General features: G+C 44.2%; 3 protein-coding genes across 7 annotated transcripts; 2 read left to right on the forward strand and 1 right to left on the reverse strand.

The window, feature by feature from the left end:
• Positions 1-9100: 9100 nt before the first annotated feature.
• Positions 9101-12545, reverse strand: pfdn4 (prefoldin subunit 4). The gene is made up of 4 exons (XM_086159309.1): positions 12458-12545; positions 11856-11963; positions 11089-11229; positions 9101-9569 (listed from the first exon to the last, which is right to left on the reverse strand). Exons 1-4 carry the CDS (start codon positions 12482-12484, stop codon positions 9438-9440), a joined length of 408 nt encoding a protein of 135 aa, XP_086015435.1. The 5' UTR covers positions 12485-12545; the 3' UTR covers positions 9101-9437.
• Positions 12546-20425: 7880 nt separating this feature from the next.
• On the forward strand, positions 20426-39944 carry bcas1 (brain enriched myelin associated protein 1). 4 transcript variants are annotated; one of them, XM_086159222.1, is made up of 11 exons: positions 20426-20538; positions 20636-20721; positions 21664-21748; positions 23071-23837; positions 30408-30575; positions 31820-31879; positions 32789-32824; positions 33030-33230; positions 36294-36425; positions 37117-37338; positions 39088-39944. In XM_086159222.1, exons 2-11 carry the CDS (start codon positions 20683-20685, stop codon positions 39166-39168), a joined length of 1791 nt encoding a protein of 596 aa, XP_086015348.1. In that variant the 5' UTR covers positions 20426-20538; positions 20636-20682; the 3' UTR covers positions 39169-39944. The 4 variants fall into 4 exon arrangements, with proteins under 4 accessions (XP_086015348.1, XP_086015344.1, XP_086015346.1 ...); XM_086159218.1 differs by having other exon boundaries at positions 20436-20538; positions 36297-36425; XM_086159220.1 differs by lacking the exon at positions 32789-32824 and having other exon boundaries at positions 20436-20538.
• Positions 39945-45644: 5700 nt separating this feature from the next.
• On the forward strand, positions 45645-56426 carry znf217 (zinc finger protein 217). 2 transcript variants are annotated; one of them, XM_086159208.1, is made up of 5 exons: positions 45645-45688; positions 51112-52453; positions 52865-52972; positions 53593-54936; positions 55034-56426. In XM_086159208.1, exons 2-5 carry the CDS (start codon positions 51169-51171, stop codon positions 55144-55146), a joined length of 2850 nt encoding a protein of 949 aa, XP_086015334.1. In that variant the 5' UTR covers positions 45645-45688; positions 51112-51168; the 3' UTR covers positions 55147-56426. The 2 variants fall into 2 exon arrangements, with proteins under 2 accessions (XP_086015334.1, XP_086015335.1); XM_086159209.1 differs by lacking the exon at positions 45645-45688 and adding an exon at positions 49166-49240.
• Positions 56427-71199: the final 14773 nt, after the last annotated feature.

Here is a 71199-nt window from a genome sequence, read left to right on the forward strand (position 1 = left end):
CCTCGGCCCCCCCAGTGGGCCAGCAGAGTCGCTGGGGACAGAGCGCCCTCCGCTGGCCGCTCCCCACTGCATCCCCCAAACTGAACCTTTGGTTTAGATTACATTTATTTGCAGTTTTATTTTCTTATCTATTTAATTTATACTTTTCAGCATCATATCATGGGATTTACATGTGCGTTATGGCCCTTGTGACTTTGTGTTTTATACAGAAAATGCCACTGTTTTACTGAGGAGCCGTAATAAAAACAGCTGTTTTTTTTTTCATTTCTTTTTTTAAAGAAAAAATCTTTTTTGGCTCAGGAGATCCTTCTGTTTCAACTTCTGTGCAATTGTATGAGATTTTTCCAGGATTAACTTCAGCTTCTAATCAACTGAATTATTATTTCACCATTTTCTTTTGAAACACACAAACACACACACACAGTCACTCCTCATCAGAAAGAAGAAACTGGTCTGCGTCTCTCTTTGCTTTTGGTAAAACAAGAACTCCTCAAATCTGCAGGTGTTTTCCAGTCATTTCCTTCAGAGCTGCAGGTGAAGCCTCAGTTTTCCAGCGAGCCTCTCACTGTTTTTGGCTTTTCTTCTTCTTCAGCTCATTTATTTATGGCCATTTCTCCATTATTCTAACGTGCTTTACTGCTAACCTTACCGTAATGTTTTGAATATTGCACAAAGTGATTCCTTGTTGATTTTACCGTAAGGTTTTTTTAATATGGCAGGAGAGAATTCCCTGCTAATTTTACAGTAATATATTGAAAGATAATTTCTTGTCAACTGTACCGTAATGTTTAAAATATTTAAAGATTTAATCTCTTTTTTTTTTTTTTTTTTTTTTTTAGTATTTTCGTAGCATTTTTCTTTACTTCTTTAACATGATTGTTTTTCCCGTTTTTTTTGTTCATTTATTCATTATCTATACCGATTATCCTGCACTCAGGGTCTCCAATGAGCCTCCTACAGAGTCATACACTGTCAGAGGAACCCACTGAACAGAGAACCTGGACGAAACCCACACAGGAACGTGGAGAACTTTGAAACTCCACACAGAGTGGGGGAATCAACCAGAGACATCGTTGCTGTGAGGCAGAAGCGCCGGCCACTGAGCTACCATACTGTCTGGCTTTTTTTTTTTTTTTCCTTTTTCCATTTGATAATTCATGACTCATATCAACCCACGTTTCTTTGAATACACCGCCTCCTCTAGGGTGTGTTTTCTCATTTTGTTTAGATTTATACTATGGCACTGACACACACACACAAACAGATACCACACATACACAGATATGAGTGTGAGTGGGGCCCTTTTGTTTCCCTTGGTTTTATTTCTCTCTTTAGCGGACTGTCAGAAAAGCACTGTGTAAATAAAGTTCCAGTTGGAGGTGACAGATGTTCCACGGGGAGCGGCTGCAGGAGGCGAGAACCATCGAGGGGAGAGGAGCTTTGTTTTTGTCACAGGAAGTGTGGTTTTGGGGGAGAAGGGATGGAGGCTCAAGCCTGCATTTCAATTAGCAGATAAATATACCAGTTTAATTTGAGCATTTTTCAAGGATGTGATGAAAGTGTTACCCTGGCGCCGAGATTGTAATCAAAAACATGGAGCTTTCATTGAAAATGATGAAATGGCGGGAAAAGACACATTTAAGAAATAAACTCTAATGACTATTCTGTCAAAAGACTTTGGATCAAGTATTTGAAAGGACATATTTCTTTGGCCATGAAAACAGAGGTGACACATAAAAACTGTCTGCTTCTAATCTTCACTGAACAACAAACCTCATGGCGATATATTCTTTTTTTTCATTTACTTATTTATTTCTATTTTCCTGCAACCACTCGTGTCCCACGATGGATAAATCAGAAGGGAAAAGAAGGTTTTTATAGTTGCAATCAATGTTTGATCAGTATACTGATTAGAAAACTGCATTATTAGTGTCAGGTAAAAAAATGTATAGTTTTAAAATGTGTGTCTGTGATTTCTTTTTCAAATTACCGTATTTTTCGGACTATAAATCACACTTTTTTTTCATGGTTTGGCTGGTCCTGCAACTTATCCTCAGGTGTGACTTATATATGAAAATATATAATTTCACAAGTTCGTTATTTTCACACTGACAGACGTGTAAGAGCGCAATTGTGTGCCAGTATCTGCTACTCCTATTATTTCTGTGCCACTGAAAATGTTACATTTAAACAGCAACTTACAAAGACAACAGGCAAAGACTCAACACAAACGTCCCCAAAAAGAAAATCATATTCTACTGCTTACAACCGGCAAGTAGTGAAACATGCAGCCAAAAACAGTAATCGAGAAGCAGATAGCAAGTTTGGAGTAAGCGACAAACTTTTGAGGATAGGGTTAGGGTTAGGGAGACTCCAACTACAATGAAGAAAACCAAAAAAAGCTTATCACAGGCTAAAAGCTTGATGGTCACGGCCAGAAGAACAAGTTCATAAATGGATGCTTGAACGACTCTCCGGGAGAGGCTTGTCAACACTGCAGTTACGTCTCCACGCCCAGGTAGTTGCCAAGGTGATGAATATAAATGAATTTGCAAGAGGTCTTTCTCAGTGTTACCACTTCATGCAACGCAACCGCCTCTCTAGAAGAAGGCGCAGAAGAGGAAGCGGCACGCCGTCCGCCTCCGGAGTTGTCGGAGTTGCTCAGAAGTGACACTGAAGATAAAGAATTTAATACATTTAGTGCTTTGGAGCGAGATCAAAAGTTTGGTGAACTTGTGATGCTATGTTGTTTATGCTAGTTATCTGAATAACTGGCTTGTTGTTCTCTATTCAATTGCGACTTGTGTTTTTTTTCCGTCATCATTATGTATTTTTTGGCTGCTGCGACTTATACTTCAGGGCAACTTACAGTCCAGAACATACAATAATACTGGATGCATTCTGGATTTTTTTTTTTAATCAAATAAAAAAAATTAAAAAAAAAACATAGACGCTTTTGCATGATAAAATGAGTCTTTTGCTGCTGGAAATTCAAGACAAAAAGGACTATTTTCTTCTCCATGGAGCTGAAAATCACACAGGTAATTTAACTCCAGATAATCTCCCCCACAGATCGGCGTGCTGAATCCGACTGTGCGCTCATATTAGGAGCCTTACACTGAACCACACAGACACACAAGCAATGATATCAGACTGCCGAGTGTTGACGGCTCTCTGACCTTCTCTCATTGTAATGATTTTCAGGAAAAGCAGTGTGTGTCTGTGTATTTATGAGAGTGAGAGCGAGAGACATAAAGGGCAAAAAACAGAGAGACAAAGAGAAGGAGACACAGAGACAGGCAGACAGGACTGGAGAGGGAGAGACATTGAGACAGAGAGGAAACAAGGCCTTCTGGGAAATAAGTTCAGTCACCTCCACGTGAGGTTTCTCTGCCAGGCGGGTCGTAACAAGCCGCATAAAGACCCGGCCGCCTCTTAATCAAGGCTTCTGGGTGAAGGAGGGAAGGAGGGGTGGAAGGGGGGAAAAAAAAAAAAAAACAGCTGGTTAATGGAGGTCTGGATCCTCCGGAGGAGCCGCCTGGATTTTCGAGCCCCAGCGTTTCTCCCTCCCTTTCAGATGAAGTTATTAGACGCTGCGGGCCGAGCGGCGGGCGCCGCCTAATGAGCTCTGTGCATTGATGCTGTTTGTGGGCAGTGTGTAGGCGTGCCTGTGAGTGTTTGTGTGTGTGTTCGAGCGCATAGTATTATCCAGAAACACGAAGAACAAAAGATGTCATGATTATAAATCACACGACCACCTTTGGCCTTCAATCGTCCCTATATTCTGTCGCTTTCATTGAAAAGTCACTCGACTGTTGGCACTCACAGAGACCATTACCACTCACTGAAGGGAAAAAAAAACAAAAACATGATTGAGTCATTCAGTGTTTTTCTTGTCTTTACTGGATTTTCCTTCCCAAGTTGTGCATTCATTATTTAAATCAAGCCCTTTCACCTCCCGATGCCTTTTATCAAGTTTCATTTATTTTGAAAAGTTCTACATAAACAGAAGTATTTTATCATCATCATCATCAAGAGCCACTGAATGGCCTGATTTTCTTGAGTTTAAATGAAAGAGCCAAAGTGAGGTCAGATCACTAGCTTGAAGCATCAAAAGAAAGAGAAAAAATATATATTTATTGGCTGTTTTCTGTTTGTTTTATAATGGCGGTACATGAATGGAGGGTGCCAGCCCGCCCGTCTAACATGCAGAGGAACAAGAGCAGACGTACATGAAGATTTAAGTAACCAGCATATGATGCGGTCGGTGAGTATGATGTGCATCCAGATGGGGTTTAAGAATGTGCTGTCGATAATTTGCGATTAGGATGCAAGTCAAGTAAGGTCCCTAGCATCTTCACCACAGACCCCCGTTCTAAACAGAGCCTTCCAAGTAGGCTCCCCTTTCCAGACAAAAGATCGGAGAAACGTGGTGAATGGGAGGACAAGAGGGCCCGGAAACGGACACCTGCACGTGGTTTTGGTTACATCGGGCTGGAGGGACGATTTTCAAGCTGTTAGACTGTATTTTTTTTTTATTGAATCTTTTACAATATTGGTTTCACGCATTCGAATTTGCATTATTCACCATCTGTGATGCAGTCGACATTGGGGGAGAGAGGCGGGGTTTAACCTGGACAGGTGATCGATCAATCACATATTGGGACATCCCCCAATTCACCGTCTCATTTACACCTACAAACAATTTAGAGTCTTCGATGAAACTAATGTTTTTTGGACTTTGAAGGGGAAGGAGGAGAGCTCGGAGAGAACTCAGGCAGAACAAGGTGAACCCACCCAAAGAACTCAGGCAGGAGAACATGGAGAAGAAGAAGAAATACCTCTATTTTCACATTCAGTCATACATACAGCACAACATCTGCAAAATTTGACCACTGCATTTTACCAATCATGGATGAACCATGAACAGAAGGCAGCTAAGGAGCAGTTAGGGGTTCGGTGACTTGCTCAAAAACACTTCGACTAGCGAGGAGGAACACAGAAAACAACCAAGGAATGTTTAGTTCCCAGGATGACCGCTCTAACCCCCCGTGAGAACCCACATAGAGAAAGCACAGGTAGAAATCGCACCGGAAACCATTTAGCTAAGAGCAACAGCGCAACCCACTGCACACACATGCCACTTAATGAAATGTACTTCAACATCTTGTTTTTTAAGTAAATATACAAATTAACAGTAAAAAATATACAGCTGTACAAACATTCAGTCTGATAAACAATGTTTTGGCGGTTTCGTAGTTTGAAAAAAGCCTTCCTGCACTGAAATTGTAAGAAATAGAATAAATAAAAGATAATAAAAGAAAACCTAATAATGTCATAAACAATGTTGATGCCAGAACATTCTTTCCTTCCTTTCGATCACTAGATTAAGATTAAAATCTCCTAGGCTATGATCAGGATTCAGACACTGAAAAGTCTGAGGTGTGGCAGGGGGGAGGACGTTGAGGGAACGTCAAGGGAACATTCAGCTGACTGAGCTCGGAAGCTGTGATTTGCTTTGTTTTGATGGGGAATAGCAGTCTGATGGAAACAACCGCCACAAGCAGATTGACTTTATCACTGCTGCTCTGAACTGGGGCTTGTTCAGACACACACACGCACGCACACACGCACACACACACACACACACACACACACTTTCAGTTGGTCGGTGGCCACACGAAACATCAACTCCATCTATCTCAAACAATTCGTACTGCAGTATCATTGCTCATCAGCCACATTGCACTGCAGTCTGATGGCACTAAAGATCACACTGCAGTCTGATCGTACTACAGATGGTACTACTGTGTCCTCATACTACTCATGGTGCTACGGTCTCATCATACTACATGATCATAAGTAAACAGCCACATTGCACCATCGTCTGATTGTTCTACAGTCTCATCAGCACGCGCATGAAGAAATAAAGAACTAAAAACATGGTGTTAATTGGATGTCTTTGCAGCCTGGATTAATGTGCATGGATTAGTATGAGCATGTGTGCGTGTTCATTTTAGCGGTAGGCTTGTTATGGCAGAAAAACAATTTGTATGAGAATTCTAATGAAAATAAACTGGTGATAATCCAGATTTTCCCTTCAGTCTGGATAAAACAAATGTCTAGGCTTTGGGTGTTAAAAGTGCTTAAGCGTTTTCTCATTCATAAACCACAAAAAAAAAAAAAAAATCTTTAATATGTCGAAACCCAAAAACAATGCACAAGCTCAGTTCCAGTGAACAGGAAAACAATTCTATTGAACTTGATGTCAGTACACCAGGGAGGTCAAACTCATTTTGACCATCGGCATATTGGTTAGCCTCAAAGGGCCACATGTAACGGTAACAGTATAAATGCAACTAAATGTAACTCCTCCTTCATGTTTAATAACTCTGAATTTATTATTCGCTCAAATCCAAAATGTAACATATGCATTCCCATGTTTTGTGAAACAGCCTTCCATCTGCATCAACTTTTCTCTTCCTGGGCATTTAGGGATCATTTGTATTTCTCAATTCCACTTGTTGAAAATCCCACTGACGTAGACACACTGCAATAATAATAACCATCATCATCATCATTATAATAATTTATCCTTTATTAATCCCCGTGGGAAGCTTCGTTCTCTGCAATTAACCTATCATGGATGAACCATGAGCACTAGGCTACCGTCCATCAGCGCCAGGGGAGCAGTTAGGGGTTCAGTGTCTTACTCAACAACACTTCCACACACTAGGAGGAGCCGGCAATCGAACCGGGAATATTTGGTTTGCTCTACTTCCTGTGCCCTGCGCTGGGATAATAGCAGGATGCCGTCACTTCGCGGGCAACATGATCGACATAATAGTAGGACATGTAATTTATGGTCAATGCACCTATTTGACTTATTTATTTTAAGACAATCAGACCTTTTAAGACGCTCTCACGGGCTTTAAGTCTGACACATGTACAGTACACTATATTTTCTAGAACCCAGAACCAGATCGAAGTTGCCATGGAGATGTGCACACTCTGAGGACAACGGCCTGATTAGTAAAACTGGTTAATCCTGAAATTACAAATTTGCTTTTGCTCTAAAAAACAGTGGTAAGAAAAATGTCACTCACCAAACCCACAAGCCCGTCCGCACACCACAGGTACGTGCGTGCGTGTATCATGGCAGTTATTGGTAAACACATGTATAACCTTGAAAGTAACCACACAACCACAGTTACCCCCACTATCACTTCAGGGAATCTCAATTCTGGATAGAAGATGCAGCAATTCCTTTATTAGGAAATGTCTTACAAAAAATTTATTCCCTGGAAGTCAAAACAAAAATAATATTTTAAATAAATTTGACAAGGAATCGATTGCCACGCTGCGAACTATGAATCTGACTCTACCCATACCCCCCAAGGCAAAAGAGACCCACTTCAAAATTATGAATGACATCTACCCATCTAAGGAATTATTGAGGGTACACTTTAATATTGTCGATAATATTTGCGCCTTTCGTGAAGACAACATTGAAACCACTGACGATATATTTTTCTCATGCGAAAAAGGACAGGGCTTTTGGGCTAAAACTCAAAAATGGATTAGACCAGTGTCCTTCTCATTTGGTTTACTTCTAAGCAACAAAAGAGATGAACTATGTGTCAATGTTATTTCAGGCTTGGCCAAGTACTTCATTCACAAAAACAGAATGCAAAAGTGTTCCCCCAATTTCACGTTCTTTATAAACGATTTTGAATGATATAAAAAAATCCTTAAAACTTATTGAAAAATCCAAAAAACAAAAAATATGCAGTTTGATGTCTGAGATTTCTTGTGAACCACCAAGTTAAATACATGTTATATTCCCCTTGCAAGTTTTTTTTTTTTTAATTTATTGATTTACTTTTTTAATTTTATTTTTCTATCTATTTATTTAATTATTTTCTTTTACTTTCTCTTTTGTCTAGCACTAAACATTTGTCTTAGACCTTTAACACTATTAACTTCTGATTACATACAGAACGAATGTCCGTATGTCCTTTGCTCCCTCATCCCCGGTTGTTTCATTGACATTCGATTCTACCTTGCCATGTTTATTTGTACATATGTATATTTGTTTATACTGTTTATGTTCAATAAAAAATAAATTTAAAAAACCCTGGAAAGTCAACGAAGAAGAGTGAACTCAGTCCTACCTTGGAACGCCTGATGATGAAGATGATGATGATGATGATGATGAGTGTGACCTTCCTTTTATCAGGAGAACCCACTGTTTCTTTGGGGCCGCCATTTTTTTCCATCCACAACCGGAAGTGCTCTCTGCGGGGAGAAGAACTGTTCCTCATTGGTTGGGCGAAAGTGATATGTCTGCGATATTATCCATAGTTTTTGTACTATTGCACCGTGGATCTTGGAGAAATACTATTTCAAACCTCTGCATATGGCAGTATTGACAATACAGTTGACTTTTTTGAAACTGCTAGCTAGCTGTTGTTGCACACGCGAGTTTGCGTTTCTGTTTCCGGTCCTTGTGACCCGCCGTCCAAGTGCATAAGCAAGCCGACGAACCTAAGACGTCCAGGAAGTAGTCGGGACCAGATGAAACTTTGTTCAGACTCTGCGGGCCGACGCCGGCCCTTGCAGACCATTTCACGGCTCTCCAACTCCACTAGCTCCCGCCAGTTCAAGTTAAAGAGCTGACATGAATGACAGGAAGGCGGAGCACCGTCTCCTCGGTCTCAGCCAATCAGAGCGCGTAGCCAGTGTCACGTTGTACACAAGCCACGGAGACATATTCATGGACAAGTTGGAAATTCTGCAGATCTTTGTGACGCATAACTCAAGTGTTGAAGTTCAGGTAAAGTTTGGAAAATATGATATTCAGAAAACAAGTTAGTAAGTTTCCTGCTGCTGCATTTGCTGTTGTGCGTGTTATCAAACGAACACTCACATTTCACTAAAGACAAATATGTTTACGCACACGGTCACATTTTATATATTCATGACATTCAGTTCAGCTGTGGTCTCAGCAGGATTGTAAACAAACCCCGGAGGATTTTTTTATTGTTAAAACATTTCAACACTTTGAGACAGTAGGTGTTGATGAAAAAGAAAAAAAACATTTTTTTTTCAATCATTTCACCTTTATTTTGAAGTGATGGCACAAATAACTAGAATGTGGACAGAGGCAATGACTGTACCAAGTTCCATACCACCTTAGGATGCATCTTCTTGACAGAGTAAAAACAACACTATTAAATATGACCGACCAGATCAGTGTGAAAAGATGTGTATTTGTTGAATCTCCAGGTCTTTATTTGCAGGGGGGGGGGTGGCGTCCTGTGTGTGTCCAAACAAGCCCGTTCTGAGTAAAGAGACGCGAAACGTTCTATCTGAGCTGAGTTCTGATGGACACCCCAGACGTTTGGCGGTGCTCTGTGTCGGGGAGCCGCCGACGCTCAGCTCTCGTCGGCCTCCAGGTTGATGTTGCTGCCAAACTTGGCGTAAAGCTGCACCTTCAGGTCGCCCAGCACCTGCTGAATCGCAGACACACGGTCCTCCAGACCTTTCACCTCCTGCTGCAGCGCCTCCTGTGACACACCAATTGAAAACAACATGCATCAAGGGTTGGCTAACGGTGTCTGATCAAAATATTTTCACCAAATTGAGAGCTAGAAAAAGGACAGAACAAAAATATCCAGTGTCCAGTTAGGGATGGGATGATCAAATTTGACTGAATAGAGGTTTGAAAAATATCCGCACACCAAAAGTGCTCCAAATAAAGATATTTTATTCAACATAGTGTACAAAAATCGTAACCTCGTTTCGAGCAAACATAAGCTCTTCCTCAGATGCCTCTCTGGTAAGAGATATGTAGAATAAATTATTTTTGGAGCAACTTTTATGTGCAGATTTTTTTCAAACCTCTATTCACCACATTGAGAAACATCCTAGTTACCCATTGTTTCCAGAATCTGTGACAACTGGTCTCCACTCATATAGAGCTTTACAGCGGATTTCACATTCATGCATGGACGCACACACTGATAGCAGTGGAGCTGCCATGCAAAGTGCTAGTCTGACCCTTGGGAACAACTGCAGGTTTAGTGTCTTATCTTAAGGACATTTTAGCATGAAGACAAGAGGAGTTGGGTATCAAAATGCCAACTTTCCAAATGGAGATATGCCTGCCCAACCAACCGAGCCATAACTACCCCATGAATACCTTGAGTTAATTACACCGTGAGTAACACGTGAACATCAGCAATAAATTACCTGGAAATTTAGCGACAAACTTAACTCAGCTAATTACTTGGGGGATTGGCTAAATTGTCAGGGGGATTATGGAGAAATATTATTCATAAATTACCAAGCGGTAATAAATGATGGAAAGAAAACAAATCTTTTGAAAAAGCAATTATGGAGAACTTCATTCATACAGTGACAGAAAATCTGAGGAAAATTTTTGAGTAAAGACTGAAATTATCGATGGAAGGTTGGATGAGCGAAACTGTTTGGAACATATTTGAACGCCAGCGTTCGCCTTCTTAGCTCTGGTCTCGGCTGGGAGCAGAGGGGTTAAAGATGTTTCCGTCGACTGGATTTGCTGAATCGTTCAAATTGACTGAGGCGACAAAAACACTTTCTGAAGGCAGCAGCGGAAATTAATGTGCCCTAAATTATCATCAGCGGAAATAAAGGGCTGACGGGCGAATGACTCTACTGCTTGTAATTCAGAGAGCGTCCTACCGCCACGCATCCATCTGTAAGTGTGTGAGTGTGTGTGTGTGTGTGTGTGCATGCATGCATGCAAACAAAACAAAGGCACACGATGAAGCAGCTGAGTAGAGCACCTTAAACGTTTCATTTTCTTCTTGAACGAGAATTTTGAAGAATTTTCCAATTAGCAAGATAAAGCAAAAAAAACGCATATTTTATCTCTGTTCCTTTAATTCACTCATAAAGAATGGACATCCTGAGGTTAATTTTAAGTTATACTTTAGCATCTCCTCCCTGGGCAGTTATTACCCCAACCTCCCCCCCACATGGGTCATGAAGATTTATCGGTTGTCTTGATGTGACGGGCCTGAGCACAAGGAGACGTCCCACCTGAGCGGCCTCCAGCATCTCCTGCGTTTCCTCCTGCGTGTGGCTGATGAAGACCTCGCCAATCTGATAGGGGATCAGCAGGGCGTCGTCTTCGAACATCATGAGGTCGTCGCTGGCGTCCTGTAGGTTCTGCAGGGATTTCTGGAAGGAGATGGTGACCGTTTACATATGATAAACCCCGACATCCAGACGTAAACCAGTGACTGGTGATGTCTGAGTCATCCATTTTCGACAATTCTTTTCCAATTTTGTGATTTCACATCAGAAATAGCACCGGGATGGACAGAAAAGTCAAGAAGAAAATAGCTGGAAATTATCTATATAATATCTTTTTTTTTTATCCAACACAAAACAACAGACAAATGCAACTGTCAGTCATTTTTTTTTGCTTTTTCTTAAAAAAACATCTTTCCAACTATTGAGTCATTTCTGACTGAGGTTTAGAGATTTTCTGAAAATATTGGAAAAATCCCAGAGGGAGCAAATTAGAGAATGAAATAGAATGAGGGGAATTTCAAATCATGGACTTTGTTTGGTAAAAGACAGCGAAGTGAGTCATTCTTTGTTTAACTATAATATATTAAACTTCAAGGAACATTGTCATTGCCCATCTTAAATATGACTTCACTGCCAGTGTTAAAGGTTATCAGAGAGCTGGAAATTTATAAATAGTAAAAGTCACATTAACCAATGTGCCAGATCAAAACCTCGTCTCATCATTTTTGTAATTATAGAATATCAAACAGAACCGTAAACTACAGTCTTACTTTCTTAGCTTCTATTTCATTTTTTAGCTCTGTCATTCGATTCGTGTTCCTAGCGAATTTGTTGATCTTCTGCTGGTCTTCAAATGTGACATTCACGTCTTCGACCGCCTGTAGAAAAACGAAGAAGATCATACATCATCATAAAATAACAATAACAAGAGATTAATTCTCATAATCGAGTTGTAGCTAACGGAGGGTTTGCATGTCACTTACTAATGGTAGCAATGAATGGCCGGAGTAGCAGCTGTTAGCTAGCACACTAACGTTAGTTAGCAGGCTACAATTCGCTACATTCCGCAGTTTGGCTTCAGCGGACGTGTATTAATGGCATGTTCACCGTCATTCCCATCCTCATCACAAGACCGGTGGACGTCAAAAAGGAAAAAGCGGAATGCTGGACACCTATTGTGTTGTAGCTGGTTAACTGTGCTGCTAACTGTTAGCGGATGCTAGTGTGACAAGGGTGTGACAGCTTGACTGACACCGCATAATGTGGCCGTGTATCGCCGATTGTGATGCACAGTTGTCTCATACATTTACCGCCCCAAACAATTATTTAACAAATGATAAACCATTCCCAAAATATTGTAATAAGACCTTACCACGGTTCCCTTCTTGGAGGCTGCCATTGCTGCTTCTTCGACTGTTCACGACCAGGAGAATTTCGCTGAGTCGCTCGATCGTACCGCCATCTAGCGGCAGGGAGAACCATTACAGGACCGATTGACTTTTCCACAATTGTTTTTCCATTCAGTTTGAAGTTTAAGGCTCACTATGGGTGATGGGTTCACCAATATTCTGCAGAGATAGAATAAAGAAATATACATTTTCATTTTGGACTTGACATCCAGAACACAAGGAATAATATAACATATTTAAATAATAAATAAATCAACTTAAAACTTTGAAGTGGTCCGTGATGCGCCTTCCTGACACATGGGTGCACTTTGCACATGCATGGACATGATGTTAGCTTTCATGAACAACCTTTAATATCTTATAGGTAAGCATCATAATTTTTGCTCTGTATGCACTGTTTTGTTTGCTACGGGCTGCAGGAAGAAAAACACGTTTCACTGTTCATTTAAATGTGTTTAACTATAAATGTAACTAATGAACCTTATTTTAGCATAACTAAAAAATGTTTGAAAACGAACATACGCATATGCATGCTCTGTAATTTTCAACTTTAGATTATTTCTTGCTCATTGTTACATAACTCTCCTCTAAACATTTATCAAAACTTGGAAAAGTTAATCTTCCAATGTGAAATTTTCATTAATTATGAATCTTACTCTAAGCCCAATTTCTTGTTAATTTCTTGCATATATCCAATTTTATTACAGTAAGTTTCTCTTTCCATTTTTTTTTTTTTTTTGCAAATACATTTAATTTTATCAATTTTTTTACGATTAATTAAGCTTTGATGATTGATTTTTATTTTCTATTTACATTTCAGGTTACATCTTTGCAAGGTTTTCAAGGTCCACCATTGTGGCACTTGTCCCGTTACACATTTATCTGGATTCCCTACATGCAGTGCTGGCTACAACAGTTAGGAGGCTCAATGAGCCCCTCGAACCAATGTTAACTCCTCCGCTGTGCAAGTAGCAGAGTAGTCTTTATAGGCGAAGACTCATCAACACTAAAGACATTAGTCATAGTAACATTATTATGAACACTGTTTTAGAAAGCATTCCTTCTCAGCCACGAGATGTCAAATTAGTTTTCTTATAAACCGGAACTGCCGCTCTGCAAATATTACTCCAGCAAGCAAGACTGCACCCAAGTTCAAATATTTACCGAATGCATGTGTCTATTCGTCCCAGGAACATTTACAAGATGTCAGATCCTCTTGATCTTGATTGATTGATGCAAGTGGAATAAATCTTCATGTGTGATTTCCCGCAGGAAAAAAAACGAAACAGCCGGGCTGACCCTTGAATGAAAAGCCGTGGGCCGCTGCGCGTTGGTTCGTCATGAAGAGGCGCCTTGAGGCCCCTCAGCTGTGCGCAAGCATCCAGCGAGGGGAATCCAACTCCCACCTCAATGTGCAGCAGCTATAGGATACAATCGGGGCATTGTTTCCACGGATTCCTTTGGAACAAGCCAGATAGCTGAACATCTTGCAGGCACATTTAACACATTTAGTTTTGAAGGTGCACATGAACATCATATCATATCATATCATATCATATCATATCATATCATATCATATCATATCATATCATATCAGTCAGGGTTCACACCTGATCCCAATTGTAATCGGCGCCAGCTGCAGCAGATGCTGCTAATCAAGATCCCTCTAAAGGGCAGCGGCCCGCTCTGCCTGGCGCTGGGGGATTGTGGCTTGCAGATCCCTTGCCACGGCCGGGCCCCCCACCCCCCACCCCCTGCCACGGCCGGGCCCCCCACCCCCACCCCCTGCCACGGCCGGGCCCCCCACCCCCTGCCACGGCCGGGCCCCCCATCCCTTGCCACGACCGGGCCCCAGGTGTAACCTCTGTCCCCTCCCGCAACCCGTCCAGTCTGCAACCCTGCCTGGGGCCCGTCCAGTCTGCAACCCATCCCGTCCTGGTGAGACCCAGCCTCTGCAGTCCCGCCTGCAACCCGTCCCACCTGTAACCCATCCTGGTGAGACCTAGCCTCTGCGACCCGTCCCGCCTGCGACCCGTCCTGGTGAGACCCAGCCTCTGCAACCCGTCCCGCCTGCAACCCGTCCTGGTGAGACCCAGCCACTGCGACCCGTCCTGGTGAGACCCAGCCTCTGCGACCCATCCCGCCTGCGACCCGTCCCGCCTGCGACCCGTCCTGGTGAGACCCAGCCTCTGCGACCCGTCCCGCCTGCGACCCGTCCTGGTGAGACCCAGCCTCTGCGACCCGTCCCGCCTGCGACCCGTCCTGGTGAGACCCAGCCTCTGCAACCCGTCCCGCCTGCAACCCGTCCTGGTGAGACCCAGCCACTGCGACCCGTCCTGGTGAGACCCAGCCCCTGCGACCCGTCCCGCCTGCGACCCGTCCTGGTGAGACCCAGCCTATGCGACCTGTCCTGGTGAGACCCAGCCTCTGCGACCCGTCCCACCTGCGACCCGTCGCGCCTGCAACCCGTCCTGGTGAGACCCTGCCTCTGCGACCCGTCCCGCCTGCGACCCGTCCTGGTGAGACCCAGCCTCTGCGACGCGTCCCGCCTGCAACCCGTCCTGGTGAGACCCAGCCTCTGCGACCCGTCCCGCCTGCGACCCGTCCCGCCTGCGACCCATCCTGGTGAGACCCAGCCTATGCAACCCGTCCTGCCTGCAACCCGTCCTGGTGAGACCCAGCCTCTGCGACGCGTCCCGCCTGCGACCCGTCCTGGTGAGACCCAGCCTCTGCGACCCGTCCCGCCTGCGACCCATCCCGCCTGCAACCCGTCCTGGTGAGACCCAGCCCATGCAACCCGTCCCGCCTGCAACCCGTCCTGGTGAGACCCAGCCCCTGCCACCCGTCCCACCTGCGACCCATCCCGCCTGCAACCCGTCCTGGTGAGACCCAGCCTCTGCGACCCGTCCCGTCCTGGTGAGACCCAGCCTATGCAACCCGTCCCGCCTGCAACCCGTCCTGGTGAGACCCAGCCCCTGCCACCCGTCCCACCTGCGACCCATCCCGCCTGCAACCCGTCCTGGTGAGACCCAGCCTATGCGACCCCGTCCCGCCTGCGACCCGTCCTGGTGAGACCCAGCCTATGCGACCCGTCCCGCCTGCAACCCGTCCTGGTGAGACCCAGCCCCTGCGACCCGTCCCACCTGCGACCCATCCTGCCTGCAACCCGTCCTGGTGAGACCCAGCCCCTGCGACCCGTCCCGCCTGCAACCCGTCCTGGTGAGACCCAGCCCCTGCGACCCGTCCCGCCTGCAACCCGTCCTGGTGAGACCCAGCCTATGCGACCCGTCCCATCTGCGACCCGTCCCGTCTGCGACCCGTCCTGGTGAGACCCAGCCTCTGCAACCCTTTCCGCCTGCAACCCGTCCCGGTGAGACCCAGCCTCTGCAGTCCCGTCTGCATCCCGTCTCGCCTGTGTCCCGTCCGCAGTCCCATCTTCAACCCGTCCTGCCATTTCAACGCAATAAAAGCGCTTTCCATCCAGATTTCTGCCCTGAGGTGTGGTTCCCTGTTCGAGTCCGCCTCGTGACAATATCATGTCGCATCATTCTTCTTTTTTCGGCTTTTCCTTTCAGGGGTCGCCCAGCAAATCAACCTTCTCCCTTTAAGCCTATTCTCTGTAGCCTTCTCTCTCACACCAACTACCTTCATATCTTCCCTCACTATGTCCATAATGGTCTTCCTCCTGCCTGGCAGCTCCAATTCCAGCATCTGTCTACTAATATTCTCTATCCCTCCTTTGTGCATGACCGAACAATCTCAGTCTGGCTTCTCTGACCATCTCTCAAAACATCTAACATGTGCTGCTCGTCTGAGACTCATTCCTGGTCCAATCCATCCTAACCCAAAGAACCTCAGCATCTTCATCTCTGCCCCCTCTAGCTCTGTCTTTTCGTCATTGTAACTGTTTCTAGGCCATACAGCATTGCAAGTCTCACCCCGTTGCTCTGGACTGTTGACCTCCAACTTCTTGATCTCTACTCCTTGCAGCCTGACCATCCCAACTCGGTTCCTCTCATTCACACACATATTCTGTCTTGCTGCGACTAACTTTCACTCCTGTCCTTTCCAGCGCATAGCCCCACCTCAACCTGTTCCCAGCTCTCACTACGGATCACAATGTCATCTGCAAACATCATGGTCCATGGAGATTCCTGTCTAACCACATCTGTCAGCCTGTCCATCACACTGTAAACAAAAAGGGGCTCAGAGCTGATCCCTGATGGAGCTCCACCTTCAACTTCTGTCACCCCTACAGCATACCTCACCACTGTCTCTCAGCTAGCATACATGCCCTGCACCAGTCTAACATATTTCTCTGCTGCTCCAGAGTTCCTCTTTTTTTACATTTTTCTAGGCCTGCAAAAACATAATGCAGCTCCCCCCTGGCCTTCTCTGTACTTCTCTAGCATTCTCAACGGAAATACTGCATCTGCAGTACTCTTTCTAGGCATAAAGCCATAATGCTGTTCACAAATGCTGACTTCTTCTCCCAGTCTAGTTCCCAGTACTGTTTCCCATAACTTCATTGTATGGCTCATCAACTTTATCCCCCTATAGTTGCTACAATTCAGCACCCCCCCCCCCCCCCATTCTTAAATATGCACCATCCCATTTCGTCTCCATTCCTCAGACATCTTCTCACCATCTAAGATCCTGTTGAATAATCTAGACACAAACTCTACCACTGCCTCTCCTGGACACCTCCACAGGTATATCATATATATATATATATATATCAACTAACTGCCTTTCCACTCTCATCCTCGCCAATGCCTTCCTCACTCCACTTTTAATAATCTCTGCTACTTTGGTCTACAACAGTCACCTCTTCTACCCTTGCCTCTCATTTTCCTCATTTATCAACTCTTCAAAGTACTCTTTCCATCTTCCCATCACACTTCAAGCATCTGTCAATACATTTCCTTCTCGATCCTCAATCAACCAGACCTGCTGTACATCCTTTTCATCTTTATCTCTCTGTTTCTTCAACCTTTATGGATCATTCTGTCCAACCGAAAACACAAGTCATCGTACACCCTTTGTTTGGCCTTTGCTACCTCTATCTTTACCTTATGCTGTATCTCCCTGTACTCCCATCTGTTCGCCTTCAGTCCCCTCATTGTCCCACTTCTTTGCTAACCGCTTTCTCTGTATACACTCCTGCACTTCCTCATTCCACCAACAAATCTCCTTATCTACTTTCCCTCCAGATGACACACCAAGTACTCTTCTACCTGTCTCCCAGATAACATTAGCTGTGGTTGTCCAATCATCTGGAAGCTCTCCCTGACCACCCAGAGCCTTTCTCAACTCCTCCCTGAAAACCATACAACACTCCCTTTTCAGCTTCCAACACTTTGTCCTCTGCTCTGCCTTTGTCCTCTTAATCTTCCTTGTCACCAGAATCATCCTACAAACCACCATCCTATGCTGTCTGGCTACACTCTGACCCACAACTACTTTGCAGTCACTGATCTTTCAGGTTACCTAGGCTATACAAGATGTAGCCTACCTGCATGCTCCTATCGCCGCTCTTGTAAGTTGCCCTATGTTCCTGTCTTTTCTGGAAAGAAATGTTCACTACAGCCATTTCCATCCTTTTTGCAAAAGTTTTACCACCATCTGTCCCTCTGTGTTCCTATTCCAAATCTGCCCATCACTTCTGTACCCTCGCTATTGCTTGCACAAATATGCCCATTGAATTCTGCACCAATAACCACACTCACATCTTTGGGTATATTCTGTATCACTTCAAACTCATTCCAGAACTTCTCCAACTCACATCCCACCTGCGGGGCATAGCCGCTAACAACATTGATCAGCACACCTTCAATTTCCCGTTTCAGAGTCATAAATCTATCTTACATTCTTCTCACCACAAGAACATTCCTAACAAACTCCTCCAAAATAAGTCCTACTCCATTTCTCTTCCTGTCAGTACCATAATAGTACAACTTAAAGCCTGCTCCTAAGCTTCTAGCCCAACTACCTTTCCACCTGGTCTCCTGTACACACAGTATATCCACCTTCCTTCTCTGCATCATGTCAACCAACTCTACCTTTTCCTGTCATGGTCTCGATATTCAAAGTTCCCATTCTCAGTCCCAAACTCTTGCCTTTACTCTTCTCTGTTTCCAAACATACCTTCCTCCTCTCGTTCTTAAGCCCACAGCAGACCAATTTCTACCGATACCCTGTGGGTCATCGGTACCAATGGCGGTCGTTGGTAACCCAGGCCTCGACTGATCCAGTATGAACCTAAATCAATAAAATAAATTATATAACATATTTTATTCTATTAATTTTGTCATTTCTTCCCATTTTGGGATTTCATTTTTTTTCATGTAGTTCCAAGAATTCTCTTGGATATTATGGGATTTCAAGGCATAGATTAACACATCACAGGATTCTCCATATTACGTCAATTTAACTTTTAATTACATGGCTCTCAGCAAAACAGGTATAATAAAACGTGATGTAATGTGACTTAATTAATTGTGTCACTGTAGTTTGTTTTTGTACTTTTGTTTGTTGATCTTAATATTCATCAAGGGGCTCTGACTGACAAACTAACAAACATCAGCGATGGTTCCCATCAGCCCCCAAATGATTTGTTTAAATTTGATCGAAGGGCACAAAGAAGCATTGACTGTGCTGCGAGGTTTGGTCGGGGGGTGCTGGTGGGGGGGTTGCATAGGGTAGGATCAGCTGATGGACTCCTGCTCGCACCATCACGCACGTTCAGAGGAGACGCGCCGATGATTTCATTACAGAGCTCTCTGTCTCTTCTGATTAGGGCTGATAATGGAGCAGATAATTGCTCTTTGTAAACCCCGGCCCACACCTCCCCCCCCCCAAACACAACAAAACCTGTTCAAGCCAAATAATATCGCCAGTAGAGCGGTGGATTCCAGAAAGGTCGTGACTTGTTTCAGTGATCGACGGCCTCGGGGGTCGGACCGCAGGAATGATGGATGCAATATTTAATTCAAAATATGTAAAAAAAGGACCATGAGCTGGTTGGATTTTTTTATATTGGAATCGCTCTTTGCCCGCCCCCACCGCTAAATTTGTTTTCAATTTTTTTTTTTTTTTTTGAGATGCTGTCACGGTTTTGTGCGCCAACATTATTTGTGTGCGCTCTCCATTGATAAAGAATTGAAGATGACAAAATAAGAGGACAAATAATTTCCAAAGATATATTTGCTGCATATTTATCTCTATATTTGATATTCATTTTTTATCAATCACTACCTAGCTGGCTTCACTGTGGACGGTAAAATAAAATTTTCATTGCACAGAGAAAAATGAATCTTCCAATATTGAATCTTGAATTCCGAACCTATTGATTCATTTCTTTGTATTTAGTTTGTCTTTTTTTTTTTTTTTTTTTTATAAAATGTCCTGTGTAAATCATCTGGAATCTTGGATTTATGTATTTATTTATTCACCTATTATGTAAATTGTTCCTAAAATTCCCTGTATAAATCCTCTACCCTTCTCCTGAATTCCATCAACTGATATATTTATTATTGTACGTGGGTGCATTTTTTCGTCTGTATTATGCCTATACATTAAAATACGCCCATAGAAAATGTATATTTTCTCAGAAAAAAAAATGATCTTATGACATCATCTCAACATGGTCTTGAATTGTGAAGTGTGTTTTGGCAGCGAGGGTGTGTGCCACACCAATATCCTCCACGCATCCTGTTACTTCACACCTCTGTTGTCATCTGATCGATGCCGGCACTCCTCGTCACGACGCCCCTGATTAGGAGTGGGGGTCCGCCGCTCTCATCTGTGGCGGTGGGGAGATTAGCTTTGAGCTAATCATGATCTCCTGCTAAAAAAGAGCGGCAAACAGTGCGCGGCGGGGCGGACGGCGGCCCTTGAGGAAATCCGATTGATTGCTCAGAAACAGTCCCACCCATTTTGCAAAGCGCAGATATAATCACCTGTTGGCGGAGGAGGCCAAGCACTGCGGGACGCACGGGGGATTCTCACAAAAGCTTTCGTCGACCTGCAGACGGGAAGCACGGTAAGATATTTGCACCGAGAGCCGGGACGTCGGCGAATCGACGTGAGGATTTGACCCTGTTTTTTTTTTTTTTTTTTTTTTTTCTCTGCACGGTAAGTTCCGGAGGAGTCGGGAGCCGAGGAGGCCCGAGGACAGCTCTCCGCCATGGGAAATGGTAATTCCAAACAGAAAGAACTCAACAAGGTAAGGAAAAAAAAAAACCAACCCATAAAACTCAAGAAAAAAAAAAAGACTGATCGCATCACTTTAAAAAAAATCCAAGCTGAAATATCTATAGACAATGATTTATAGAATTGATAGTCATTTATAGGAAATTAATTGCATCTTTAATTATTTGAAATGGGTCAAAGTCTGTTTGTTTTTTGGACTTTGTAAATGTGTTGTCAGTGTAAACAAATGGGCGACCTTTGATCCCCAGCTTTCCCAGGCTTAAATTTTCATTAATATTTGATATGAATCAAATATATGCTTTTGTTTTTATTGTGGTCTTTTATTTATTAAATCTGTTCGGATTTTCTTTTTCAATGTTGACTCAATATACACTTAATATTCATAATTTGCACATATATAAACAATATGTACATACAAATTATCATATTTGTTAAATTTCCTGTTTAAATTAACAACCCTCTCCACATGTTCCATAATCAACTCATTTATTTACTATTGTCATGATAATGCGTATGTATAATTTTGTTTCTGTTTTACCAATATGAGAAAAACGAATGATAAACTTAGAATAATATTACTTAAACAATGATATTTGATATTGAAAGTTAACATTACTATCATTGGTGTCAAAAATTGCCTAAATCACCTTAAATTGTAATTTTGTACTGTAAATTCTTCCCATGACACCACCCTTCACACTCAAACACAAACATGCACATGCATGTACACAAACACACACACACACACACACACACACACACACACACACAGAACTGTGTATGCAGACCTTTGCCCCTCCCCCGACAGAAAAACGTGATATATTTCATTGCCTCACAAAATTCCAGACATCGAGTTGCATCAGCGAGCTGTAAATAGATCAATTAATAGATAAATTAATCAATTGAATTAAAACTTTATCATTTCCTCTGCATTTCCCATTATTTTCATTTCTAGAGTGAAAAAAAAACAGAGAAGCATGAAAACAGAGCAGTGAATGGCGTCTCCGTCAACATCCCCTCCACCAGTCAGGAGACTAACGGTGAGTTTGAATTTAATATTTTAACATTTTTTTAGGGGATGAGATTAAAAGCAAATGTGCAAATGTTGGATGACAAGCAACGCTTGGTGAAAAACTTTCTCCTCCCTGAATAGAACAATTGCCCCTTTCCTGTGAGTCACGGTCTCTCCAGGATGGACACCATCCTCCCGTGTCCTTGCTGGATTAGTCCCATTTGAACCCTCCTAGCGCTGTGTAAACTCTAGGTGTAGCCATGGCGACCGGGCGCAGCTGTTTGACCTGTCACGCTGTGATCAGAGAGGAATCGAATCAAAATCCCAAAGTTCAACCCACGTGATAAAAATCCAGATTTACCCGTTTGGGCGTGAGCTTGCGGGGATTAGAGAATATAAGCCAATCCGCAAACTTTATCATGGCAACTTGTTTTCAGTCGAACCTCCACGTGAAAATGTTCGAAGGAAGGAGCCACGCTGAATTCTGGGAAGAGATTTCGATCAGGTGTTCCTTTTACTTTTTTAGATTTCCAAGGTATATTCCTTTGGAGGTACAGTCTCTCTCCCTTGACCTGATGCCTGAAGAACCACCCAACCTGACTGTCGCCATGGTTACTGATGTTTGAAAGACTTCTTCACACTGGCCGACTGGTTTAGCAGATTTTTCCATGAGGACTAAAAGACTGGGGACAGACATTTGGCGCATAGTGAGGGATCAAGGATGACATGATTGGTCGAACCACCTGAAAACACGTGAACGCATCGGTTCAGAGCGTAAACAAACATGGAGGGCGAAGCCCTGCTGTCACTGTTGTTAGCGCAGCGCCTTTTTAGCTTTCGTTTTTCCACCAGTTCGCTTTGTGTTCTGATGCTACTTCCTATGTCCCGCCTCTTCTTTTTCATTGGCTGTTTGGCGACATGAGCTTGCAGTCGGACACTACCGCCATTGGGTCAGCTTAAAACTTAAAACATGTTTGAGTGGTCAGGTCTGTTTCCCCAAACGCATTGACTGCAATGATTTTGGTGCCGATCGGCCAAATACTGTCCTGATTCCTGGATAAAAGCAATCAATATATTCGGATGGCGTGTCTTTGGCTTTTTAGGAATAATACGTCCCAAAATCATCTTCTTCTCTGAATTTTGGTCGGTCCATCCTGTCAACCAGCCAGGTTTCATTTTCATGTGACTCCGTTTTCCAGTGTTCGATACAACAACGACCAACGACCAATCAATTAGCAGGAAGCAAAGTCCGCTTTGCGGCGGGGGCTCGCCATCAAGACGGGGAACATTGACCTGATCGATAATCATGACACCTCAGCTGTCGATCATGGATGCCTCTTGTTTTTACAGAGGGCAGCGCCATGGCGATGTTAAGCGATGCCCTGGAGTCTAAAGTGGCCGAGTACATCATTGTGGAGTCGGAAGGGAAGCAGACCGAGGCCGAAGCCGAAAAGCCAGGTGACGCCGAAGAGCAGGTTGATGCGGCAGTGTCTGGTGAAGAAGCAGTGCCAGGCGATGAAGCAGCACCTGGCGGCGAATCAGCACCTGGCGATGAAGCGGCGCCTGGCGATGAAGCGGCGCCTGGCGACGAAGCGGCGCCTGGCGACGAAGCGGCGCCTGGCGACGAACCAACGCCTGGGGACGAAGCAACGCCTGGGGACGAAGCAACGCCTGGCGACGTAGCAGCCCCTGGCGAAGAAGCAACACCTAGCGAAGAAGTACAACCTGGTGACGAAGCAGCGCCTGGTGACGAATCAGCGCCTGGCGAAGAAGTACAACCTGGTGACGAATCAGCGCCTGGTGACGAATCAGCGCCTGGCGAAGAAGTACAACCTGGTGATGAAGCAGCGCCTGGTGACGAATCAGCGCCTGGTGAAGAAGTACAACCTGGTGACGAAGCAGCCCCTGGTAACGAAGCAGCGCCTGGTGATGAAGCAACACCTGAGGATGAAACAGCGGCCAGTGACGAAGCGGCGCCCGGCGATGAAGCGGCGCCTGCCGACGTAGCAGCGGCTGCTGATGCAACGGCGCCCGCTGAAGAGGCGAGCGTTCCAACCGAGGAGGTCACGGACGGCGATCAGACGGAAGCGGGTCCCGCGGACTCTGAGCCCCAGCCGGTGAGTGAGTTCACACGTCAATATCAAAAACATTTTATTGGACCTTAAAAGTAATTTTAGTGGAATCATCTCAAGAAATCGGGGTGCAGATTTCTCAAAAGATTTTCATTGTAAATATGGGATTTTTTTTATTATTTTTGAGCTATTTTCTTTTATATTATTTTCTTTTCTTTTAACCCTTTACTAACCTTTTAACCCTTTATCAAGGAATTTTTCCTCAAAAATTCTAATATCTTACTGTTTCTTTTTCCATTTTTCGATGTTTCCCTCTATAGTCCAGTCATTCCACACTAATCCGTGCTCATCCTGTGGTACTCTCATTTTATTTTACGAAATTCCCTCTCCACTTCCAAGCGTTTTCCTTTCCAGTGCCAAATTGGGTTGATCACGGCTTCGGCAAATTTCCCCCTCTAATTGAAAGGTAATTTCAAGCTGACAACTGGCATGATTTCTTTTTCCTGTGATGCAGTTTATTACCAATCTATTACTGAAGTCACAGAAGATATTCCACGGGCTCGGCTGTAAACACTGTAATAGTCAAACAGAGCCAGCTGAGTAAACTCGTCATTTGAGAAGAGGCCCCGTCGACGTGTCACATGTCCTCCACTTTTTCGAGCAAATAAACAGAATTTGATTGACAGCAACCGGATGACACACTCGGCACGTGGAACGCGGAAGGGTGAAATTTCAAGTCGCATTTCAGGGTAAATAAATGCAAAATTCAAAGGTATTGAAAACAAGGCGCCGCTTTAATTGTCAAATAATCAAATAAGTGAGTGACAAATCACTTTTTAGTTCTAAAAAAACATGTATCTTTAAAGGCGGTGACTCCGATACCAGTCGTTTGCCTTATTTATTCATTTTATTCATGTCTTTGAACGCTGCGTTCGCCCAACTGACAACATCGCGCCGATCACGGCGAGGTTCAAACATTAGCGGATCATAAGATTACACATCCCTTGTTTGTGCCTTTTCCTCAGCAACGGAGACAAAACATAAAACATACAGCGACTGGATTAAACTGAAAATAAAAACACTCGCGAGATAAAAGCACCAGTACGTGATTCTTGATTAGAATGAAGCTTCTTTGTCCGCCAACAATTCACGCATAAAAATGATCAAAACGGGCAAGAAATCATCCGACCATAAATCTCCATCCCTGTTCGGCGCTTTATTGAAAAGCCTTTTAACAGCTTATGATAGAGTTGAGATGTTACGGAGACGCGTCGCACCTCGAGCCAGCTTTATGGCTGGTGAAAAAAAAACACAACGGTGCACTACGCTCGTAAAAGCGCGAAGCAGTCTACATAAATCGTGGAACAGAGGGTTTGGCAAAGACGCATCGTAATTACCGTATGTTTAAGATAGATATAATTTGGGGTTCATGGCTTACAACTCTTGTGGGCCTTTCCCACGATGTGGTTCGGACCGAGCCTGATCAGGTTTGAGTAGCATCTTCAGTACTTCCTAATCCAGGGGTGGGCAATTATTTTGACTGGCGGGCCACATTTCTTATTTGATTTTTATATGTAGACCACCTGGGTGTAAATTGTAATTTGAACAAAATTAAAGTTGCAATTTAAAATTTTTTGACACTTAATTTTAACTTTAAAATCATTGATGATCATATACATGTATATACATGTACTGATATTATTTTGTATAAAATCATCCACACAAAATTAAACGAAAGGAAAAAATCAGGTGTTTGTAAATTCAATATTGATTAAAAATACTAAAAATATTCAAAGAAAATAGCTTGGCGGGCCGGATAAAAAAGCAAAACGGACCGCATGTGGCCCGCGGGCCGTAAAATGCCCGGGTCTGTCCTAATCCCTCCACAAAGTGGGTGGGGCCATCGTAGCAAGACGCAGAAGCAGCAGACATGCTAACATCTTGTTTTTGAATTCTTTGGTGGAGCTGGCTGACGACATTCTGCGGCCAATCAGTGATCGGCAGACTGTCGGCGTCATATTTTTTGTACCGGGTAAGCTAGCTTGGAACCTTTCAGGAGTTGGTGCTAAAAAGTACTGAGTACCGGGTGCTGTCCTTGATGGGAACACGTGGAAAACCCGGGCAGTTTGTGGTGAAACTTTGTCGAGGGAAGTGTGGTTCCACTCCAGGAACTAATCACAAAGCACGTAACTGATCATTGAAACAGAGCAGCAAGACGTTTACCTCGTGGGTGTGGTTGGAGCATTGTGGAGATTGCGGAGTTGCGGTATCTCAGGTGTTTTAGGACAAGGCGGCCATCATGGGAAGAACCTGTGTTGAAGTCGCAAGCTAGTAGCTTTTTAGCACTAGTTTTCTTTTTCTGACAGCCGGTTCTCTTCCAGGAAGGTAATGTAACCTAACACAACCGTTTTGAATGTAGAACAAACGTTTTTGAGTATTTTGACATGATATACATCCCCAACCCCCATCTGCACCAACCAAACACCCAGATATATAAAAATAAGAGTTTCAGTTTTTTTTTTCAGAGAAAGCACATGGTTACTGTATCTGTCCTTGAAAACGAACGCCGACCTTGTTTCACATCCATGCGAATGTTGGTTTTCATGACAAAGGAGTCAGACTCAAGCGGCGCAGAAGTCGTCTCCAAGGTTACCTACCAGTCGGAGCATCAACACCAGCTGGGAAATACATGGACGCAAACAGACACAGAAAGCGGAGTGGACGTTTGGACGCAAACCGACAGCGTCGGGGAGGAAGTTGCGGTGAAGGGAGCGACAACAACCGCTGTCGTCATCACCAAAGAGGACCCGTCAGACGACAATGCCAAGAAGAACGTCATAGATATTTTCGAGAAAATGGTGTTCAGAGCCGAGAGGGTCGAGATTGCTGACGTTTTAGAGACTGGCCACATTGAGGATCCTGTAAAGGAAAGCCTCACTCAGCCTGAACCAATGACCAAACCACAGTCCATCACAGAAAAAGCGTCAGCCGGCAAGGACAGCGGGATGGAGGAGCTCCCCAAAGTGGTTGCCGACTGCATCGAGGCCGTTTTCTCCTCTGAATCCACTGAGTACGTTGTGGTTGTGGAACCGTCGGAGCTGAGAGAAGGTTGCACCGAAGGACTTCGAGACTTTTCTAATGACTGTGTGGTGATTGAAGCGGGAGAACCTCAACTGAATGTGGATAATTTCCTACCGATCGTCGAGTCCGCCGTGGATGAAGTACCTATAGACTTGATGATGGAGGAAATCTCAGGGGTTGAAGAACCTTCAGCTGTCTTTTTTGTGACGGATGTTGCACGGAACAAGCAAGAGGAGGTCGTAGTAGACCATGCGTCCGCGGTTGACGTGGGTGAGCTTGTGGTGGAGAACGAGGAAAATCGGCAATCTTCAGAGACCGGCCAATCTTCAGAGGGCGAGTGCATCCCTGGAATGGTCATTCTTGAGGAGCAAGTTGAAGTCATGGCAGCGGCGGACAAGGGATCTGTGTCAGCATTGCAAGTCGTCGAGGATGAGATACTGGAGGAAGCGATCGATGCCCTCTCTCGAGAATTCCAGATACGTGCCATCTCACCTTCGAATCCGGTAACAGTCAACGAAACCCATGTAGAAGAAGAGTGTATTTCTGCGACGGTTTTCGTTCCCCTGTTTGCCGTGAGAGGACCCGGGAACACCGACGAAGATCAACACGCTAACGACGCAATTGAAGCAACTGAAGACGAGGTTGTCAGAGAGAAGGAAGCACTAGGCGCCACTAGCCAAGAAGACATTGGAGAAGAAACATCAACCAAAGGGTCAGAGGAAGATCTGGAAAAATCCAAAAGTCCTGAGAGAAGCCCTGTGGAACCAGAAAAACTTGGTGAATGGAATGCCAGATTTGTTGAAGAGGACATAACCACTGTTGTGATAGAGTCAGTGGTCGAAGCTACCTTGGAGGAAACTGAAGTCTCCTTAGAGACACCTGGGGAACCGAAAGTTCCACAGGCGCAAACTCTTGAAACACCCAACCACCAACCTGTGGACTCGATGGAACTCGAGGAGGCGAATAAAATCAATGCGGGGAATGTAGAAGCCAGGATGTTGGAGAACTTACAAGAGTTGGCGGTCGAAGCTGCGGCAGAGAAGATTGAGGTGACTGAAAAGACACCGGTGGGATCGGACAAACCTTCGGCAGAAGCTGAAGATGCTGGAACGGCCGGTCAAAGCCATACAGACGCAAAGGAACCTGCAGAAGGTGATGTGAGAATTAGGGATGGGGACGCAACCAGTGAGGAGCTGGTGGTCTCAGAAGAACCTGAAGGTCTGCGAGCAGGTTCTCCACCTGCTGGAGCAGCAGAAGAAGAGCATGATCTATGTATTTTGGCCCAAGTTGAACAATCTGAGCAGGAGATAGTCTCAGCAGGGACGGATCTGGAAGCTGCCGATGAGGAGGCGGAGGTTCCATCCGCGGTTTCCGCAACAGTCTTCAAACCCGGGTGCATCCTCTTCGCAAACGCCGCGACGGAGAGCCTGACTCACCCGCCCAAAAGAGAAGCGGAGGTGGTGATCCTCCAGACGACGGAAGCCAGAGTCCACGAGAGGACGATAACTCTACTGCAGGATGCGTTCGACGACGAATTCCTCATCGCCCCTTTAGATGTTAAGCCCGTCCTTGAGACGATTGCAGAGGAAACCATAACCGACGGCGGCGAGGAAGACGAGCGTCAACTGTCGAGGGTGGAGCCGACAGAGGTCATCTGGGACGGGTTCGAACCCGACGCAGTTCTGCTCCGAAGGAGGCATAATCTGAACCAGGAGGAGAAGATGAAGTTCTTGCTGCTCAGGCTGCAGTCCGCCTGTGCCTCCAGTGTCGAGGAGTCGCTGTTTGAACTGGGGGGTCTTGAAGTTTCCTCCCTGGGGTACTGCATCACCGTCACCATCAACGTGTCTCCCACGGAGGACGCTGGCATGTTGGAGCTCACGCTGTGAACCTTTTCCAATAAAATAATTAAAAAAAAACACAAACACGTAATTTAATTTACGTGAAACTGGGTTTTTCATTTTTGACCTGATTATTAGCGGCTTTGAAAAACGGCAAAGGAGTTGTGGCTTTGTCACAAAAAGGGGTGTAGGAGGGTATATCTCGGAATTATAGCAATTAAAAAAAAAAACAAAAAAACAAAAATGGAACTATTTAAAAGAAGTTTTCCCAGGAAAAGAAATGTGTCAAACATCACATAATTATTATCTCTGAAAATATGTTTTCCCTGAATAAACAGCAAAATAATATTGATTTATTTAATCACAATTCAACTGCCAAGTTACAAAACATCGACTCTGAGTTTTAAGAAACTTTTACTTCACCAAAAAAAGACCCCAAAATTAAATATATAATTGATCAAGATAGATAGATTTATCCATACGTTTACCTTTGATTGTCAGGTGAGTGGTTCAGGTTAAGCCCCGCCTCCTGCCCAGTGACAACAGCCAGGATTGGCTGAAGCCGCATGCAAGATGGGCGGTGCAGCCAATGAATTGATTCATAAAATAAAATGAACAAGTGAGTCAGTGACTGAATGAATAAACAAATACACACCGAACACACACTGGAGACTCACTGAACACACACTTGAGACTCACTGAACACACACTGAGCACAGACAGAACCCACAATGAATGCACAGTGCACACACACTGAATGCCCCACTGCACCCACGCACTGAACACACACATGGTCAGGATTCAACACTGAAAACACACTGAACACACACATTGAGCAAACACTGAACACTCATCCTACCAGAAATTGACACAGAACACACAACTGCTCATTTGTCCACACTGAACACACACCATGTCAGGAGCTAACAGTTAACACACACCAGGTTGGAGTCAACCCTGAACACACACTGAACACAGACTGGGCACACACTGGGTAAGGAATTGTCAGTGAAAACACACCGGACACACAGTTAACACTGGACACACCCTTAACACACAGCATGTCAGGAGTTGACAACGAACATGCACCGAACACACACCGAGTCAGACGTCACCACTGAACACACGCCGAACACACACCATGGCAGAAGTTGACGCTGAACACACAGCTGGCCACGAGTGGACGCCGAACACACACCGGGCGCGGCGTGGGCCGGGAGTCGACAGCACACACACACACTGAACACACACCCTGTTAGTAGTTCATGCTGAACACATGGCAGGTAAGGAGCTCCCACTGACCACACACCAAGTCAGGGGTCACTGCCGAGTCACAGAACCCACAGAACACACCGGGTCAAGAGTTGACACTGAACACACACCACGGTGTGTGTTCCTGGTCCAAGGAGCGGTTTGTCTCTGGGTTCTAAGAGTCAGGATACAAGAAGGTATTATAGTTTGGGTGACGTTGGTGCGCATTGTTGAATATTAAGCGGGGCGTTGTTGGTGGAGGGGAGGTTTGCCGGGGACGGGCGGCGGCATAGAGGGCCGATTGTTGGCAACGGCTCGAGTAGGCAGTGGCTGGAATTGCGCTCGGCGTCTCAACGCGTGGATTAAGACCCGCTGTGCTCGGCCATCGACTTGAACGCGGCGCCGCTGCCCCTCGAAGGCTGACCTCTTTTGTGACGGCGCGCAGGAGCCGGACAGCCAAGGGTCCCAGTCAGAGCCTCCGCCGGAGACGCAAAGCGAGACGGCAGACGTCCAGAAGGAGGCTGAGGAGGACGCTCGCAGCCACAGCACAGACAGTCCACCTGAGAAGAAGCAGACCACAGGCAACGCAATTATGAACTTCTTCAAATCGCTTGTGAGTCAGTCATTCCTTTCTTTTTTTTTTGTACGTGTGTGCAGATCTAATCTCCTAAAAAAAAAAAAAAAAACATTAACACAGCGTTACGAGGCAGGTGTCATGGACTCCAGGAATGAGATGAGATGAGATGAGATGCACTTTCATGATCCCATTTTTGGGAAATTCTTTAGCAGCAACACCAAGGCATTCAAGGACAGGACAGTCACAAGCTAGCTAAAAATACAAGAAAAAATAAAATAAATAAACTCTGAAGTGTGACAGTATAAGTATAACTTATAAAAAAATAGATAGAAAAATAGAAATAGATAAAACATATAAAAAAAAAGTTGAGTAGACTTCATAGGAGAATAAATAGTACATTTTCAAATAACTTTTTCTGTTTTTTTAATTAAAATTTTCACGACTACATAATAATAATAATAATAGTACTAATAAAATAACTAAAATTTAATCAAAATTTTATATCCAAATAACATTTAATGCTTTCATTTTGATTTTTTTTTTCAAGACATATGGTCAAGATTGTGTTCACATTCCATTCCTCTTATATAGATTGAAAAAAAATTTCAGCGACTCAACTATTGCCACCATGGAAACGTGAAAAAAGTAGACCTTTGAGAACCAGCGGTGATGCTGATAGTTATCATTTAGATATTTATTGATTGGCCTGCGACAGCCGGGATTGTGACTGGAGTTAATTTGATTTATGGTGTTTGTGCAGTGAAAAATAAGACAATTGTCCGAAGGCGGGGTGGAGGGGGGGGGGGGGCTAAGATGGCCACAGTGCACTGTTCCCCGATGGCCAAACAACAAGCGGCCATTGTGCATCTTCTCCCCAACGGCGCTCCCTTTTGGATGCCTGCCGTTTTAAAGAGCCAGCTCTGGCCGCGCGGCGCTCGCCCAGCCCAGCCCCTCGGATGCGCCGGAATGTGGCGGCCCATTGTCCGCCCCGCTGACCCGCGGTTCACAAGGGAGGCCTTCTGTCCGCGCCTGGAAGTCCAGGGCCCGCCGTGACGGAACAGGGGCAGGCCTACGCCATCGCCGTCCCGCACAATGGCCGCCACAATGAGAGCGCGCTTGGTCAGGGACGCCCTCGGCCAGCGGCTCATAAAAGCCCGAGTCTGAACACTGTCAGAGATACTGTCTTGAGCCAGTCCTTTATCGTCCAATTTCCGTCACGTCTCTTTTACTCTCTCTCTTTTTCCTTTCTTTCTTTTTTTTTTGGACTCCTCTCTTTGCAGATGACGCCCAAAAAAACACCCAAGAAGGAAACAGCCGCTCCTGATGCCACTAAAGAGCAGGTGAATTCCATTACCAATGACCCGGAGGTCAAATAGTACAAAAAAAAAAAAAAGAAAAGACCTTTGACCCTTCAGGGGCTTATATTGAATTTTTGTTTGAAAATCAATAGTTTAAGGATGTCGGTCTCCAAACTGTAATTTGCATAAGAGGGAATAAATGGAGCTTCTCTGGTCTTGACTGGATCTGGGCGTCTTTGTGAAACATGTCAATATCATCCGCAGTGTTTGTATCGTTTACCGGAAGATCGGCCGATCAGCCAGCACGGGATTTGGTATCACACATCCTGCTCCGGAAAAAAAAAAAAAAACACAAATAAAGACCGAGGTTCTTTTTATCCTCTGTTGGAGGCACAATCATCGTCTTGATCGGAGACAAACCTCCGCATAGAACGAGAATGGCAACAATTGACAAAGTGTCCTTGGGATACATCTTACGCCGTGTGCTGATTTAAACGCACCGTTCCTGCCAAGTGAACGCGGCATTCTTCTCGGAGAACAAGCTTCTTTTCAAAAGAACCTGAGTCAGATGAGGAGCTGGTTGCTGCAGACCCCTTGACACAGCGCTACCGGGGCCCAGGTTCCCAGGACCCAACCCAACCCGACAAGCACTCTTGCAATATTAGCATAAATATTTCTTTGAGATGAACGTCTAAACCCATATTAATGTTCTCCTCTTGCTGGAACTGGCAGAAGATCTCAGCAGGCGGCATACTACAACACCAGAGTCCCAGGACTGCGGTCCTAGTCACCTGTCTCCGGGTCTCCAGCAACCGAAAGAAGTGCTCCTTCCACAGCGACGCCGCTGCACTCCTGGCCAGCGGGGCCGCCAGAGTTAACACGAATCGAGAGTTCGTAGTCGCTGCTCTAACTTTTGAGTTGCTAAACTGCTTCTTTTTTGTTGCCAAATAGAGCCCGACGGAGATCCAGCCAGCGCCGACCACCACTGTGAGCACATGGGTCATCTGAGTTCAAATATAAAATCTAACTACACAACATCCACTTTATTTGTTTACATGCTAACGTTATTTTTCAAGTTCTGAATCAGTTTTTAACCCTTTATTTCCGGTTTGACGTAAGATCTCTTCACATCAGATCTCATGACCGAGACTGTATTTGCTAACCCTCCGCTACCTTGCCGCCCATCGAACAGGTCGCCCAAGTGTCGGACCCACCTGCGGCGCCAAAGGGCATGTCCATCCCGCCGCCGCCTCCTCCGGAGCCCCCCAAGCTGGAAGTAAAGGTGGAGCCGGCAGTGAAGTCTTCACCTAAAGAAAAGCCAAAGGCCAAGGAGCCCGAGCCCTCGAAAGGAATAACTGCCAGAGCCACTCTGGGTAAACTCTTCCGCCCAAAGGTAAGAAAGTGGGGGTCGTACCCTTTGCCAGGGTACCTTATTGTGAAGGCCATTATGGCGCCTCCTGTTACCTGGGCAACAAGGGCGGTTCATCTGCAGTCGGGAGGAAGGGAGGGTCCGTCTCTGCTCTGGATCCTCAAGTTCCGCCTCGTTTTGGACGATTGGCGTGTTCAGATGCGACTCGTTGCTCCTGCTAATGGACGCTAATCTATACTAATCAACCCTAACTGACCCTAATTGATGCAAATCGACGCTAATCGGTGCATCAGACACAAGCAGGTTCATCGGGAAATCACAAGAAAATTGATAAAATGTTAGAAACAAAGTCCTCGTCATCCCTGCAAAGTTGAGATAAAATGCTCATTTTTAAAATATTCTTCACACATTTGAGAACAACTTCTCTACTTTTATTTAGTAATGTAGTACTGATTGGTCTGTTGTAGTAACGCTATACTTACGTGCCTACTTCCGGAAAAGTAATTTTTGTTAATTTTCTTGTTTTTTCTTGACATTGTTTATGCACCATTGGCACTATTTGTACAATTCTTAAGATAATTTTCAGTTCATTTCTCCCAGGTTTTTCATCAGTTTTTTCATAAATCATTGAAAGAGTTAAACAGTATGACAGACATATTTTTGGCAATTCCCTGATGTATTGATCCCAATAAGTCTATGGTAATGGTGAAATCATTAATAGCTCTTCCACCCTACAGCCACTGGGAGGCTCCAGTGAGCCAAACTAATCCAGTGTAGGAGAGTTTCTGTCGTAGGAACATCAGAATATTTACCAATATCAGATTTTTTTTTTTAAATGGCTGGTGTTTTCAGGAGGAGTCAGATGCCGCTAAGCACAAATACCCGGCCAAGCTCGCTCTGGAACGTTGCCGTGGAACGTCACACTACAAGGTTTGCTCTGAGTCACGACTTCCAACAGGCTGGGAGATTTAGTTTTTTACCCTTGTTGTCGTCACACTGCCACCTCCTGGGCTGGAGATGCAGAGCAGGACCACTGGAATGATGTCTTCTCCAGAGGCACGACAGGAACCTTTTCATTAGCTTGAGGAGAAAAATCCAGAAGAAAAAGTGTCCAGTACTTTTGATCAGCGGGCTAACCTGAGTCCCGGTTCCTCGAAGATCCCCGTGGTTACTATGGTGATCAGACGGCCGTTGGTTCGTTGCAAACATCCCCTCGCTCCTACTTCCTGTCTCTAACTCCTACTAACAGTTCCTTCACTTTCCTGCAGAAAAGCCAGGAGGTAGAGACGCAGCTGGGTGTAGGAGCACAGGTAAAAAGCGAGGCGGCCTCCGAGAGAGCCTCACATTGTTTCCTTCAGCCTTTATTTTCACGGTTTTAAAAAAAAAAAAGAAGAAGTTGATTTTACTCCACAGGAGGCAGCGGCAAAGGAGCCGCAGACGACAGTAGAAGCCGAGGTAAAATCAGCAGGGCAGATAAATCCCGGTTTTTTTTTTTTTATCCGCGGTTTGCTTTATTTCTAATGAAATAGAAGAAAAAAAAAATCCTCTGATCCCCCGATCATATCACACCGCTGGGTTCTAATTTGGCTTAAACTCTTTTTTAATTTTTTTTTTTTTCTTATTTTCACATTTTCCCCCCCAAATCATTTACATGGGCTCCACAGTGAAAATCAGGTCGAATCTCAGGAGGCGGCCGAGGAGGAGACGCAGCCGGTTGTAGAGAATCAGGTAAATCAGAGGAAAGTGCGCGGGAACACTAATTCCTCATTTCCTCTCGTCGCGTCTGACATCACGTTGGATCACGAATCCTACACCTCATTAAATCCCTTTCTCTCCATCAACGTAAAAATCCGATTGGAATGAACCATGTTGCTGTTTATCCACCGCCGACTGAGAAATCATTTCACCCAATTGCTGTGTAATTTTCCAACCCTGCGGATAAAGGAGATCGTGATGTACGGCGTTTTGTTTGACTATAAAAATTCTTCATAGCTAAATTTGGGTTTTATCCATCTTGTAATGGATACGTGGTGCCTCCGGGGGCGCTAGTGAGTTTGTCGCATTTTCCCTGTTATTATAAAAAGTTTGTTCCTCAGTGTGATTCTTGAAATGGTGAGGTGCTGGCTTAGCAGTCAAGTCCATTCTCACAGTAACATCTGTTAGCTGCACTCTGGCTAACTGGCTAGCGACGGCATTCATCCGTGATAGTTTGTGAAGCCAAACTCAAAAGGGTTTTGTTGTGTGTTAGCTTGTTGTGTTTTAAGTTTGGGTTCTGGTGGTAATGCAAGCTAGCAGGAAAAAGCTAACGCTAATGAGCTCTGGACTAGCTATGTTAACCAGGTACTAGTATGTGTTTAACACTTTTAAATTAATGCTAACTAACTTCATTCTTGTTTATTTTAGATTTGTTAAAGATTACATTTTACGAAATGATTTCCTACATTTTATTTTGTCCTGCTCATGCACTGTAAACAGTACCATCATGTCATGAGCACTGGCAATGATAGCTAAATTAGCATTAATACAAGGTTTAAGCTAAGATTTTTAGCTTCAGTGTAAGCTCGGACTCAAATTAAGTGGCACACAGAGTTTGAATGTGGGTATTGTTCGAATTTCCAAGTTAGCAACACTAGATATTAGCTTAGCTTAGCCCTGGTAAGGATAGAATAACAGAATCACTCTCCTCTGTACATTCGTCACCTTTTTTTCATCCAGTTTGATTAAATGCAAGTGTGACTTGAAGCACAATGTCTCCAATCTTAATACTATACTGTGCTAAGCTATGCTAAATATGCAAAGCTAAATTTGCCAGAACAATGACGCTTTTTCTTTTCATACTTTCTCTTGTTTGTTTTTTAATGGTGCTATTCTAACTTATTCCCACAGGAATAAGTTTGTTTATTTCATTTTTAATCCTTAATTCTTAATTCTATCTTATTCTCGTGTAGGAACCTGTGTAGCTTTCCACTTCCTGTCTGCTCTCATCCTCCATTTTTCCCTCGCCGGGTGGCGGCTCTCAATCTATCACCTCCGTCATCACCATCATCCGTGTCCTAAATAACACGTGGTATTTAAATCCCCTGCTAGCAGAAGGTGGACCCTTCGAAGACCGGGACCCTGGAGGCCGCCGCCAAGCTGGAGCCTCCGGCGCCGGTCCGGGAGGAAAAGAAGGCGCCATCGAAGTCGCCGTTCCTCTCGCTCTCCCTCTTCAGGGCCAAAGTAAGAAAAAGGGGGAACATTAACGCTGGTTATTATTAGATCACAGTAAAAACTACTGAAGTGATAAACACGGTAAAACCGCCCACGCCAGAATGAAAGCACAATTTAATTACTTACACCTTTTCTTTCTTGACACATTATTCGCCGTTTATTTCCCTTTCGAAGATCAAAAGCAGGCATTTCGGTGTGTTCACTGACGTTCCTTGATCAGCGAGAGGCGCTCAGTCAGGGAGATGGAGGAGCCGGGAGACGTCGTCAGCTCAGATCTCATAAATTACTCGAAAATATGTGGCTAATTTCCTGAAAAGCAGCAATACGCCACCGGTAATTAGACAGACTTTAGTCAAAGAAATCTGTGGAAGGCGTATAAATCTAGAAATGATCTGATCACAGCACAAGCGTGTATTTGACCTCTGACCTCAGTTGAGCGACGTTCGTGTTTTTTTCTTATTGCCGTTGCTATTTTCAATGTTTCCTTTTGTTGATTCTGCCAAAATTCACTTTCACTGTTTTGAGAAGTGGCTGAAAAATAAGAAAGCCATGATTACCACGGCAACTTTAAAATAAAAGGCCAATAAAAATTACTGACGTGAAGGAAGGCGGTAAATCGACTCTTACACAAATGCACCCGAACGCATCACCGTTCTGCAGCCCTGGTTTCTCTCAGCTCTTGTGTCTTTCGCACCTCCAGTCCAGTGAGTCCAAGAAGGCAGCGGTCACTCAGCCCGCCGCGGCAGATTCGACCCAGAAAGCCAAGGAGGAGTCCAAAGCGACCGCCAAATCAGCGGAGGCGCCCGCCGACAGCAAACCTGCCCCGGCAGCCTCACAGCCAGGGGACGCCGCCGCAGCCGCCACTAGTGCAACCAAGAAACCGGAGAAGAGAAACTCCATCCAGTTGTTGTTTAAAATCCTGGTGAGTCACTTACGGACAAGAATCAGTGTTCGGAGTCTAAATTACAAACCCTTGAATGTCCATACAGCTGCTTAAGGTTTAAAGATAACACAGGATTTTATAGACGCCTTATTTCAGGTGAATGTTTAGAAATCAGAGGTGCAGATTACACAACTGGATGAGCTGAAAAGGGGAACGTGCTGCATTCAAGGAACTACAAAACCGGCATCTGTCGAGATGTGTTTTTAACTGCATCATTTTTTTAAGATGTTTTCCAAGGGTTGAGGGTTGAGAGGAACTGCTTTTTTTTGCGAGGGCTTTCTTGTGTTGAGCTATGTTGTACCCACTTTGTCCACTAGATGGGATTAACAGCTGACTAGGTGACAGGAGGGGCTCAGAGGACACTGAAGAAATCAACCTTTGCTTTTAAATAATTCAATAGATATTGTACGTTTAAGTCATTATTAGGTTTTAAAAGAATTACCATTTCCTTACGAAAATTAAATTTATCATAAAGTATCTTCAATGCATGTTAAATCATGTATAAATGAAACCTGTAAATATCATGTGACCATGTTTCTTCTGCATTTTTTGAGGAAAAAAGCCCTAAAGATATTGATTTAAGGAAGTAAGATGCATGAGAATCTGTTTTACTTTTATTATCTTCTTTCCATAATTAATCCTTATATTTTTATGTTATTTTATTTTATTTATGTGCATTAAAGTGGTCTACCATGTGCATATTAGTATGCCATCATGATGCTTCATCAGTATAATTATTTCAAACATTAATTGTCATTTAAAGGTGTGATAATAGAGACTCTCAGTTTGTCATTAATATAAGGGATTGTTATTCTAGACTTTATCTTTGAACCGTATTTTTTCAAACTTAAGACATCGTAATGTGCTTGAAATTCATTTTTTATGTATTTTTCAGAATCAAACTGCAACAGTTACACTGGATTAACCTTATAATTCCAGTGAGAATATCAAATATAAATTCAGGTTCAAGTTTTATACGTTCTGTTTAGTATTTACAGTCTGGAGGCAACATCAGAAACAGAAACAATATGAAATATTTTCAAAAAGGTTTTGACAAATTGAAACTCGATGAGCTGCTGTAGAACTTACTGGAACGCCTAAAAGGAAGTTTGTTTGGTGTAAAGGTGGTGATAAACATTATCACACTCAAGATGCAACTTCCTGATGTCAAAGTGAAATAATAGTGAAGTGATAAAGTACTAAATTTACTGCTATTCAACTAGTATAACTTGTTACCTCAGATATGTTGGGGGTGACCATCCTCAGATGTGGAGATCAGGAAAAGGGGTCATTTTTGCTGAAGTGTTTTGAGGTTTAGATAAATCAAAATAGAAGTAAGCCGTGAACAGGAAATATACATTTTAATTAAATCAATGAACACATCACAATTCCCTTTTTGATTTTTTTTCCAGGCATTTAAAATTATGGGCTCTTTATTGAGACTTTTTTTAAGGAAAAGAAAATATAGCAGCTTTTCAGTTCATTGGTTTGTTTAATTTCTTGCCTTATTTTTCAGGTCATATTTTTTCTGAATATTTCTTTTTCTCAAAACGTATCCCGGAAAAAAAAAAAAAATTCAATACAACAAGTTGTAAATACGCAATTTAAAATATACCCGTGCAACAACTCATGCTACTTCTACTACGCATCCTCCTCATCCTAATACTGCTATTATGAATATAAAAATGAGAATAACGGATAATAGTTGTTGTTTTTTTTTTTCTCCAGGGTCAAAAACGTCACTCCATAGACGCCGGGGTCCAAACAGAAGCAGCAGCTGCAGCTCCAGCAGCTGAGAAGACCAAATAAAAGGCCAAACCCTCAACATCCAGACTCGCTCTCTCTTCATCGTCTTCGTTCCCCTCCGTCTCTTCATCCTCCCAACGCCCGCTGAATCACTTTAACTGTATATTATTTCTCTTTTCTTTTTGCCGCCCTTCCGGAGCTCCTCTTGAAAAATGGAACAAAATAAGTTGCGAGGAGAGAGACGTCAATATTTATTATGTTTTCATTGTTTTTGTTACAACCTAAGTTTAGGCTCACACAATATGGAGAGTTAGAAAGTGTTAGAAAGTCATCGTCGCACGTGGTCTATTTTCGTTTTTTCATAAATGTCGAAAAAGTCACGGCGCAAAACACAATATTAAGATTATATGCAAAGTTATAGTTTTAAGGAGCATGTTCGTATAATGTGGGTTAACCTATAATGTGGTGTAAGTGCCATGTCGAGGAAGGCGTTAGCGTGTATCTGTGCGCTTCAGAAATCACAATCTTTGGCATATCGGTGGGGGAGAAAGACTTATTTTACGTTTAAATAACAAACACACCTGGCAGACGTCCTTGTGGCTCCATTGTCTTAAATCCAAGCTGACTAACAGGAAAGCGACAGTCCTCGTCACTGCGTCGTTTAACAAAAGTCTTTTGTTTTATGGCGTCTTAAATTTTAATATCATGCTTTGGTTTGCCTTCATGTTTGCGCGAGTCTGTGAAACCTGATTTCCTCGAGGCCAATAAACATGTTCACCCTGGTCTTTTCTCCTTCTTTGTAAAAGGTAAAGGTGAAAATAAATGACTGTCCCACCGCTGTACAGGTATTGTTTAATTTTGTTTTTTAGTGAGATGAAAGGAGCTGTGCTAAAAGGAGCTAACAGCTAGCACGAGTTAGCTTCTGAATTGTAATTTGTTGCTGTGCTGTACAGTGCGCATCACATTTTAACAGTTTTCAGTGTAAATTCAATAATATATGACACCACGTTTTCTAGCTTTTTACGACACAGTGACTATACATAGGCAACAAAGCAAGCAAACAAAAATTATATTTAACCCTCGCAGGCTCAAATTAAGTTGTAGTTGCAGGAAAAATCTGATATTTGGCTGTCGCAAATCTGCAACATCTGCCTGGAGAAGGTTAATGTTAAACTCTACTTATCCTTTTTTTCAGCTCATTTGCATTTATTTGCCCCGTAGCACCGGGGCCTCTGTGAATGCAAATCACAGAATCATCCACAAACATGCGAAAACTACAATTATTTGTTATTTTTAGCATTTACAAACAGGACACGTGTAACAACAGAAAAAATGAAGGGCAGATTCAAAAAACGGCCTTGAACCGGGTTAATTCACTTCCTGGTTGGAATAAATATTGATACAAGTTTGTCGCCGGGCAGACTTGCTGAGGAAGTATCATCCATCTTTGGGGTAGCAAATGTGTTTGTAACTCTGCAGTGTGAGTGTGCATGTGCCTGTGTGTGTTTGTGTGTGTGTGTGTGTGTCTGCTGCCACTCAACAGCCACTGTGCCGCAACCGCAACCCGTTCCCAAACCATGTGACTGGGTGGGGGGAAGGCCTGACAGGACGCCTGCTGTCAGCATTAATGTGCACCACGACTCTTAGAACCTGAATCCAGGAGCAATCGGTAACTGATCTGATAACAATTTAATGATCGAGAAGGGGATTCATCCACTGCAGCTCAGCAGGGATTAGCATATGTGTGTATTTGTGTGCGTGTGCGTGTGTGTGTGTGTGTGCATGTGTGTCTGTAGTGGAGGGCATTCTTATGCAGATGCTACCAAGTGACTTTTGAGAGGTTTTCTTTTGGATTCCTTTCAAGCTGACGCTGCGTCCTGCTGCAGGGACAAAAGGCAGCTGGACAGAAGGAAGGAAACAAAAAAAGAAAAAGAGAGAGAGAGAGAGAAAGAAAGAAAGAGAGAAAGTGAATGACTTAAGGCCGTCCAGAAATTTGCATGATATCAAAGACGCTTTTTTAGGAAATTTGTTTGACATTTGATTCTTGGTGGCGGCACGTCAGGTTTTAAAGATTTATTTGCAAAAAAAAAAAAAAAAATCAAAAACTGAAAAGTAACAGGTATTATGAAGGATTTGCACCAGGAAGTGAAGTAATAGAAAATTTTCACCACTTTATTTGATTTACTTTAAAAAGGCATTTGGGTGAAAAATAACATCATTAATGAAAGAATATCTGAACTTTCAAAATTCTGAATTTCAGACTCATGCTTTAATAGCCCTGCCTCTTTATCTCAGAATATTTGATTCTTCTTCCTTCAAAATCCTGACTTTTCCAGACTTTCTTCTCAGAATTCTGACATTATTTTCCTTCCCGTAAGTACAAAAAAAAAGAAAGAATAAAACTTGTCATGTCTTTCAAATATATCAAACTTAGATTCCTGTTTCTACTTTTGTGAATTCTTCAAAAAAAAAAAAACTTTTTTTTTTTTGCAATCTAAAAAAAGATTATTAAGTGAGTTTCTTGAAAAAGTAAAGCTTCTGAGAAAAAAAAAAAAAGAAATTATTGAAGTTTATCAGTTTTGTTTGACTCCGTTACTCCCGTCAGTATCCTCTGTCTATAATCCAGGCGTCCCACTACAAATAAAAGCCTCAAACAAAGAATGTGCTGGGTTTATCCTCAGAGAGGCGTCGGGATACGTCCATAGATGGCGGCACAGAGGCAGGCGTGTGCCGCTCGGCAGCTGTTTGCGCTGAGTCAACTGGAGCTGACGGGAGATTACGCGCCGTCCAGAGCGACTCCCGGATTATGTGAATCTGTAGGAGGAACAATGGAATCATCTGTCGTCCGAAAAAATTCATCCCAGTATCGTCCAACGCGTTTACTCACATCGACGAAAAAGTCAAACAATGGCCTCGTTGGTCAACGGTGGCACCCGCCCCAGGGGGGAGGCCGCCATCCAGCCTGAGGGACAGAATATAATCTAATTGTTGAGATTAAGGAGAGGGTTTCAGGTGAAAATAAAAGACAACATCAGGATGGGATTGAAGGGATTCCTCAGTTCAACTGGACCAATCCATAGAGCCAGAGTTCCATCCATCATATTAAATAACATTTGATTTCCTTTTTTTTTTCCTTCATCTTTTTTGAATCTTTTTTTTTTCAGATCTTTATGTTTTTTTTAATGGCGTTTCAGTTTTCTTATAGTCTCTTTAATATTCAAGGTATTATAATTTGACTTTCAGGATTTTTTGCTGTTTATGGTCTTTTTTTCAACAATTTAACTGATTTTTTTCAGGTAAATTTTGGCTGAATATTTTTAGATAGGAAATGTTTTGTTTAACTTCGGAGATGATTTTTTTAAATGAAGAAATGGATATAAATGCAATTAGATAATCTGAAATACTGTTTATTGACATTCCTTTCATCCTTTTTGGTTAAGTTTTAGATACATAATATATTCAAAAATATTTTTATGACTGGATGATCCTTTTCTTTTTGTTCACTTCTTGATTTTTTGTTTTACGTATTCTCGGATTGTTATGAATCCCCCTCTACCTTTTTCACTCATATAACATGGAGGATGTTTCAGTTCATCTGTCTTTTTGGTGGATTTTTCCCCCCATGATTTTCCAAGCGATTCTTTATTTTGACTGTTTATTATCGATCTTGTAGAAAGAGACGAATTCGAGGTGTGTTCTGCCCTTCCAGTCTGTCCCTACAGGAAATATGACAAATGTTTAGTCGGCGTATTAATCACCAGGGTTTTTGTCCCCCTCTGGCCAAATATGGACAATCTATCCAGCGGCCCAATGATTCTCATGAAAGGTCTTTACAAGACAACTTTTTCCACAGTTTTGACAAAAGATACCAGGAGCTCTGGTATTAGCTCCTGACACGACTTATCACCGATCGAACGGTTGATTACAATCATCGGTTGATTCACCGTTTGGTCCAAAGCATGAAAGAGAATCTCTGTGTTTTCCCAAAAGCCCAGAGGAGGCACTGGAAATCTGTTTTCTGTCCCGGCCAACAGTCGACCTTCAGTCTGCTGTCAAAGTCGGACAAACCCAGAAAATATCGCTGCATCTTCTAAAGAGAGACGAGAAGGTTGAAATCGATTTACAGAGCCAGTCCGCCGCGGGAACAACGACAAACGCAGCTGTTGTGCTTTTTATGATTCGAGATTATTACTCACCGGCCACATGAACACATTCATGCTGGGTGAGGTCGGGGGGTCGGGGAGAGGGGAGGGGGGAGGGGGGAGGTGACCGTGGGGGTGGGGGGTTACATCAATGGATATCTGCAAGATAGTCATAAATGAGATTCGGATCTTTTTTTTTTTTTTTTACCATTAAACGCAGGGAAAGATGAAACAGCAACATAAAAAAAAAAATCATTGTCTCCGTCCCGGAGAGGGATTTCTAAAGAAAAAACACAGACACCTTTATTAGCTTCACTATAAACATGGATTATATGACTTTTTGGTTCATTTTCAAATAGATTCTATTCCACAAAGTGTTTATTTCTAATTGTATTATTGCATTAATTGACATTTAACGACAGGATAGATAAGTAAATACATAATTTAATAAAATCTATATTTTCTGCTATGTTGAATGCATTGCTTAATTTGGCCATGGCTTTTAAATCTCTGGGATTTTTCATTTTCAGTTCATTCAAAAACTCTTGATTTTCATTTGACTTGTCTTAATTGTGATCATCATTATTACTTTTCTAAAACAAAACATCATCTTGGACTTGAATTTTTCTATTCAACATTCATCTCAGCATGAATTTTGTGCACTTCCCTTGATTCAAATATTTATCAGTTTTAATCTTAAATTCAAATTTTAGCTCATGAATAATTCTATCTTTCTTAAAGTTTAATCAATACTGTCAGTTTTATCCGACTTTTTTTTTTCAAAAAGAGGCACTTTCTTTTATTGGTATGTGTTCCACCCCTCCTCCCCCTTTGTTTTCTTTATGAAAGACTTCATTCTGTTATCTCAATGAATAGGAGGTCATAGGCAGATAAGTGTTCTTTTAAAACTTTGCGTTCCTCTGTTTCCCCTTTATAACACGTAAAATAAGACAGTCTTTATTTTTCCTAAATCATGTCCTGTCTTCGCCAGGTTATGATGAAAATCTGGCCCAGAAACCTGTCCGCCCACTTTTCACTTTATTCCGTTTTCATGATTTGGCAGGGAAGTCAACGTCAGTCAGACTTGTTCACCGACATCCAGCAACTTTATAAGCAACATACAGCTGAAGTGGAAAAATACACACACAAAGGCAAAATGATGCAAAGATCTTTGTTCACTGTTGTTTTGCAGGGTGTGGTTACTGATGAAGTTGTATACTTATACATATTTTTCCATCCAGTTATTTATTTTTACTTCCAGCCATCTCTGCCACTGATAAGTAGTGTGTGTGTGTGTGTATGTGTGCCTGCATAATGGCGAGTGTGCACTGAATGTGTTCATTGATTGCATGATGCATTGCTTTGAGATACTATCAATGCCTGGTGCTTCAGGGTGGAGGAGGGGCAGCTTTAACTTTGGCTCACTGGATACTGTAGGTGGGGTCTTTATCTGGCATAAAAGAAAAAAAAAACAATACAACCAAAAATAGGGAGAAAAGGCTATCTGTGTACTTTCAAAAAGACATGTTGTTACTTTAACACCATGTTTTGAATGAACCACTTTACATGATAATAAGATTAAACAAACAAAGCCCTTAAAACTCTTAAAAAAACACAATAACTATTACTCTATGTGTTTACAAGAGGTGAAATCAGATGCACAAGCTTCCTCGCTGGATGTATTTAGTTTTTCTCCTATAATAGCTTCAACTAGGACATTCTGACATTTGTAATGACTCAACCAACCTGCTTCTGCAAAAAACCCTCATGTAACTGTGAAAAGTTTGAGGCTCCCCTCCCCCACCTCCACATGGTATCTGATGCATGAGAGTGTGGAATAAGAAGAAGTACTGGTGTTAGGTATAGAACAAGAAGAATATGAAAAAGAAGAAGTACGACAAAACTTTTTAAACCTAAGTTCACACCTGGAAATAGGGCCATAATAAACATATGCCCTTCAATGAGCACTCAAACGCACTACCATGGTGGTTTTATAAACATTAACGATATTCTTTTCTTATTGCGCAGGCGCGTCCACATGAACGAGCACGACATGATAAGGGGTAATCTTCTAAGTGTATTGTATGATTTAAAAAAAAAACTATATAAAACCAACAAAATATCCACATTTTAATTATATTACATTTGGAAGTGATGTAAATAAAAATGTTATGAATAAAGACAATGTAGAAAATAAACCCTCGAGGGATAACTTTCAACTAATCCTTTTATGTTATTCCTGATCACGTGACTTCTTAGTTGTATGTCGAGTTGTTGTTGACGTGCACGCGCCCCATCTCCCCCCGCTGCCACCAATGAGAACAGTCGAATCAGTGCGCGAGCTCCCCCCCCCCCTTCTAAAAAGAAGAACTCCCAACAGCTGCACAGTGAGGACTCGCCAAGTAGAACAAATATGATTCACAACGCCGACAATTGAATAGGTGAGCCGCCGTCCATTACTTATCCTTTTTTTAGGTGTTGTTGTTGCTGTTGTGCTGGCGGTGGTAGTAGTTTACCGGCACGACACAGCACAACCCGGGCAGGCCGGCCAGCTAGCCAAAAAAGCGACACGGTGTTGAAATGAAGAAGCAGCAGCAGCAGCAGCAGCAGCAGGAGAGGCAGCGGCTCACGGTAAACCGCTACCGTCCCTGAACCCGGTCCTCTGGTAGTGTCACAAACTGTATTAAACCCGGAAACTTTTCCCCCCTTTTTGGTAGGTATTCAACCTAGGTGAATCCTCTTTGTGTGCATGGGTTTGTGGTCGAAGAAAAAGGGGGAAAAAAGTTTTTAAAACAGAAAAAAAAGCAGCGAGTCGGAGAGAACTATATCGCTACTCGCCTTGAACTTTTTTTTGTTTAGTGTGCATTTTTTTAGCCTTACCTCCTCATTTTCTAATTTTATTTTAGTCGAAACTTATCGATAAGCAACAGCCCAGGCAAGTTTTTCAAGGTTTGACTGGTGTCATCAAACGAAGTCCAGGGTTGCCCCGTAAAAATAGCCCCCTTTTTAAGCTAAATTATATAATTAGCATCCCCCCATTAGCATCCTTATCGTGACATATCGATTAGCAACGTTTCTAACAAACGGCTGCCATTGCTAGCTCTAACTTTATAAAGCACTTATAGGTAGGTAATAGACATTCTTTCCAAAAAAAAATTACAAAGTTGAAATCAAACTCATCGTCGAAGTTTGTAGCAGTCGGACCCACCTGCCTGTTAAAATGAAATAACAAAAGAGTGGTGTTTATGGAGTGCTTCTATAACAAGGTGCATAACGTTAACAGTGCCTCACACAATGCAGGCATGTAATATCAAGAAAATATTCAAATCACACGGTAAATATTGTGCAAACTCACCTGGATCCAGTCATGACTCATAATATACACTGCTCAAAAAAATAAAGGGAACACTTAAAAAACCCATCCGAGATCTAAATGAATGAAATATTCTTATGAAATACTTTGCTCTTTACACAGTTGAATGTACTAACAACAAAGTCACACAAAAATGATCAATGGAAATCAATTTTATCAACCCATGGAGGTCTGATTAGGAATCACACTCAAAATTAAAGTGTAAAAACAAACTCCAGGCTGATCCAACTTTGATGTAATGTCCTTAAAACAAGTCAAAATGAATCTGTTTTGCTTCCTGAGTGGACACTATGATTTCACAGAAGTGTGATTGACTTGGTGTTACATTGTGTTGTTCAAGTGTTCCCTTTATTTTTTTGAGCAGTATATATTCAACATGTAATGGCTTTAAACCCTCACCCACAGGATAAGAACCCACTGGCAGTTGGGATTTCCCTTATCTGGGGGGGAGGAGGGGTTGGGAGTCCATCCATAATAATTATATTAGCACTTATTCACTGGGAGATTCATTCATCGGCCTCAGGGAACTGTGGTTCAACGCTGCCCGTAGTAAAGTTTCGTCACACATTTTCACTTTTAATCACAGCACGCTAATGAGCTGTTGGGTGTAAATAGGAGGGGGATTGATGATCCATTGATTGGTTTTGATTGGTTGTTTGAAGTAACACACACAGACATGGGAGAAGTGCACAGCCCACATCTATTTACCTGAGTGTCACTGGAAGTCTAACAAACTGAAACAATCAATTTTGGCGAGCTGAGGTTGTAAAGATCTTTGACTTTTGTGCCTCTGAACATGGCTTAAATTGGATTAATCAACTATTACAAAATAGTTCATGAGCTAATTTTAAACGATAATGAGTAAGTAATTGTTGCCAGTTCCTCAGGATGATTTTCTTATCTTAGTTTCACTTGTGACGTTTTAATCCAGACACAGCCAGTGATTAAACATTCTGTCGTCATTAGTTAGTCAAGCGGCTATGAAATGGTGAAAACGTGCTTGCTGTTTCTTAAGGTAGCATGCTCGGCTCGTCATACACATGAAATGAAAACCCAGGAAACTGACTCACATCTTGACTTAGTCTTTGAATTTAAAGCTTAGTTATTAAATGATTCATTGTCGCAACTCTTGACATGAAGTTGATATAAAAAATTCCTTGATAAAAATGGAACTCACACTGGTTTATCACCCCTCACATATATCCAAATGTAATCAAAAACTTGACCTTCATCTGAACCGATTTCATTATAGAACTTGAAAATCAAGCCTTTTTTTGTGTTCCAACTGACAAGCTTTACTAACTACTGATTTTAATTGTTAGCAGATTATCATTATAGCTTGTGATTGATCACACAGATAGGAGGATTTCTAACCATGTGACTAAAAGAAAGAGCTATATAATCATCAATTAAAGCCTAATCAGTTTATTAGACTCAAATTGTGTACTCTAACAGATATATGATCGTCAAAATAGCTTGTCCTCATTCAGAATATGTGGAATGTTTCAGTTGTGATTTAAACAATTCAAATCCCGACCGGGGATGATTGTGCCTGCTGGTATGTGTTTTTCCTGTTCTTACGTGACTTGATGTCTTTTTGAACTTGCCGGTCCAGTTACTCCACCCTTTTCCCATCTAGCCGTAAATGTTCCAAAGACATTCAAATGCTTAACGCAAAATCTGCCCAGTACTTTAATGGTCGCCTTGAAATGCTAGCACATTTAGCCCCCCTCGCTCCCCACCCCCGCTTCCTGATCACATCAGAGCTGTCACTTATCAGTGGCTTTAATTACACTGACAAGATTAAACATAGCCAACCCCAGATGAGGCTAGGGTGATCTTCACTCTGTGTGTGTTCGTGTGTCTGTTAGCCAGGACAGTTTTCAGTGGTTTTAGTGAATTGGTCGTTTCCATATTCTGTCGGTTGACAACTGCAAAACTACAAAGAATAGGCCAGAGCGAGGGCAAACCTGAGCAGCACTAACAGCTGGAAGGCTCCCTGGCAAACAGTGTTTACACCCAGCATTCTTCACCATTCACTGCCTCATTTCATCTTCTGATGTTTTTTCTTTCTTTTTTTTTTTGTTGGAGAATTCCATCTTGGCCTTCTCTGTAGGGCCCCTCTGCTCAGGCTGAGCCTGAAGGCCCCCAACTGGCTTCATTTTGTTTCTATGGATGCAGCTGTGTTTTACCCTTCTGTTTTTTTTATTTATTTTTTTTAACCTGTATGAGTTTACTTAATTCACTTCTACTTTGTGAATCCATCAAAGGTTAGCAGTCCAGGCCGATTACAGACTAGACTATTAGCTGCTACTTTTTTTTTCACACACTTTGAACACTGCAGCTTCAACAATGATGTGGCTAATTTATGGATTTCTACTGGCTAAATAGTTGGCAAAATATTTAGCCTTGTAACACCAGTCCAATGAAATTACACATGGACACCGCAGAACACGTGTGTGGTTTACACAAATAACATTGAGAGTGACAAAGAAAGACCTCCTAAGGAAGTGTGTGACAGAGGAATTCTGAGGCTGGGTAATTCCAACACTGAAAGAGATTACTGTGGTTTTAGTCGATACAGCAGAGAGATGAAGATACCGATCAATGACTTTCCCTGGTAGGCTACTATTAATTTTTATTTGTTTTAACCAGAGGTGTTAAAGGCACTGTTTGGGGGAAAAGCATTTATGGTATGTTTTTAATGAAAAGTTCAAAAAAATATACTGTGTAAGTATCTCATGTTACAAAAAGACAGTCGTGGCTTATACACAAGTGCAGCCTGTATATGCACAATTTTTTTCCCTTTCAAATTTAGTATTTGCGGCTTATATTCAGGTGCCCTCGATTTTGTGTGTGTGTGTGTGTGTGTGCGCGCGCAACTAGTCTTCAAATACATCCTAAGTGGCTGCATCTGATCACCTTTTTCTTTCATTCTGTATGCAAACTAAAACTGGCAATTCCATCTTAAAAGACTGAATATGTGTATGTTTCGAACGACAAGCACGTGTACAGATGGTTTGCACTTAACCCCACATAACTATCCATCCTTCTGCTTGTTTTCAATTGACTCCCATCTTTTTATAGTCTGGCTTGGTGAGCAGAGAGACATCTAGTGCTGGAAGAGTAACATTAACATATATTGGGTGGGGCTACATAGTGTGAATTCACAAGTTTATATAAAATAACTCACAACCAGGCACCTGACTGGATGCATTCACTGGGCTTTGGAAGATAGGGACATCTTCCTCCATTTGTTAATTGGCCTCATTGTAAACTAACTGGACAGCTTTACTTAAGGGATTTAATAAGTCTCTCGGAAGCGGTGGAAAGAAATAGTCAAGTCATGGGGCTAATAGTTTCTTTGATGTTTTTATTTGCCATTTGATTAACTGAAAATCAGATCCAACTCTTGACAGCGGCTCATGTGGAAACATTCCTTTTATTCATATGTGTAACTTATATCTCAATAACTACTTAGTATATCAATATATAATATGATGTGTAGATATAATGAAGAATTTTACCCTATCCGACTTGTGAGTACTTTTAGGTAACATTGGACAAGTATATGTGGGATCAACTTAAAGTTTTCTTAAAGCCACTTTGCAGTCTTCCTCTTCTTTATTTTGCAATGATAAGGATCAAAACAAATTTGAAATCATCCTGAAACATGCATTGTGTCATATCACACAAATAGGTCTGAGTGTATGTATGTGTGTTACTGTATTGGACTGACTTATTTTACCAGATGGAGTAAACTAAGTTAAAAAAAAAAACTACTTTGCAATAGTCTGTCAAAAAAGAAGAAACATCTGGAAATGAGAGAACAGTCAGCACGCGTCATTTCTCCCTTTTTTTTTTAAATGTGTTCAGCAGCTGTGCGTTTCCCTTTCCTGTTTATAATTAAATGTAGTTCAACTGTCGTTTATCTTTTCTTGGAAATCAATTTTGATAACCGCCAATAATCTATTCTGATAGGTTTATAGCTCCTGTTGATTGCAATGGTTAAATGGCCGTTATGATTCTCATAATGGGAACAATGTGTGTGACTGGCACATCGAGAGACGTTTGAGATAATATTTATTTTCCCACAATGGGTGAGCTTAGTGGCAAACACAGGTGGACATTCTGTGGAAACCTGTCTTAATGTCAGGCATAGCAGTGTGGACTTGCACTTGAGGATGCATTTGAGCGTCTCTCTTCTTCGTTGTCACCCGACCATATGTTGATAACACACTCAGTCGGCGGGATGTTTAGCAAGTCGAGTCGTGTAATTCGCTGTTAGCAACCTTGAGAGATACCGGGATTACAAATAGGTTTACCAATGTGTGGCACACAGGAAATGAGTCGTCGATTGCATAAAATCTTGATTTCCTGTTTCTTCAAAAGAGATGGTAATTCTTTCAGTGAGGTGTGTTTTAACACCAGTTGAGTCACAGGTGCCTGGAAATTTCTATTTGATAACAAGAAACCTCTTTCTGCTCCCAGGTTGATAGTGACTTGAACAGGCTGTGAGCGGCTGTGCTGCCTCGCCTTCAGAGGAAAATGCCCTCTCAGTCCCTGCTGCAGTTCACGGAGAGCCCCGATGGACTCACACAGGACAGTTTAATCAATAACAGCGCCAGCGTCCCAGAGCCCGGGTCCAGCATGACGCCTCACGACTTCTACCCGGATAATTCAGGAAGGAGCATCCTGCTCTCCTGCATGTTCTGCGAGCAGACGTTTGCGCACCAGGACGAGTTGGGACCCCACGTGCTGACTCAGCACCCCACCACTTTCTTTGAACCGGCTGTGCTGAAGGTGGAGGCGGAGTTCAGGATCCCGGGAGAGAGACCCCGACCAAAACAGAGCAGCCTCGCTGATGAGACGGCGGAGGTCCACAGCTGCATCGTATGTGGCCACGTGTCTCAGGATGCTGGAGAGCTGGAGACCCACCTGAGGAAGCACAAGGACTACTTTACGTACTGCTGCCACGTGTGCGGACGCCGCTTCAGAGAGCCGTGGTTTCTCAAGAACCACATGAAAATGCATGTGAAGTCGGGAGTGAAGGGGAAGGCCCAGCAGGACCCGGACACCCCTGCTACGATCAATGATGTGGTCCAAGAGCCTGCATCGGAGTCCGTGGTCACCGCCTTCAAGATGTGCATGGTCTGTGGGTTTTTCTTCCCCGACCAGGAGAGTCTGGCAGAACATAGTAGAGTCCATAATCGAGAGGCGGAGCCTGTAAATGACGAAGACACGCGAGAGTCCCCTGAATGCCAAACCCAACAAACATTTCTTCATACTCTCAATCTTGTGCCTTGTACTAAAGGAAAACGTGAACAACCTGAACGGTTGTCAAAATGGATCCCCCAGCTAGATCCTTACAACACATATCAGGCCTGGCAGCTCGCTACAAAGGGCAAGGTAGCGGTGGGTCCAGGAACTGCGAAAGATATCACCCAAGAGGCCAGTACAGACAACTCAGACAGCGGCTCCGATAAGGAGGAGCTGAACAATATCTTCTCTGGTGGTCAAGGGGACAAAGCTAATGGACGGGAGCTGAGATCTCAGCAGCAGGCGGGGTCCAGAAACCCAGAGTCACGCAGGTCTCTGATCCAAAAAAACAAGGACACCAACAGGCCGACCACCTGCGAGGAATGTCAGCGGACCTTCAGGACCTACCACCAGCTGGTCCTCCACTCCAGAGTGCACAAGCGGGACCGAGCCGGAGATGATAGTCCGACCTCGTCCGTCGACGGAAAGCTGTCGAGGGCCAGCTCGGTGGACCAGACAGAGGAGGTCAACGAGGACGGCTTGGAGGACACGGCAATGGCAGAAAACTTTGCTGGTACATTTCCGTATTTCCATACGTTATTAGTGGATGCACACAACAAGCTTGGATGTTTTTTCAGCAACATGTACAAATAGTCCCATCACAGGACACAGACACACACACACACACACACACACACACACACGCACTCTGCTGAATACACTATCAGAATTTGACATCAGTGTCCTCTGAAGGAATCAGCTGTGATAAGAGTCAAAGCTGCTAAGTGAAACCAAAACAGTTCAAACTGCTGGCTTGGTAGGTGAAAGTAGACAGGCTCAGTCCGACACCATGAAAAATACAAATAAGTTGCCCAGATTTCTCTCAAATCACAGAATATATATGTAATAGAAAAAAAAGTTTACATTTTAGACTTTTCCAGCTCAAATGTAGTTCTAATGTTCCTGTATTTGTTTATCCTCAAAGGTGAAGATGGATTAGACAGATCCAAGATAAGATCTAAAGAGTGTGGTTACTGTGGCAAGTCATTCCGATCAAGCTACTACCTCACAGTTCACCTGAGGACTCACACAGGTATGGTAGACATACACATTATGAAAGGTGTGTGTGTGCGTGTGTGCTTGCGTGCGCTGCCAGAATATTCAACTGATGATGGCAGTTGGAAGATGTTGCTCAATAACCCCAGTGAAAACAATAAATAACCTAGTCTGGGGTTATAGGCCTATTTTTTACCATATTAAATTAATAGGCTGCATAGTCATTTATTATAAAATATCATAATGAGTTTTCGAAATGTGGGTGCTGAGAATAAACAAATTAAACAATATCGGTCTTTTGTATCAAAGATAAGAAAAAAAAACACAGCTGGTTCCTTGTATGAAAACTAGTGCAAAACACAGACTGTCACTTCCTGTCTGCACCTAAAACCATATCTCAGCAAAGTGTCTGCTTGCCAGTTCCACTGATGAAGGGAGAGCTATTAACAACTGGACCTGTTTATCTTTAAAATTTCTGAAAGCCACTTGCATGTCTGTCAGGTCATGTGACCCGCTACCAGCCAGTCACGGATCAGCTCGTACACTATAAGTACATGTCAATGCAATTGAGGGACCTGAGTTGATATACACTAGTGAAAGACAGTGTGCCAGACTTTCTCCACTTTGCTGAAACCTGAGTTTTACTGTCCTCTTCAGGTGAGAAGCCGTACAAGTGTGCCTACTGCGAATACGCTGCGGCACAGAAGACCTCGTTGAAGTACCACCTGGACCGCCGTCACAAAGACAAGCCCTACGTGGAGATCCCCGTCAGATCCGAGTCTCTGACGCCCTCCCCCACCAACGTGAAACACGAGAATGAAAACCAAACCCCAACCAGAGCCAAGCTCTGGGTGCCCGAGACCATGCTGCGTTCCAGAGAGACGCAGGAGATTCAATTAGAAGGTAAAGGAGGCGAAGCGGAAGAACCCCTCGTCCAGCCGAAAGAAGAGAGCGACAAGCCCGACGCCCAGCCGTCTCCCAGCCCGATTGACAGCGAGCTGATGAAGTGCCCTGTTCCTATCAACCTGAAGGTGGAGACTGAGATAAAAGAGGAGCCCTGTCTAGAGGCCCCGTTAAACCTGTCCCTGAAAGTGTCCCTGTCCATCCGTGCCGCAGCAGAACACAGAAATGCATTAGTGCCGACTACCTGTCCCTTCTGTGCCTATAAAAGCTTCTACCCTGAGGTTCTGATAATGCACAAACGGCTGACGCACAAAGACAAGTCCGACTCAAACCGACGGAGCGTCTATGGGGGCAGTTCCAAACCGAAACGCTTCACCGGCTGCCCGCCGGCGCTCGACGGCAAGGACGTGGCCCCGCTCCCCTTGATCGAGAGGCGCCACCCTCGTCGGACCAAGTCCCCGAGCCCCCAGCCGGCCAGGACGCAAGAGCGTACAGCTGTGAAACCGTACCCCGGCCCGAAGCCGACACCTCGCGTCACCGCCCTCGAGCAAAAGCGCCCGAGACCGAGCGTGGACTCGCACGCCGGCCCGGAGCCCCCCAGGTACATGGACTTCCTCAGGAAGTCAAATCCTGGCAAGTTCGGAACAGATCGACCGACCCTGATAGACCGAGTGGGAATCGGTGAGACCTGTTACCCGGCGAGGGCCGATGTCATCTGGCCCTCGGACGCTGCCAGGCTGTGTCTCTCCAGCCGCTTCGGGAGCCTCCCTCGCATGGATTTCGGCGAACCCTCCAGCAAGAGGTTGAAGTACACGATGTCGACAGGCAGGGAGGCCGACGTTGGTGAGAAGCTGCCGTTGAGAGGACCGGCGCCAGACGTGTCCAGCAGGCTGATGATCTCAGGGAGGAGTTTGAAACCGTCGTCGTCCATCTCCGAGGCTTTGGGTTCGGTGAAGAACCCGGCCATCGGGGGGGGTTTGGACGCCGAGTGGGGGGTGATGAACCTCCTGCGCTCCTGCTCGCCCAACAACCTGGCCTCCCTCTACCACGGTGCCCCCACTAACCCGGGTCACAGCGGGCCGGCCAATCCCAGAGCAGGTATGTTGCAGCCGCAACGGTGCGGGGAGGGGACGGGGCCTTCTCGCAGGGCTTCTTTGCATCCGGTGTAGATTAAACAGCAGGGTTTTCTCCTCAGGCGGCAGAACTATTCTTTACCAGCACCGGCCCATTCTGCCCGGCCTGCCGAGGAGAGACCACCCGGGCCCCTTCCCTAATCCTCGCTACGGACCCTCCGATAAAACTACGTAGGCAGGTACCGAGGTAAAACTTTCCGGAGGAACATCCTGTAGGGTTGCTGCTTCTTCCTCTTTCTTTCTTTTTTTTTTTTTTCTTTTCTTTTTTTTTTTTTTATGAATTCCTGCCCAACCAAAAAAAAAAAAAAATGTTTTACCCGATACTTGATTATAAACTGGAATCAAGTCTCATTTGAATTTATATAGAAATATATTTTCATCTCCCAAGACTTGAATTGTGCTGCTACCTTATTTTGGAGACCTCAACGAACGTGCAGATGAACTATCAAGATGGCTGGAGACCAGAAGTCCCTCAATAGACAGTTCAAGGCGTGACGTTTCGTCGAGGTTTTATTTCTCCCGGGTAAAGACCGCACTTTGCAGGTCTGACTCCCGTACCAGTCGTGCACTGATTTATCTCTCGTTTGAACCACACTAATGTACCCAGACTGTTTACGACCTGACTGTTAAAGAAACAAAAAAAATCAAACAAACAAAAAAAATCCTACAGTACCTGAAAGCGATCCTCGGTTAAGACGTTACAGGAGTTACTTAGTGCTGCTGCTTCATTTGTTGTAAATGCGCAGGCAGTTGTTGAGAACCAGTCTTTTTTTTTTTTTCATTTTTCTCCCAAAGCACTGAAGGGTGGGTGTTTCTGTAGATGAGCTTTGCAGCGGTTACTCGAGCCGGCCCGCCCGTGACTTCACGCCGTTCCAGACACTGATATATATATTTTTGTAAAAGCTGCCGCGTCTCAGTCCCCACCCCCTCCCCACGTTAGCCAACCACCGGAGGCAGACGTTCGCAGCCGGAGCCGTTTAAATCCCTTGGATGTGAAGCCTCAGCAGGACACGCGGTACATGTTTACACCCCCTTCATCAAACGCAATCACCCGGCCCGTCTTAGAAAATGGCAACAAAGATCCCGCCATTGTCTTCGCCTTGTGTTTCTCCTGCACATACAAGTCACCTGTCAGGAGTTTGGTCCACTTCACTGAGCCCGACAGTGTGTTCTGCAGAGTCGGTTCCGGACCGACCGGGGCCGATGCTGGTGCGACTCTTGAGGATTTGGGGGCGGTGGCAGCTGTCGATTAACCGTACACTGTGAATCACATCTCAGGTTAACTCATAAATACGAACTGTTTAGTCTGTTATGTTATTTAGTATTTTTGGCCACTTTGGAAAAGGCTGGATTTAAGTTATTTGTGTTCATTCTTTTTTCCACAATTACATGTTCACTCATGTAAAATGAAAATATTGTTTGAGATTTGTATGAGACATTTCAATAAAAGCCAGAGGCGAGGAGAACATTGTCCTCATTATTTACCTCCACAGAAAAAATAATCCCAATGGACCCCCCCCCCGAAAAGTATATATGTAAAAAAAATTACCCCTCATTCATCCAGTGTTGTTTCTGATCAGATCAGTCAATATGAAACTGCTGTCTTGACTCGGAGCTCTTGGATTCCCCTGAAGCGAAGCTCCTGCAGCCCCGCTCTTTGCAGAACCACCAGATGGATGGAGATATTTCCATGTAAATCATTTTACATCCAGGCAGGAATCTCACCTTGTGAAAACATGAATGAAAACTTCATCTAAAAAGAATATTTTCTAAACTCATGGAAGCTAAACCCTAAAAACAAAGAAACGTGTCCAAATGTAGAGGACCTACACCAAACGAAACCTACTGACTGATCCAATCGTGGAGGTCGTCGACCCGAGGTTATCTTCTACAATGTAAGGTCACGGGAGGTTTTTCGAACCGTCAGTGATAAAATGACAGGAAGCAAAAATCCCAGACTTTCCTGAACTTGATCTTTGTATATTTTGAGTTCAGGTTTTTTTTGTTGTGGGCGGTGCACGGAAAGTGGAAGCCAAACTGAAGACCTACGAACTGATGATCAATCAAGAGGTGAGACAATATACCTGGAAAAACAGACAAATGTTTAAATATAAATTGGTGTTTATTTATGTGTGTAAAAAAAGTGTGTGTATGTGTGTAAGCTCCAGTCACAGTGAGGCCCCTGGTGTTCAAGTAAAACTTCCACGCAATCCTGAGCGCAGACTGACTTGAAGCTGGGTCATGTGACCACCCCTCACGGGCGGAAAGCAACCAAAATGGTAAAATCTCCACAGACCTGCATTTTTTCTTCTTTATTTTTGAACAAAACTCAAATTTTTCACCAAAATTGAACTGATTCTGTCACCTCCATCACTGACTTCTCTGCAATGACGCATTCTGACCACAAGAGCGCGGCGTTTACAAAGTCTAGACTGGCTGGTCGGACTCGGCGGAAATGATTGTGTTTTTAATTTCCTGTTCGCCTCCACACTTAAACCCAATTAAAGCTAGACTTGTTTATTTAATCTTTTTTTAAAGGACTTTTTTGTAGATGTGAACTGACATTCTGTGATAGCATCAGTGTGTGAATCTGCTCCTTAGAATGAAAGACTGCGATAGGTTAATATACCTGAAATAAAAGTTGACAAAATGTATATTTTCGCCACCTTAATGAATCATTTTCATAAGTACAATTATTTTTTTTCCCTTTATTCTTATAATTTATTCTATTTCAAGGTCACCTGCTTTGATGGGAATGTGTAATTGGTTGATATTTTTCTTACCAATTTATTTTTATTTGTGATTAATGAAATAAGATAATTCAAGGTTATTTTTCCTGTAATATTTCTTTATTTTTGTATTCTATCATTACAGATATTTTGCTGATTAAAATATTTTTGGCCTTTTTAAAAAAAGAAGCACGTGGTAATTTTATCTGACTGTTTCTTGCTTTTTTTCATTTTAGACAAAATCAAAGCTATTTTTGTTTTCTCTTTAAAAAAAAAAAAATCACATTTTTCTTCATTTTAATTATCATTCGAATCCTTTTCTGGTCCACCTCAAGTCAGTCTCATGCAGCTTTAGATGATTATTATTATTATTATATTTCCAGTGTAAAAAGAAAATCCCTCATATATTTTCCATTTCTTACTTGCAAGTGAGTAAAAATGCCTGTGCTTTTATTTTGAAGGGGCGTGGACAGGTGCACCACCGGTGACCAATTGGACACAGGTGCTGCTCCTCAGGCACCGAAGGTTTCAGGCTCCCGAAGATTAAGCTGCTTTGACTCCGGTAAGAGGATTTATATTTCAAAAATCCCCTCCGGGAGGAAGTTGTCAGTCATTTAATGTCGATTTTGAGGTCATTTCTCTAATTTTGTCGTCGATCCTGGTTTTTGTTTGCAAGATGGCAGTCCGGGTTAGTTTTGGGTTGCTGTCATTCTTCTATTTGGCATATTTCTGGTGTTTTCCTCTGACATTTCCTGATGATCTTTGATAAGCCATCCCCCCCCCCCCGGTGATTTTACGAGTCTGTCGCAAAACACATCTTGGCTGATTTTCTTTGTTTCTTTTTTTGTCCCGGGTCATCTCTGCCTCCACCTCCTGCATGTCTATAAAAGCCGATGACTTGCCAAAGCCTATCATGGCGGCGCGGCAGCGAAACAACAAACTGCAAAGGACAGCTCTCAGCACGTCGAGCACTTTAAACTTTGCCCCCCCCCCCTTGTTTCTGTCCTCACCCTCCCCCCCCCCCCTTCCCGAGTCGACCACATCTGTTTGCTGTCGGCTCCCGGGGGCCGCCGCTGTGTAATCTATTGCATTAGCTCACATTAGTGCATATTGCCCGTGGGCCCGGGTAATCACAAAGGCAAAATGAGCATTTCACTTAGCATCACCCTCATCGCACACACTCTCTTTCTCACACACACACACACACGCGCGCTCTCCGAGGCAAGCACGCAGCGGGCGGATGCGAGGCGACAACAGCTCGTGACGTACGGCCCGCTATGTTGCGTGTCCAGGAAGGGGAGTTTGAGTGAGGGGAGGACCAAGATGGCCGCCCGCGTTGTTGTTTCAAGATTTCAACTGTTTTTTTGTTTTTTTTTTTTAAACGACAGATTGTCGTCTTTTCAGGGTTGTTATTGGTTCTTTTGCGACGTCCCCGGTGTGCGGAAGGGGCCGATCAGACCGTCGGGATACAACCGGAGGGTTGGCCATCGTGGACACATTGACGGCCAGTTCGGGTGATGTGCGACGTTGCACGCCAAAGTTTAGATGACGTTCGATAATTTCAGCCGCTTCCTCTTTTTTTGGGTTTGAGTGTGAAATTAATCCCGGGGATGATTCACTGATTCTGACAAGATGCCCGTTCCCCCAAAAATCTTATTTTTATCCTGAAATAATTTGGCGTGAAACACCTGAGGTCTTCGCAGCTCCTTATCGTCATGTTTGGGCTTTCACACTTCAGCCATCTGAGCACGTGCGCACGCACACACGCACGCCATCGTTCGCTCATTCGAGCATCCGTTTCATTTCTGGGATGACGCGCCCCTCTCTTTCCTCCCTGCTGATGTAACTTCTCCTTTTTGAGAAGCGTCAGCTCCGCCCCTTCTCCCTGCTGCTTCCTCCCAAGGCCTTTTCTCTCCTCAGCACCCAGGAAGCTCAAGGACATCATTTTTTGTGATATCAACCATTTAAACTTTTTTTTTTTTTCATTGAATGACATTTTAAAAAGTCTCTTCTTTTGTCACATTTTCTTGCAGTTAATTTTTTCAAAATATTTTTCTGTTAATTTTGTTAAACTGAAATAAAGGTTGTATTTTTCTACTCCTTTTTGTGACATATTGGGTCATTTTCTATAGTTTATTCATTATTATCATTTTTTTATACTTTTAAGGAATTCATGTACATTTTTCACACATTTCAAGAAGGTGTTCCCCTGGAAACCTCCACTTCTCGCAAGTGTCCCCTTCGGAGCATCGGCTGTGCTTGAATTAGCTCCCAACAAAGTGCTGGGACAAAATAAATATTAATATGTGACAGTAGTTTATGTTTAATGGAATTTGTCACATTTCAGATCTCCTGTAGTTTCTCAGGTCGCTTCCTGTAGTTTTACAGGTCACTTCCTGTATTTTTTCAGGTCGCTTCCTGTAGTTTTTCAGGTAACTTCCTGCAGTATTTCAGGTCGCTTCCTGTAGCTTTTCAGGTCGCTTCCTGTAGCTTTTCAGGTCGCTTCCTGTAGTTTTAAAGGTCACTTCCTCCAGTTTTCTTGTTATTTGTGGTTTCATTTATTCCATAACAGGGAAAATCACGTTTTTCGAAGGAACAATGCTTCAGCTAATTCGGCAGCAAATTTTTGCCTTGTTTTATTTATTCAAAGCGATTCATCGCAGATTTTTTTCAGGCAGAGCTTCTCCCTTTCCCTTAAGCGCTCCCTCCTCTTCCTCCCGGGCCTGCCGTCACTTGTAATTGTAGCCCCCAGCTCGTCGGCTCCGCTTGAATTAGCAACTAGGCCAGTGCAAAGTCGGGATTGTCCGACGTCCGCGTCAGAACTAGAGGTGGTCCCGATAGCGCGTCATCCTCGCCAGGCCCCTCACGAGGAAGAGTTTCCTGAGGCGAGGCGGAGGACAAGTGGCGGCAGTGAGGAGGGCAGGGCCTGTACGTAGAATAATGGATGACGTGTCGTGTGGCGATGGCGGTCGTTCGTCAGGAGAAAGGACACGACTAGGCCTGGAGTGTGTGTACGCGCATAGCTCTACTCAAAAAATTGAATTTAGCGCCTTCATATTTTTTGAGATTTTTCATTTTGATTTTTACATTTTTAAAAAGCAGTCTTTAAATGGTTGTAATATCTGTGTTTTATAATCCTTCAAATAAAATAACATCTAATAGACTTCAGCATAAAATTTTGATTTTTTTTTTTTTTTTTTTTAAAGGCACATTATATGCTCATCTTCATTTATATATATTTAAAATGTAGAAATAAGACAATTTCCCCAAATGTATCTCTCGGGATTCATAAACTCCAATCCCAAAAGACAAATTTTCAAAATTAGAAGTATTCATTCTTATTGAATATCTGGATATTCACATAAAAAGGGACATTTCCTCACTTTCTTTTCCTCAGGTGATCGATCACAAAAAAACCTTTCATCCGTCTGAACGATAAGGCAAATATTGGACTATTTAAAAAAAAAAAAAAAAAGACAATTTGAAGCCATTTCTCACCCTGAGACGTGTTTTTTTTTGCTTATGTTTTTTTTTTCCACAGTGAGAGTACTTGGGTCGTGTATTTGTACGTGCATTACGCAGTTCTCCGGTTGAGTACTTCAGGTACCGCAGGTGTTGGTCTCCGTTCTCGTTCCATCAGATTTGAGGAAAAACAAACCCTCTGTGCTGTCGAATCCCGCCGTCGGCGAAATGTGGCAGAGGTTAGACCCTCTGCAGGTGTGTGTGTGTGTGTGTGTGTGCAGGGGGGAGGGGATCCAGTGTGTATTTACCCCCCCCCCCCCACACACACACACACACAACCACCACATCAGCTCCACCTGCATCTGCGGCCCGCAACGCCCCCTCCCCGGTGTCAGAACCACACTTAAGTGCTGTTTCTGATACCCATGAGTAAGCCCCCATAAAAGCTGGCCCCGTCGCCGCGGTGATATTGTTTCTCGCGGATGATTGATTGATGGATGAGGGCCGACACTTCAATGAAGCCATTTCCACCGGCATCTCTGTCTGATGATGTGCAGCGTATATTTTCCATCCACGCCTCATTGCTCGCCCGTGTCATTCCTGGAACTTCATTTACACCACCTTCCCTGAAGGACTCCCCCCTCCTCCACCTCCCTCTCTTCTTTTTTTCATCCTCCTCTTTTTTTCCTTCCTCCTTTTACGTGCCATAAAATAATGCTATTTCTCCTCGACTCTGGAGGGCTGGGGATCATTTTTGCAGGGGATGCAGGGGATGTGTGTGTGTGTGTGTGTGTGCCCGGGTGAGGGCCTGTGCGTGTGTGTGTGTGTGTGTGTGTGTGTGTTTACAGGATGTGTAAAACCGACGGGGTCTCGCTCGCCCCTTTTGTTAGCGTCAGCAGCCGAGTCCAAATGGAAACCGATGCAAATTCTGTTCGGACACCCCTGGGAAGACCATTTGGGGGCGAAAGAGAAATTGGAGAAAAAAAAAAATAATTGGAATAATTCAAATAAAAAAGAGAAGGTTCTAAGATTCTCAAATTAACATGAGGTTCTAAAATGTGGTAAATGATTTATCAGAACAACATGGAGACCTTGAAAAGAGGTGCTGAAAACAAGTGATTGTCAGAGGACAGAAGAAACATAATAATGTTAGAAAGAAGCAAAAGAAAATTGATTTTATCTCTATTTTAAAGCTTTAAATGTGTGATCAAGTTGAATAGTGACCCCATAGTGAAAATTCTATTTTCAATTTTCTATTCTGTTCATGAGTCAGATTATAAAACCTGACCTACACAAACACACACACACCTACTCACACACGCACACAAACACCTCCCCCGAGTGTTTGTGTGTGTGTGACAGTGTGCTGGAGCTGCTGGTTCAGGCAGCAGATGGTAGGCAGCCTTTTCTGGGATGACAGCCATGGCCCCTCCAACACACACACACACGCACACACACACACACATACACAAACACACACCCCCAGGTGGCGCTGGAGCCCCTTTGGAAGGGGAGACTGATTGCCCGGACACGACACCTCTGTTTTTATTTTGTTTTTTTTAAAATCCTTTCTCCTCCTGACTTCCTGTTTCTCATGCGGTAAACATGTGGGACGACGCGACGTGACAAACGATGCGCCGCCGCCCGCCATGTGACCCGCTTTATTACCTGCAGTTGGTCGGGAGCCAAACGTTTCACGCCAGATAAAAGCTACACTCTGTGGATTTTTGTTTTCCAAAGTCAGCGAGAGCGCCCTCTGCTGGCGAGATGTGGAATTGCTGCACGCAGAAACAAAACAAATAGGCTCCGGAAATGTTACAAAATTGAAAAAAAAAATACGAATGTGGGTGTGTGTGTGTGTGTGTGTGTGTCGTTGTTGTCGAACCGGAGAGATTATTGTTTCCTTAAAAGGTTGGAGGCTGGCACATCCTAAGAAAACGGACATGGTCTCCTGCGTCGCTGATGCCTTTCCGCTCCGTTTCCTTTATCGCCCCCCGGTGGAGGCGCCGACACCGCACTATTTCTACATTAAGCAAAAGATTGCCGCCCCCTCGACTCTCCCCTCCTCTCCCCCCCCATCAGGCCTGAAGTGTAATCCCTCCCGTGCCGACGCCGGCGTGTCGGCCTCTATCCGTAATCACCTCGCGGGGGTCGAGGAGTGGGGCGGTAACCTCCGAGGTGGTCGTCTGTTTCCGCCGCCGCCTGAACCCGGCCATTGTGTTACACACCTGAGAAAGAAGGGGAGGAGGGATGAAGGACAGTGCAGTGCAGTCCTCCTGCCCCCCCCCGTTTCAAGGACTGACCCGGGCTGTGATTGGTCGTCCCTGCCTCCTGTCCGCAGGGAGACGAGTGCAGGCGGGGGATGAAAAAGAGAGAATAAATGAAAAAGAAGTCAGGAATGATGAAATTCCAGCTTTGTCTTTCCCTGTGAGGAACTCATTGGAGATCTATGTCCGGGTCGTAAATCCCCCAGCGGAGCTGAAGAGGGTGCTGTAACCTTCCTCTCTTCTTAACAGAGCCGTAACCGAACAGAATGAGAAGATTAGCAACGATGAAGCAGAAAACAGAAATTCAGGCTTTGCAAATAAGTCAACAAATGAAGTGAAAATGCGAAAATAATGAACCATAATTCCCCCTTTTATTACCACATCAAACTAGAATTAAGAAAAAACAATTATATTTGTGAAACAAACAGTAGTTGCTGGTTGATAAAGCTGTCCAAGGAAGAAATGAATCAAAATGAACTATTTGTTCTTCACTTTAACAAATCCAGAGCTCCGCACTCAAGCCTGACTCGCGATCCTTACCGATTCGATGGCGGAGACACATTTCCACGATTCAAACTACAGTTGCTAGCGGATGCTAACACTAGCTGCTTTTGTTAGCAGGCGGGTCCGCTGACATTAGTGTGCTCGCGCTATCTCAGGCTATCCAGCTACAGGTGGTAGCTAGCGTGGAGGTTGGTGTTAAAAACCTCCATGTGAACTTCCAAACCCCGGGAAAAAGCTAGCGTTAGCATAATTGTTGTTTTTCGAGGTGAAACCGTGCTTGTAAAACATTTCAGCCCAGATTGACAGCATGGGATATTTGGCGCTAGCATACTGTCTTCTGGCTTTACTGGAACATCATAAATCACAACAGTAATTCCCCTGGCTTCAACTTCAGCTAACTGCCAACCACACGGTGTCTTGTTTAACAACATAAGAGTTTTCAGCACACTTTTGTGTTCCTGTGACGCAGGAAGTGGCATTGAAGCATTTTGTTTCCAAATGAAAACTGGTTTCTCACGTTTCTTTGCAGTTTGGCCCATTTCCAGGAGTGCTTGACTTGCTAGTATTGGCGCTCAGCCACCAAGGGCAATGGCGCCGATCCAGCTGATCTCCCGAAATCAGGTAAGACCAACTTCGAAAATCCCACCTCAAGCGACCTCGAAGTGATTGATTTGTTTTTGTCGACGCTCAACGAAGCAGAGGTTCACGTTCGAATGTCCACATTGATGGATTTGCAACAGATGCTAACAGATGCCGCAACAGATGCTAATATATAGACTGCTTCACGTCAGATAACATAAAAGTTTTTCTCAGGGCCCCCACTCAAAAAACTGGTGATCTGTGAGACCAAGTTTAGCCCAAATGGAGGGTTTCCACGCTAACTTTGGCCCCCCCAACTGTTTAAATCTGTTTACTGTAAATTCTGGATGAAAAGCCATGACTTGTCAACAATGATGTGGCTAGTATATAGATTTTTTTGGGAGGGGCTAACAAGCTTCACAGCGCTAAAACATTTATCCCCGCTGTATCAGAAATTCTGAGTCCGTTCAACTCCGACACCGAAGAAGACGACTTTGGCGGTTTTAGTGCGCAGGAGGAAGCCTGAGATAGCGATCGGCTAGCTGGTGCGGCTTACATCAAGCTGGGCTCAATAGTCCGGAAATTACTGAACATATCGTCATAGACAAGCTTCCTGGTTTGTTTGTTTGTTTGTTTAGAAGTTTATTAAGACGGTGTACAAATACATTAAGCACAGAGGCAGATGTTTGTACCAGATTATAGCTCATAGCTAATTTCCATCTGTAGTCCTGGAGGTGCAAAACAATAACATATTCACGTCTTCAGATGGAACCGCAAACCTAGCGCGCGACGTCGTGGCGCCTAGCATAGCTGCCGAAACTACAGAAAGCTACGGGTCAGACTCCCCACACGACACAAGCTTCTGTATCCAAACATATCCTCGCAAAAATAACCGTCGGGCCCGGCTGTGGAAGAGGGGTGGGGGGCGTAAATTAGACCCACAACGCCGCTCAAGATGTCTGGCCTCCAATAAGAGCGAAGGCGGAGCAATAAACGTTGACATTGGCGCTTGAAAAATGCCCGCCCCTTTTTTTCATTGTCAAGTGTTACAAATTGACAAAATGAGTTCATCGATGTTCCCCGGTCATTATCTCTCCAGTGGCACTTTGTTTTACAGACAGTAGCAGGAGGAGGAGGACGGGGGAAGAAGGGACGAGGGGGTGCAGATTAGAGGACCCGGCCACAGTTTATCAAACAAAATCTAATATCGCCCATAAGAGAGGAATCTGGAAATCAATACTTCATTACTAAATTGTTAGCGGGGGATGAAGAGTGATGGCGCGAGTTCAGAGACGTGTCTCGGCGGCCGGGGCCACGGGAAGTTCAATGTCACCGCGGGAAGTGATGAGTAAAGCCACTGATGGGAAGAAACATTTCTGTAAGGGAGGTGGAGGCCGGAGCCCGGAGGAGACGACAGACGGCCGGGTCGGGATCGGGGTTTTTTTTTGTTTTTTTTTTTCGCTCCACCTTTCGGAATTCGCCCTTATCTTATCTCCTCGGGGGGGGGGGGGGCGCAATTATGCAACCCCGACGCATCATTTGCATCCTGACAGGTCCAAGTGTGACGAGGGGGGGGGAAGGTTTCCCGGGGTAAAAAAAAAAAAAAAAAAAAAAAATGCGAGACCTCCGGATGACACGGCTGTTAGACCCGGCGGCGTTAACTAGCGGCGATCGATAACCGCGGCCTGTCGCTAGCCGTCGGTGTTTTTCGCCACCCGCCGGCTGCACGTGTGTGTGTGTGTGTGTGATCTCAGCCTTGCGACCCACCGCCCGTTTTTTTTTTTCGTTCATGATACATTTGGGGTCACGTCCGTGATGCTAGCTAGGTATTCACACCAGTCAAGCCTTGCCGGTCGCCGAGGGCGCCATAGGAGTTTTATTTACAGTAAATGTCAGTTTGACGTTGAAAATCAGAAACACGGGCCGGCGGCCATTTTTGGTTGGTAAACAACCCCCCAAAAAATGACGTGTGGGGGTGACGCCGACACCCAGCTGCGGAGCGCAGACTGTGAAGGGCGGAGGTATTGATCGGTGAAGTTTCCTCACACATACTGGTATTGATCTGGGTTTTGGGCGCCTCTGCCCCCCCCCCCCCCCCCCCCCCCCAGCGTGGAGCTCCGCGGCGTTTCCACGCCTCTCTTCTGAAATAAACCGTTACGTGACGGTGGCTCTGGATCCATGAGTCCTGGTTTTTCTTTCTGTTTCCCCCTGCAGGTAGATCTCAGCTCTGAGGCCTTTTCTAATTAACCAACCCTTCCTTCACGCACACACACACACACACACTGGCTCGCTTACACTTCACCAAAAAAAAAAAAAAAAAAAAAAAAAAAAAAAACAAAACAAGCACGGGGGACGGGTTTAACAAGCCGGACGTTCGGTGTTTTATTTATTTTTTTATTTTTTTGTTTTTCTCCACGAGCACCCCCCCCCCCCTCCCTGTCATCGAACAGAGAAACGCTTTTATTCTTTTCACCGACTTCGCTTTTGACGTGCTGACGGGGGAAGGGGGGGGGAGGGGGCGCACGCCGCCTAATGATTCCTGAGCCCCCCCCCACCACCACCACCACCTCCCGCCAACCCTCCCCTTCCCCAAGCCGAGTCCTAAATGTCTCCGATATCCATAAACAACTCTATACCGTCCAATTAGGCGGACAGAGACGTACTGGGCTGTCAGACAGATTTGCATGGCTAAGCACCTGAGATCCCGAGGATGATGAGGGTGTGTGTGTGTGTGTGTGTGTGTGTGTGTGTTAGTGGTGTTTCCACTGGCTGCGGAGAGACAATGGATGGCTTTCATTACAGCATTACCGCTTTATATACAACCCGTTCCTCCAATTAACTGGCTGGATTAATTGATCGCCGTGCTCTTTTTCCTCGCCCGACACGGCGGGGTGGGGGTGGGTGGTGGTGGTGGGGGTTTCCCGAGCCCCCCCCCCCCCCAGCACCCCCCCTTCCTGCGCCACAGTCAGCATCTCCTCAGGAAAAGAAGGAAGGGAAAGGTTTGTCAGCGGAAAGTGGAAAACAAACAACGTTTGAAACGCGGCCTGGATGTCGGATGAAGACAAACACGTCCGTCCAGATCCAGCAGGACGTCATATTAAATCTCCGATTTAACGTCAGGGAGCGCCAGGAAGCCCGTCAGTTCACCCCCCCCCCCACCCCGGAGATTAAACGCGATCGCAGGTTAACGGCGGAAGGACGTCTGGTTTTATCGCCCTGGGGTCCACAACAGACTTTTTTTTTCTCGTCGGACCGGCGCCGTTTCAGGTGTCGGAAGAGCCCGGGATTGATTAGACGCGTGGAAGATGGGAATCCATCAGATTAATATCAGAAAGACGTCAGAGGGCTGACAGCGGGGCCTCCCGTCAGGAGCCCGTCACTCCAAGAGGTGTCAGTCTCGCGTCACTTTATCACCCCGACGGCGTCCGCTCGATATCTGGACAACTTCAGCTCGCCGTCGGAGAAATCACCCGACGTGATGTCAGTCCCCCCCCCCTCCTTCCCCTCCCAGAGTCGTGAAATGAATCAGATGACGGTTGGGAGCGGGTTAACATCGGAAGGTCGTCTGTTTCCTGTGGGAGAGATTCCAGATTATCGATTATTCCCGGATAAGGGGGTGGTGGCAGAGAGAATACAGAATACGGCGCTTTTAACATCCTGGATAACTGGATTTTATTGTCAGGGGACACCAGATTAACTCCAGATTAACCGAGATTATGTCTGAAGCCCGTCGGGCGTCCGTCCCCGCCAGAAACACCTGCAGAACCAGCACTGATTTAACCCCCGGAACACAAGCCACAGGTTACCATCAGATGTGGGGTGCGGCAGATTAACTCTAGATTAACTCTAGATTAACTCTAGATTGATGCTGGGTTGTCCACATCAGAAACAACTGGGTTCAACCTCCATGAAAAAGGCATCGGTTTAACGTCTTGAACACAAGTGAGAGGTTTACCATCAGATCACATGTAGGGGAGGACTGATCAACTCGAGATTAACGCCAGATTAACTCCGGAAGCCCGTCACCTGGCCGTCTCCATCGGAAGCACCTGGGTTTTACCCTCCGGTGTCAGATTCTTGTTACAGATCCAACGTTATTCTGTCCAGCAGCCATTTGCAGCCCCCCTGTGCACATCCGGAATAATTTGAATTTATGCTCGCCATCGCCGCCAGGCCCCGGGGCCTACGCTAGTCGCCGGGGCGTGACTCATCCCCGGGTCTCGTCCGGCCGGGCTGAATTATGGCCTTTGAATTCATTTGGGCGCCGTCTTCCTCCGCTACATCCTCGTATCTCGTCTGCTACGGAGGCGGGAGCGAAATTTGCGGGACATACTTTATTGCCCTCTCGCCGCCGTCGGCTGAGCGGGAGGATGGGGCTGATGAGGGGTGGGGGAGGCTTCGGGGGGGAAATGGTCACGCTAGCCGAAACCCAGCGCGGGACTGGCTAGCGCTAACATTCGCTAGCCAGGCATGCTAACCCTTAAGACTCGGAGTGTCTTTGTATGCTAACCCTTTAGACTAGGAGTGTCTTTGCATGCTAACCTTAAGACTAGGAGTGTCTTTGCCCCCTGTTGTAACTGGTTGTCATGGTTACCTCATAAGTTGTTTGATTGACAGGCGTTCCCTTTCTCCCAGATTCTGTCCGGCAGATGATGTAGTATTTCGGTAAAGTTATGTTTTTTTTCAGAATAAAACAATAAATGATGCGGTACTATGTGAACTGCAGTTCTCTATCATAAGTTGAGTTTCATTTTGAAGTTTAAGTATTTTGATATAACTTTGGTTAGCTTTTTTAAAAATTTTTTATTTTTTGGTTTCCTGGAGCACGGTGCTCCCCCATGGTCAACATTGATGACTATAAATTAATTCATCATAGTTTGTGAGAAACACAATATGGTAAAAAAAAATACAAAAAACAATAAGAACATTTTTAATACAAAAATAGAAAAAAAAAACTGACAGTTTGTGATTCATGTTTTAAATTAGATTTTATTTATTAATTTTAAATATATTACAGGAAATCCTGGAGGAAACGCTAATTGCACTCACGCTGTTTGGGGCCCTTTGACAGTGACAGGCGCTAATGGGATCATTTAAAGGTAAAAACGAGTCTTCTCATCCTGATCATTAATTACCGCTAATTATCCAAGCATTTAGCCCAGTTTGGGGTTCAACGTCTATCCGCCGAACGAGAACGTCACATTTCTTGTTTTTTTTGCACGTATCGAGGTCATATCGAGTCGCCATTTGAATTTCATTTCGCTCTTGGGTTTGTTAATGTGTTATTACAGGGTTATGCGGGCCGCCTCCTCGGATAAGACGAGCCGCGCCGTTTCCACCAGAGCGTCCGCAGCAGCATTTAGAGCGAGGCAGATTGCATCAAGCCATTTCTGCGTGTTAAATTGTTTTTCCGCTCCCGACCACCCCCCAATTTCCGTCCGTGACGCGGCCCCACGGTGGGAGGGAGGATGGGTTCGAGTGGGAGGGCGCGAGAGGGCCTAAGAGGTAACGTTAGCAAGCCGTGATGTGAACAGGCTGCCATATTTCAGCTCGTGTTTGCCGTTTGAACAGATCGAATAACCCGGCCCCCCGATCCCTCTCTGCTAATGCTAATGCTAATGTTTGTTTTTTGGAAAAAAAAAGGTGATTTCTGATATCGAGCGGCCCCTCCGAGCGGTCAGATGCTGGTCGCCGTCCACCCCACCCCTCCGCCTCCGCCCCGGAGCTTCGTCAGTAACCGGGGGTTAATTTCACACCTCAGTGGATCGACTGCCTTAATCTCCACTCGCTGTAATTAAATCTGTCCAATAAAGTGAGCTCTTTTCCCTCTTTGTCCCCCCCCTCGCCCTTCCCTTCCCTTATCCCTTTTTTAAAAAAAAAAAAAAAAAATGTATTGTTATACAGCCGTCACGTCTCGTGGCGAGGACGCCGGGGCCGCCCCGAAATTAAAACAGCTGACACATCCCGTGTCTATTTTACCCGCTCTTTTCTGTTTTTCTTCATCCCTCCCTTCTCCTTCTCGTCCTCCTCCGCCTCAACGTGACCCTGTCAATCAGGCACGGCGACGGGATTAATCACGCCGCGCCCTCGCCGCTAAATCATCGCTCAATGGGAATGCAAATAATCCAGCGGCGGGAGCCTCTTCCTCCTCTTTTTTTTTTCCTCTTCCTCTTCTAAATGGTAATCAGGAGGACTAATCAGCTGACAGGCCACCGATCGGCCTCCTTCGGGGAGTCGCAAAAAAAAAAACAAAAACAAGGAAGAGTCCCATGGATTCATTTGGTCTCAAATTTGCTCCTTTTCATTGAAATAAAAAAAAAAAAAAAAAATGAAAATTAAATTTCGTCCTTTTCACAACTGAGACCAGCTCCAGATTTCTGTACGATGTAAATGAGTGGCGCCAAACTGCTGCCGCCTCCCTGTGATCTGCCACCGCAAAAAGTCAAGGTCCCGGTGAAAGACTTTGAAATGTTGATTCGGTTGAGTGAGGTGACTCCTCTCCCCTCCTCCCCTCCGATCTCCGATCTCACACCTTTGAGAAAAGAGAAAGAAAGAGGGAGAGAGACAGAGAGAGGAAAAAAAAAAAAAGAAAGAAATGCCAGTGACTTGGAAGTTTGACGTGTTCTTGGAAGTTGGGAAGGTTGACGATGTCGGAGACGTCAGAGGTTTAAAACACTGAGACTCTCC

Source organism: Fistularia commersonii, chromosome 14 (assembly GCF_037954325.1).
Source record: "Fistularia commersonii isolate RoL2024-O1a breed Wild chromosome 14, RoL_Fcom_v1.0, whole genome shotgun sequence".
NCBI classification, from domain to species: Eukaryota; Metazoa; Chordata; class Actinopteri; order Syngnathiformes; family Fistulariidae; genus Fistularia; species Fistularia commersonii.

What these genes read in the sequence shown, in the direction of transcription:
- pfdn4 (XM_086159309.1), bottom strand. Translation starts at nt 12,484, where the DNA reads ATGGCAGCCTCCAAGAAGGGAACCGTG. An exon ending in ATGAAATAGAAGCTAAGAAA is followed by an intron (nt 11,230 to 11,855) that starts GTAAGACTGTAG and finishes ATCTCCTTCCAG; the next exon opens with AAATCCCTGCAGAACCTACA. An exon ending in AGATGCTGGAGGCCGCTCAG is followed by an intron (nt 9,570 to 11,088) that starts GTGGGACGTCTC and finishes GGTGTGTCACAG; the next exon opens with GAGGCGCTGCAGCAGGAGGT.
- znf217 (XM_086159208.1), top strand. Translation starts at nt 51,169, where the DNA reads ATGCCCTCTCAGTCCCTGCTGCAGTTCACGGAGAGCCCCGATGGACTC. An exon ending in TCACCTGAGGACTCACACAG is followed by an intron (nt 52,973 to 53,592) that starts GTATGGTAGACA and finishes TGTCCTCTTCAG; the next exon opens with GTGAGAAGCCGTACAAGTGT. An exon ending in GCCGGCCAATCCCAGAGCAG is followed by an intron (nt 54,937 to 55,033) that starts GTATGTTGCAGC and finishes TTTTCTCCTCAG; the next exon opens with GCGGCAGAACTATTCTTTAC.
- bcas1 (XM_086159222.1), top strand. Translation starts at nt 20,683, where the DNA reads ATGGGAAATGGTAATTCCAAACAGAAAGAACTCAACAAG. An exon ending in TGAACTTCTTCAAATCGCTT is followed by an intron (nt 30,576 to 31,819) that starts GTGAGTCAGTCA and finishes CTCTCTTTGCAG; the next exon opens with ATGACGCCCAAAAAAACACC. An exon ending in AGCCAGCGCCGACCACCACT is followed by an intron (nt 32,825 to 33,029) that starts GTGAGCACATGG and finishes CCCATCGAACAG; the next exon opens with GTCGCCCAAGTGTCGGACCC.